At 49.9% G+C, this 60,948-nt stretch overlaps 1 protein-coding gene and 1 non-coding gene across 2 annotated transcripts; both read left to right on the forward strand.

Moving 5' to 3' along the window:
- The first annotated feature begins 3,204 nt into the window (after positions 1-3,204).
- On the forward strand, positions 3,205-3,276 carry TRNAW-CCA (transfer RNA tryptophan (anticodon CCA)). Its single transcript has one exon. It is a non-coding gene; the product is annotated as a tRNA-Trp (tRNA).
- Positions 3,277-23,807: 20,531 nt separating this feature from the next.
- LOC124519641 (multidrug and toxin extrusion protein 1-like) lies at positions 23,808-60,725 on the forward strand. Its single transcript, XM_047090029.1, has 17 exons — positions 23,808-23,936; positions 31,093-31,194; positions 32,960-33,028; positions 35,182-35,330; positions 36,185-36,227; positions 37,973-38,017; positions 41,193-41,290; positions 41,541-41,638; positions 41,744-41,857; positions 41,941-42,008; positions 43,300-43,408; positions 43,528-43,603; positions 46,848-46,917; positions 47,429-47,561; positions 57,774-57,868; positions 58,568-58,652; positions 60,523-60,725. The coding sequence occupies exons 1-17, from the start codon at positions 23,808-23,810 to the stop codon at positions 60,723-60,725; spliced, it is 1,686 nt and encodes a 561-aa protein (XP_046945985.1).
- Positions 60,726-60,948: the final 223 nt, after the last annotated feature.

Below are 60,948 nucleotides of genomic sequence, written 5' to 3' on the forward strand. Positions count from 1 at the left end.
AGAGCAATTGCCTGGGTCTGAGATGATGCCACACGAAGCAGAGACAGAGAAGCCAAAGTTAACATGTTTTTCTCAGGGGTGAGGCAGCCCTTGCTATAATTTCTGCAGCCTGCCTTCTCCATAGCAGTTATTTCTGGAGTTCTCGCTGCCACATCCTTTTAGTCAAGTGTCCCTGTGTATTCACTCACTCCAGGGCCAGCTTCCCTGCCTCCCTTGTAAATCCAGGCTGAACTTGAACAAGAGAACAGTCAAGATGGCTCCTGGTGCTTCATTATTACAAACACAGTTCTGATGAGAACAATCTTGAAGGTCCATCATTGCATTCACCCTTAACTTTATTTTTTTAATGTTCATTTATTTTTTGAGAGAGAGCAGGAGAGGGGCAGAGAAAGAGGGACAGAGAATCCTAAGCAGGCTCTGCACTGTCAGCACAGAGCCGGATGTGAGGCTCAATGTCAGGAACCAAGAGATCATGACCTGAGCCAAAATCAAAAGTCAGACACTTTACTGACTACTGTTTCTTTTAGTGCATATTCTCTAGAAGAGGAAATGCCTGGACAGAAGCATTTGCTACATTACAACCCAAATAGCTAGTATCAGTTTACATTCTGTTCCAGTATTTCGTGAATTCTCCTAAATATTCACTGTTTTCCCCACACCTTGCTAATGTTGGCGATTACCTTCTTTTTGTGTTTAACTGGACAATGACTGTTGCGTAATTTTGAAATTTTCTGTATTTTTATTTTTTTTAACGTTTATTTTTATTTTTTTTGGGACAGAGAGAGACAGAGCATGAACGAGGGAGGGTCAGAGAGAGGGAGACACAGAATCCGAAACAGGCTCCAGGCTCTGAGCTGTCAGCACAGAGCCCGACGCGGGGCTCGAACTCACGGACCGCGAGATCATGACCTGAGCTGAAGTCGGTCGCCCAACCGACTGAGCCACCCAGGCGCCCCTTCTGTATTTTTAAACAGAAGTTGTGTGTGTGTGTGTGTGTGTGTGTGTGTGTGTGTGTGTGTGTGTTTTAATAGGGTTTGGTTCTAAGGTAAAAAAAAAAAAGCAAAAAAACAGTTCTGCGTGATTTCTGGGCAGTCACAGAATTTCAGTGAGCTGCAGGCTGGGATGATGGTGAGGCAAGTGAGGCATTCCCCACCCCACCCTACCCCCCCCCCCACCCGTGCAAAATACAAGTGTGGGTGGCTCCAAAAAAACTCAGCAGTCAAGATAAATTTAAGAATAATGCAATATATTAAATATATATATATATATATATATCAATGCAAAAAACGCAAGATACACAAAGTATCAAAATTGTACACAAGAGGCTTCAGCCCTGCACATCAGCGTAACTGCCTCACTCCCGTCACTTTAGTTGGCCCTGGCAAGCAGGCGTCTAACTTTTAAAAGGACCCTTTAATTATATCTGCCCAAATCTCTTTAGTCCCTTCGTCTGATTGCATTACCACACTGTAGTTTAGAAAAACTGGCCGTTGGTTCCACATCCTGGTCCCCAGGAGGGCGGGGACACAACAGGTGTATCCAAAAATCTGAGCAGGGGGATTCCAGAGTGTCTCTGGTCTTGCCTTGGGTGTGAAGCATTTCTTCCAGTAGATTCTGGACTCTTGGCCTCGGTGGAAAAGGCACTGGCTTCTCCTCTCAGTGACTTTGCCTTGTGGCCAAGGCCAAGCTGTTTCCACCACTCCCTAGCTGACATTCCTTCCCAGTTACAATTCACCCCCGGGGCCATCAAAAGCAATAAGGAAGTGACTCCCGTCTGGATATCTGTAGATGTAATCAGTAACCTGGGGCTAGCTGACTCGTGCCTGGCCCTGGGGACACTGATAGAACCTTCTGGTCTCTGCTTCTCTGACACCCTTGGCAGGCTGCCTCAGAACTCACCGTTAAAATGCCCGCTATGCTCACACCTGGCCACAAGCACATGCCAAGACTCCTATCCCATTTGACATGGAGAACCTCTGGACTGGCGGGGGGGGGGGGGGTCTTAGCTGCCAGAATAACCAGGATGGTGAGATGCCCTTCACCCCCACTGGCTTCACTGAGAGCCCCAGACACCGTTCCTTTTTCCCTCCTGTAGTGAGGCCCATTCCAGGTCGTTCCTTCTCTGAAAAACACCAGGCCCTGTGGGTGTTGTATTTAGAATTGATTGATGTTTCATGTTCCTAGACAAGGATAGTGGTGTATATTACTAATGGCTTTTTTTTTTTTAACTTCAAGAGCTTACTCACTTAATAGTCTTATTTTTCTTAATAAAGGGGGGAAAAAGTACTGTCCAAAAGCAGGGACTTAAGACTCCCAAGAGGTGGACCATAAGCCCCTTAAAATCATGCTAGGAGAAAACATTAACTAAAATACGCGGACAAGATGACGACAAGCGAGGAAACTGACAAACTGTTATGTGCCATAAAATCCCATCTCAAAAATGAATCTGAAGTGACCGGAAGGGGGACGCTGATGTTCCCTGTCTCGCTCCGGGCGCCAGACAAGCAAGGATTTACACTGCGTGCAAACGTGCGGCTACTTTTCGCTCCGCGTTCCATTCATCGAGTCAAAGGTCAAAAACATACTGGGGATCACACACAGCCGGTAAAACTCTGCAAAAAGAAATGCACACGAGCGTCAGCAGTGGCGGTCTCTGGATGGCGGCGTTTTCGGCGGCTCTGATGCTCTCTTCCAGATACCGTGCTGACCCTCCTCAAAGAAGATGTTTCCTTTTACAGTTCACAGGACAGTCCCGGCTTGGGGCGGGGGGGGGCGCCCCGTCTTCCTTCCCCCGCCCCGGCCCCGCCGGGTCGCGGCCACCGGGAGCAGCGTCCTCGAACCCGCGCCGCGGCGGCCGCCGCCATTTTCCGCGCGGCGGCCGGAGGGCCTGGCGAGTCCGCCCCGCGGAATTCGGGAGCCGCTCCCGCCCCCACCCCGGCCGCCTCCGATCTCCCCCTCCACACCCCCCACCGCCCCGCCGCCACCCGCCCGGCCCCCGCGGCCGCGTCTCCGCCGCCGCGGCGCCCGGCCCGGGGTCGGAAGCCGCCGAGCGCCGGTTTCCCGGAAGCCGAGGAGCGGGCCGCTCGAGCTCCTCCCCTCGGACGCGCGCCGGGGGGACCGCGTCTCGGAGCCTAGGTGTTCCCAGCCGCGGGACCGTGCCGGCGCGGCGAGGTCTTTAGCGACGCAGAGTCGTCTGCTCGCTGTGACCTCGTGGCGCAATGGTAGCGCGTCTGACTCCAGATCAGAAGGTTGCGTGTTCAAGTCACGTCGGGGTCACGGTCGCCTTTTTTCCCTCGCCAACCACGGAGGGCCGCGGGAAGCGCCGCAAAGGCCGTGAGGGGAGAAATCCGGCCTCCGGCGAGCGCTGTCACACTGCCAACGGGCGGAAAACCCCGCTCTTTTTCCTCGCATCGCGAATACGGGGTTTATAAACGCGACTGCGAGAGGCAGAGGTTCCTTGCGGCGGCCGACAGGAGGCGCGGCGACAAGCTCAGAGTGACCCCCCCTGCGCCCTGGCGGCCGCCCTGCCACCCCCGCCTCCGTTCATCGCGGGCCCCCGGGGTTACCAACCCCCATCCTCCACCCACCCCACCCTCGCCTCTGCAAAGCCGCGTCTCCTCCCCCTCCCCCTCCCCAACGCACTTGGGCCCCCTGGGAACGCCACCTGCCGGAAGATTGAATTCACACCTGCAGGGGCCTCTCGTCCAGAAAGGAGGCCCTTGTCCCAAGGTCTGGTGCCTTCTGCAGGTGTCTCCTTGCGTGTCCTGACCGGCTCTTTCCGCCGCAAATGTTCCCCACGCTCAGAAGCTCGGTGGATCTGGCTATAGCCGTAAGGCCTGGGTATTCACCTCGATACGGTTTGTTAATAGTTACAAACAAAACAAAAACAAAAGAGTGCTACCTGTCCACCAGTAAAGGGATGCATAGAGAAAAAAAAAAAAAGCAGTTGCCTAAATATTTCAACACATACTGTATATGTTAATGATACTATGGATCCTTATTAGAATGTGGATGGGAATCATTCACACCGACTGGAGGAGAGTGGTTACTTCTGGGGAATGAGGAGGTAGAAGGGATGGAGGACAGAGTCTTACTTTTCTTTTTTCTTTTTTCTTTTTTAACAAGCATACCCAAACGTTAACATTAATTAAATCTGGTTAGAGAGTACATGGAGTCTAATAGCAAACCTGGGTTTCGGTCGGAATTCACTCTGCCTGCAGAGAGACCCAAACGTGCAAGTCAAAACATTAGTTTATAATTTCCCGGGTTATTAGGACCCACAGCAAGCTGGCAGGGGTATATTCTCTCTGAAAGAAATACATTCTCTAACCAGGCCTTCTACTTTTCGCACACGTAAAGTGCCAGTCCAAATACACTCGCATTTTATTTTAAATAAATCAAAAGAGAAGTCCTTCTGCGTAAGAACCAGCAAAATCAGATCCATAGACTTCGGATATGGGGATTCTCAGATACAGAATGCACGATGGGTGGGTTTAATCTTTTGAAAACGAAAGGACTAGGGCGCCTGGGTGGCTCGGTTGGTTGAGTGTCCAACTCTTGATTTCAGTTCAGGTTATGATCCCAGGGTCGAGGGATCGAGACCCGTGTTGGGCTCTGTGCTGAGTGTGGAGCGTGCTTGAGGTTCAGTCTCTCTTGCTCTGCCCTTCTCCCGCACTAACATGCTCTCTCTCTAACATATAAATAAATAAACAAATAAGTAAAGTAAAAAAGTGGCCTAAAAAATTAACAAGAGACAATAAAAACGATTTGGTATGTTTCAAATACCAAAAAAGAAAATTCCAGAAATGAAAGAGTGAATATTCGATTTTAGAAATACATGGGTGTGTTATCTAGCAGATTAGACAGAGCTAAAAAATAAGAATGAAATAAAATATTTTGGCGGTTCAAAATACGTTTGTAAATCTTGACATTCCCTTCAAAAGGTGATGCCTAATTCTCTTCCCCTTGAGTATGGGCTGAACTTAATGCCCTTCATCTAACAAGTAGGAAAAAAGTAGACGTTACGGTGTGTGAGTTTGGGCACTTGGTCATAAAAGAACTGTGGTTTCTTGCCTCTCTCTGGATCCCTTGCTCTGGGAAAGCCAGTTGGCCAGTTGCCAGGTTCCAAGAACCCTCATGATGTGCTACAGAGAGGTTCACTTGATGAAGAGTTGAAGTCTCCAGCCAATAGCCTCATGAGTAATCCCCAGTCAAGTTCTCGATGAGTGCGCCCCAGCCAGCATTTCAAGTCTACTTTTACGCGAGACCCTGAATCAGAACCAAGCAGCTAAGCCACACTCGAATTTCTGACCCTCAAAAACTATGTGAGATAGGGGCGCCTGGGTGGCTCAGTCGATTGAGGGCCCGACTTCAGCTCAGGTCATGATCTCACAGCTTGTGGGTTCAGCCCCGCGTCAGGCTCTGTGCTGATGGCTCAGAGCCTGGAGCCTGCTTCGGATTCTGTGTCTCCCTCTCTCTCTGCCCCTCCCCTGCTCATGCTCTGTCTCTCTCTGTCTCAGAAATAAATTAAAACATTTAAAAAAATTAAAAAAAAAAACTCTGTGAGATAATAAATGTTAAGATGCCAAGTCTTGGGGTTAATTTCCCGTATAGCAATGGATAACGACTACAAAGGCAGAATTAAAGAAATTACACCGAAGGCAAACAGAAAAAGATACAAAATACGGGGGGGGGGGAATAAAGCGATATTGAGGATAGAATGAAAATGTCTAATCTCAGCCTAAATGGAGTTCCCTGAGGGACATAAAGAGACGGTAGGGGAGCGGTAGTATTTGGAGAAATGGCAGCTACTAACTTTTCAGAATTGATACGAGACATGAGTCCTCACTCTCAAGAAGCACTATGCCTCCTAAGCATGATAAGGAAAAAAATCCATGCCTGCAGACAAAGTAAGGAAACTGCCCAATATCGAGAGGAAAGATTCTTTTAAAAAACAACCAGGGGATTGGGGCACCTGGGTGGCGCAGTCGGTTAAGCGTCCGACTTCAGCCAGGTCACGATCTCGCGGTCCGTGGGTTCGAGCCCCGCGTCGGGCTCTGGGCTGATGGCTCAGAGCCTGGAGCCTGTTTCCGATTCTGTGTCTCCCTCTCTCTCTGCCCCTCCCCCGTTCATGCTCTGTCTCTCTCTGTCTCAAAAATAAATGTTTAAAAAAAATTAAAAATTAAATCTTACAAAAAAAAAGAATAGAGACATTTTCAAGCAAATGAAAGCACCAGCATCCCTCCCCAAAGGACTCTCTGAAGGGGGTACTTCAGGGAGAAGGAAAGCAATCCCAGACACAAGGTCTGAGATGCAACAAGGACCCAGTGAGCAAAGGAAATGGCAAACACGTGGGTATAGCCAGCAAACCTTGACCGTGTGGAAACAATAAAAATAGCACAAGGAATAGAGTGCCTGGGTGGCTCAGTTGGTCAAGCAGCTGGTTTCAGTTCAGGTCATGATCTCGCTGGTTGTGAGTTCGTGCCCCACCTCGGGCTCACTGCTGTCAGCACTATCAGTGCACAGCCCGCTTCAGATCCTCTGTCCCTCTCTCTGCCCCTCCATTGCTTGCACTCTCCTAAAAATAAATATTTTTTTAGAAATAAAAAATGTGGGGCACCTGGGTGGCTCAGTCGGTTAAGCATCCGACTTCGGCTCAGGTCACGATCTCACGGTCCAGGAGTTCGAGCCTGCATCAGTCTCTGGGCTGATGGCTCAGAGCCTGGAGCCTGCTTCCGATTCTGTGCCTCCCTCTCTCTCTGCCCCTCCCCCGTTCATGCTCTGTCTCTCTCTGTCTCAAAAATAAATAAATGTTAAAAAAAATTTTTAAAAAAATAAAAATAAAAAACGTGTGGACTTGCAAAATAGAAGTACAATACTGGGCAAGAATAACATGCAGGCCAGAGTAAATTTAGTCTGGGAGTAAAGCCGTTAAAGGTTCTATTTTTTGAAAGGAAGGATACTTATTAACCGGAAACCACGTTATATTAAAGTGTAGGGTAATCACTAAGAGAGTAGAGGTAATTGATTGATTATGCAGTCCAAAAAAATCAGCTAAAGATATCGAGATCTGAATAATAAGCAAGTTTGGTCAAAGGGATAGAGAGAGAACTCTGCATACAACAAATGGAGAACAATGTTCTTGAGTTCACATGAAACATTTCATATAAACGTGATTGCTTTCTCGACCATGAAGTCAATCTCAACAAACTCCAAAGCATAGGTATCATTCAAGTCACTTTTTCTGACCGAATTACAATGAATTTAGAAATCAACAAGGAAAAGCACACTAAAATGAGGATATTTAAAAACACTTGTGGGGTGTCTGGGTGGATCAGTCAGTTAACACCTGACTCTTGATTTTGGCTCAGGTCACGATCTCGCGGTCCGTGAGTTCGAGCCCCGCGTCAGGCTCTGTGCTGACAGCTTGGAGCCTGGAGCCTGCTTCTGATTCTGTGTCTCCCTCTCTCTCTTCCCCTTCTCTGCTTGAGCTCTGTCTCTCTCTCAACATAAATAAACTTAAAAGAAAACCACTTGTAAATTACGTCATAGAGCAAAGACAAAAACCAGACACTTAGGCAATCGGAAAAAAATTGGAGTTATGGACACTGCAAAGAAGGAGATAAAATGACCACTGTTTGCAGATGATATGATTGCGTGAGAGAAAACCTAAAGGCCTCAGCTGGGAAATTACGAAAGACAAAAAGAGAAGTCAGTAAGATAGTGAGGTGCAAAATTAATGTACGGAAACCAACAAAATCAACCAACGACCAGTTAGAAGGAATAAGGTGGAAAGGGTAGACATAGGAACCAAAACATTTCACATTCACTTTTATGTTGTTTAGATTTTTTTGGCCACAATATGACTATATTATCTAGCCAAAGAAAAGTTCTTAGTATCGATGAATGGTGTACTCCTTGAGGATACAGAAAGCGTGTGGACAGAAAGTTGATAAGGGCCTGGTGTTGGGCAGGCAGTACTCAATAAATAGCCTCACAGACTGAAGGACCCGGGTCAAGCAAAGAGCAGGTTTCTAGAACAAAATCTCTGACATCAATATCCAAGAGCTCTGGGATGGGATGCCCCTGGCGGTGGCTTGTATGGGGATGGTTGGAGCACACAGGGGTCCCCTGGAGGCCCCCCATGTGATTCCATGCGTGACTTCTGTATGTCGTGTGTATGACCCACTGTCCCTGATCTTGTCCTAACATGACTTCTCCCATGGGTGTCCCATTTATTATGTGCCCATTTATAGCTCACCTGTGAGTCTGACCCGGCATAGGACCCTCCAGGTGACTCCTCTGTGGACCCCATCAATGTGACCCTCGCCCTCTGGCTTCCAGCTGAGTTTGGCTGATGTGGAGGACCGACTGGAGGAAGACAGGAAGGAGTATGGACATAAGCAAAGACCAGCCAAACGAGAAAAGCCAAGGCCATTTATTCTGAACTTGCCATAGAAGGGAGTCAGCCACCAGCACCGTGCGTTGGCAGAGACCCAGAGGCGGGCGGGTGGTGGCCCGGAGAGCTTTGGCTGGGGAAGCTACCTAGAACTGGGGCATCCCGTGTGATTGGTCAGGGGTGAACATTTGCTTTTCCCTGGCTGGTCCTAAGTTGGAGGCAAGGACACAAATCAGGGAGGCTGTCTGTTGTTAATCAAGTCCTGGGCAGTTGGGGCTATTTGCCATAGAGGTTATTGTTTGACTTACTGGATCGTTACCGGAGACAGCAGCCTGACTTTCTACAAGTCCCACTTACAGCAGGCTGCCTTCCCGGGCTGGTTACCGTCACGAGGGGTTGGTTTCCCGGGCGGGCTGCTGCAGATTGGGAGTTACAGTTCTACTGGGGTTTTTTGTTTTTTGTTTTTTTGTTTTCACTTTTGTTTTTGTTTTCTTAAGTAATCCCTGTGCCCGACATGGGGCTCGAACTCAGGACCCGGAGGTCAAGAGTTGCATGCTCTACCAACTGAGCCAGCCAGGTGCCCCTAGAGTTCTACTTTTATATACGGCCTGGCCTTGGTCCATTTGTATATTCAGTCTCTCAAAGGCCGTTTATCCCCCAGCTGCCTCCCTGCAGGGCCACTCCCACCTGTGGCCTCAGTGGAAGTTCACAGCCCCCACCAGGTGACCCTCTCTGTCCCAAATGCTGGTAAGCATTGCCCCCCCCCCCCAGGTCTGCAGGCCCCAGGCTCAGACACCCTGGCAGGACTCTCCAGAGGACTCACGACTGCATCCCATCGTCCTTGGCTCCAGAGAGATGGAATATTCCTGGGGCAACAGAGTCTGCTCCTTCGGGAAACAGAGCACGAGTGGCCAAAGTTTTGAGAATTCAGCAGGGAGCCTGCATTCTGTTTCCTCCCCAAGCATCTGAACTTGATGCTTCCTCAAGAGGTGACCTTAGCCCAGGGACACGCTGCAAGGTGTGAAGAGGTCCCTACACCCTCATTCCCCTGAGCTGCCCTTAGTGGGGAGAACTCTAGAAGCTGAATGTCGGAAAGCAACAGAGCGACGTGTGCTTACTTCATCTGCACGGGGATACACAAAACTGACAGTGGCGAAGAACAGGGACAAAAGTGACGGCGACAAACCCGGCTATATTTTTGAGTGTCCTAAGCACATCACAGAACTAGAAGGTCTCACCTGTACCAAACAGAGTGGCAGACCCACGCACACTCACGCACAGGACCGGAAAGGAGCGTGCTGAAACATTCACAGTGATCGTCCCTGGGCGGCAAGATGACAGGTTTCTGTTTTGTCTTTGTGCCTGTGTTTCTCATTTTCCCACAATGCACCGTGGCAAGTGTACCAAATGGGGCTGGGGGGCGGAGGGGGGGGGAAGCTTGGGTCTAAGTCCTGGCTCGGTCTCTGATCAGTTGTATGACTTGAACAGTCTATTTCCCCGCTCACAGCCCAACACCCTCATCTGGAAAATGGGACCCATAACGGTTCCTACCTCGTAGGGGAAATGAGAAGGTTCAGTGAGTGAATTTATGGAGAGTGCTTCAAACGGCGACTGTCACATAGTAAACACTACAGACAGTGGTCTTGGGTATTTATTTATATGAATATTATTATCACAACGTTATTACTATACCCAAGGCCAGAAATTCCTCATTAGATCGATTAGTAAAAAGGAAAGGTCCCATAAGTTCAGCACTTGGACGCGAGAGCGTTCTGCTGCCAATCGGACCCTGTGATTTCGTGTTCTGTGTGCTGTGAACAGATCGTGCAAATCCTCACCCCTTGGGCCGCGGTGGCAGCCGCAGGCAGCCTGGCTCTTGTCAGGGCCCCCAGGGCGGGAGATTTTCACCATCGCTGGGAACGCAGAGACCACAGAGACCGGCCGCCTTCTTAGGACATAGCTCACCAGCAGAGGGCACAAGTGGCAAGCCCAAGGAAAAACTGGGCGGTGAACTTGGAACTTCTTTTTTCCCTCTAACGTGGGGAGTACTAAGCTTTGTTTGTTTGAGCACCCTTACATTTTTTTTCTGGAAAGCGAGGTACCCCTTGCACATTTTCAGCTGGGCATCTAACGCTTTTATTATCATGTAAAGTCGTTGCAAAAGCGGGCATGTTATAAATAGTACCGTGTTAAATTAAGCAGGTACATCATTTTTAAATATAGCCCGTGAAGTGTAAACACCGCTATGATTCGGTACTATGGTGCATTTTAAAAATGCAAGAACAGGGGCGCCTGGGTGGCTCAGTCGGTTGAGCGGCCGACTTCGGCTCAGGTCATGATCTCGCGGTCCGTGAGTTCGAGCCCCGCGTCAGGCTCTGTGCTGACAGCTCAGAGCCTGGAGCCTGTTTCAGATTCTGTGTCTCCCTCTCTCTCTGACCCTCCCCCGTTCATGCTCTGTCTCTCTCTGTCTCAAAAATAAATAAATAAACGTTAAAAAATTTTTTTTAAAAATGCAAGAACAGATTCTTGCTCACCAGTTAGAAATTTTGCACGTTTCCCTTTTTCTCTTTGCATTTCCATTCTTCTCCCTGCAGATGTAGGATAATGTGATATACTCTCGTGCTGAAAGTCTTTTATTTACGACCCTGTCATACTTCTCTCCACGAAAACGCAAATGTACGTTGAAAATGAAACGGCTTAATTCCTGAGACCTTAGGGGTCTGGTTAATTTTTCTTGGGGATTAATTTATCACTATGATTCATATTAATGCGCAGCGCCGATGCAAACAACACAGATGTATTACAAGTTGTGTGTGTGTTTTAATGTTTATTTATTTTGAGATAGAGGACACCCAGGCGTGCTTGTGCACATGCGAGGTGGGGGGGGGGGGGGGGGGAGAGGAGAGGGCGCCCGCGTGGCTCCGTGGGTTAAGCAGCGTACTTGGGCTCAGGTCATGATCTCACAGTTCACAAGTTTGAGCCCCACATCCGGCTCTGTGCTGACAGCTCAGAGCCTGGAGCCTGCTTCAGATTTGGATTCTGTGTCTCCCTCTCTCTCTGCCCCTCCTCCGCTTGCACTGTCTCACCTCTCTCAAAGAAGTAAACAAATGTTTAAAAAAAAATTTTTTTTTTTTATTTTTTTTATTTATTTTATTTTATTTTTTTTTAATTTTTTTTTTTAACGTTTATTTATTTTTGAGACAGAGAGAGACAGAGCATGAACAGGGGAAGGGCAGAGAGAGAGGGAGACACAGAATCTGAAACAGGCTCCAGGCTCTGAGCTGTCAGCACAGAGCCCGACGCGGGGCTCGAACTCACGGACCGCGAGATCATGACCTGAGCCGAAGTCGGCCGCCCAACCGACTGAGCCACCCAGGCGCCCCAAAAATTTTTTTTTAAAGAAAGAGAGAGGGAGAGAGGATCCCAAGCAGGTTCCACACTGTCGGCGCAGAGCCAGATGTGGGCCTCGATCCCACAAACTGTGAGCTGAAATCAGGAGTCCACAGGCACCCCTGCATTACAAGTTCTGATAACAGAGCTTGCAATGCTCAGATTGCTTCTTTATTCGGCACTTCAGAAGCTGTTACACCCAACTGGTTGGCTCAGTCCGTTAAGCTGCTGACTTCAGCTCAGGTCATGATCTCACGGTTTGTGGGTCCAAGTCCCACATCGGGCTCTGCGCTGATGGCTCAGAGCCTGGAGCCTGCTTCGGGTTCTGTGTCTCCCTCTCTCTCTCTCCCCTCCCTGGGAGAGCTGGGCCAGAAATCACTGATCCAAGCCAACCCAACGGAAGCCTCCAGACCAACTCACAGATGGCATCCAAGCAAAGGGATGAAAAGAAATTTTCCCAAATGACTTCATTACTACACAGCTAGGATAGCAGCACAGAGAGCAGGTAGTATTTCTGTTTTATATGCTTTGTATTATTTTTAGTTGTTTATATTACATATTATAAGCATCACGTGCCTCCATATTCTATTTAATTGTCTCCCTTTTCTCACTGAGATACTTTGTAACTCTTCAAATTCCATGTTTAGCAAGTCCTGTAAATAGAATTTGAAGGTGAGAAAAATGCAAATATTTGAAACACACCTAATTGTTTTTTTAATTTTGAAAAACAGGGATAGTGTTTGGTTGATTGAGGCTTGAGTCCTTTGCGTTTGGAAGGTCATGCATGATGTCTGGTCTCAGATGCTTTGAAATAGACAAAATGCGTGTGTCTTAGTGGAAGGAATAAGCTTTGAAGTTAGACGTATTATACTCAAATCCTAGTTTGGCCAATTGCTTTTACATTGGCCTCAGTTTTCTTACCTGTGAATGATAATAAGGAATAAGGTCTATATTGCGTTTTTGTGTGGTTGGGTTTTTTGGCGGGGGCTCTTTGTGGGTTTTTTTGTTTCTGTTTGTGTTTTTTTTGTTGTTTTGTTTTTGTTTTTTTGGTTTGGTCTGGTTTGGGTGATATTGGACAATGCTCTTTTTATATTCTGATTAGTCTAAGGATCCTGACTTTCCAGCTCTCGCTCTAAATTCCCTAGGATCTTGGGCTAGTTCGTCACCCTCTGAGACCTAGTTATCCAGGGTGTTGAACGCAAGGATTTCAGTGGCTACTCATTACAACCCACCCAGCATTAGCACTCTGGGCACTTAGGTCTCTCTGACCTTGTTACCCCCTCGTGGTCCTCTGCAGCCCAGTCTTTTCGACAAGTCCAAATGCGGCCTCAGACCCGCCCCGGTCTGCATTTCGGAAGATCTCCAGGTGACTGGCGGGCCCGTCGGCCCTAGCATCCTAGATTAAATAGATTTGAGGCATCTTAGAAAACAAAAGTACCGGAATCACTATAAATGTAGAAATTTCACAAACTCTTGGATCGAGGCTGCTCCTGACAACTTAGAGATGATAGACGCCCTTTCTGAGCCCCCACATCTGAAAGGTACGGAACTTGTGCATTTATCGTGTTTCGTTCCTGGGGTCAAACAATGCGTTTGCTGGGTACTCCTGTCTCTTAATGATCTGGTATTAAATTATGACCTTTTATTTTCCCCGTTGTCCCTGGAGTCAGGCAGAAATCACTTGCAGTCCCCATTCTGCCCCCTTAGTGGCCGCTTACCCTTGGACAAGTTACTTAGCCATCGAACCTAGATTACCCCATCTAAGGAAACTCATAACCCCTCTAGGATTGCTGTGAGGATGACGAGGCTATGGATGAAAGCACTTAGCCATGCTCCGGAATACGGCAGTGGCTAATGTTATTACAAAACAGAAAATGCCATCCTATCAACTTATGGGTAATGATGTGCCATTTTTACGGTGGTTGTATTAGTCAGCTCGGGCTGCCATAACAAAATACCATAGACTGGGAGTCTTAAAACCAGAAATTTATTTTCTCTCAGTTCTGGATGCTGGAAGCCCCAGATCTGGTGTCCGCTGACTCATCTCCTGGTGAGGACCCTCTTCGTGGCTTTTAGATGGTGGCCATCTTGCTGTGTCCTCACATGGCCTTTCCTCTGATGCATGTGACCTTCTTATAAGGGCCCCAGTCAGATTAGGACCCCACCTTTAGGGGCGCCTGGGTGGCTCAGTTGGTTAAGCGTCCGACTTCAGCTCAGGTCACGATCTCGCGGTCCGTGAGTTCGAGCCCCGCGTCGGGCTCTGGGCTGATGGCTCAGAGCCTGGAGCCTGTTTCCGATTCTGTGTCTCCCTCTCTCTCTGCCCCTCCCCCGTTCATGCTCTGTCTCTGTCTCAAAAAAAATAAATAAACGTTAAAAAAAAAAAATTAAAAAAAAAAAAGACCAGAGCGTTGGACGCCTCCTCCCGCCCTGGAGATTGGTCGTACCGGCCGTACCCGGGCAAAACACACAATCTTTTTTTTTTTTTTTAATTTTTTTTACACTTATTTATTTTTGAGAAACGGAGTGAGACGAAGTGTGAGCGGGGGGAGGGGCAGAGAGAGAAGGAGACACAGAATCTGAAGCAGGTTCCAGGCTCCCAGCAAGCGGTCAGCACAGAGCCTGAGGCGGGGCTCGAACCCACGAACTGTGAGATCGTGACCTGATCCGTCGATCAGGCTCCATCGACCGAGCCACCCAGGTGCCCCCAAAACGCACTTAATCTTAATGGAAGACATCGTCACGGAGCAGATCTTGGTGCTGGTGGCCCTCGGAGAGCTGGCTCAACCACAGTGCTTTTTAATGGATCGTTGCCCACACCTCTTTCTCCGCCACAGCCTGTACTCCATCCTGTTTCAAGGGGTGGCCCCCGGTTAGCCTGAATCAATCGCCAACCCTGGTTCTCCAACCTACCGTGAAGGCCTTTTTGAAGATAGTATCGGGAAGGATGCTGGCTTTCCCACTGTAGGTGAGATGAGGTTCTATCATTTGAATTTTACTTTTAAGATGATAGGGTGGGGGCGCCTGGATGGCTCAGCTGGTTGAGAGTCTGACTGTTGATTTAAGATCAAAATCCACTTTCCCTTCTTCTGTAAGTGCTGAGACACAGGACCACCACCATGGCGTAAAATACACTCAAAGCGTCTCGCAGCATCATAGATGCTTAAAACACAGTTTACCTACGTTCCAAAAACAGCACCCCAGTTAGCTAAAGAGCCTGTTCACCTTCACAAACCCCACAAGAAGACATTAAGGGGATATGGTGAAAAACACAAGGAACCTTGGAGTCAGGGGCATCAGAGTTTGTGAGAACTGGGGGCCAGTGACTCTGTGGGGGGTGGTTTCCTCATCAAGTGAAGCCAGTTTTGCTGAGCTGAGGACGCATGTGAATAAAGGGCCCAGCAGGGTCAGGAGAACTTGAAGGAAGATCTGCTCTCAGACAGATTCTCCTGAAACATCTAACTTCCAAGGACGAAGGCAAGATCGGCCATATAAGCAAGAAAAAGAAGAAGAAAGCTGTCTGTATCAGATCCGTTAGACTGTTCTCCTCAGTGTGAGAGGCAGGGTCATCCAAACTGGACCAGGGATGGCTAGGGAGGAGCCCGAGGGAGGGAGGGCTCAGGCATATCCATCAGGGCTCCCAGATTCACGTTCCTGAGGGAAGCAAGGCTGGTACTTTGCTAACATGGCAAGTGCATCCGGGACATCTTGTAGGCAGGAGCAAATCAGAAACCAAACACTTGGATTCCCCAGATCAGGGAGACCTGAGTCCTCTAAGTTGTATACTTCCTGACCTAAAGTCCTGCCCCTCGACTTTTGTAATGCCGACGTCTGAAGACGTGTCACCAACTTTATGGATATGATTTTCATGTGAAATTTATTTATTCATTGACTTAGCGTCACGGACAGACTTGGTAACCTTGGAGATCTTGACTTTATTTGTTTCCTCTTTAAATACCTGTAGTGTTTCCTTATTTGACAATCCATCTCTGAAGTCTGACGTGGGAACAGTTCTGCAGTTTAACCTCCTTCTCTTGTCTAAAATGCATCGGTTTCCGGGCCACCTGGGTGGCTCGGCCGGTTAAGCGTCAGACTTTCGCCTCGGGACACGGTATCTCAGTTTGTGAGTTTGAGCCCTGCATCGGGCTTGGGATTCTCTCTCCCTCTCTCTGCCCCTCCCCCGCTTGTGTTTTTTTCTCTCTCGGTAAATAAATAGATAAACTTGAAAATGCGTGTGTTTCTGGGTCTTCTGGTCACCACTGAAACCCTGGGAGTGCTTACCACCAGACCCAAGAAAACTGCCCTTTGGAGCATGGGGGGTCCCGATTGGGTGGGGGCCTGTGGTGCCCGCAGTGGAAGAATTCACCCAAGGCAGAACAAGAGAGATGGGAGTTTACTGAACACTGCAAGAGAGCAGCGGCAGGACAGCAAAGGAGAGACCACCTGCCACAACGCGGTAGTGAGGGGCTATAGTTACAGGGTGGGGTGAGGGAGCATGGGAACATGGAATTTTCCCTTTTCGGTTAATCTTACCCACTGCCCGGTTGTGACTGGTCAGTGAGGGCCTGTGGCTATTTCGAAGCGGGTCACTTAATGAGCCTGTTTGCGTTCAGCTCGGGGGGTCCCTACGGGCCCTTCTGCCTTGTTCAAGGTTCCGTTGCTCTAGCCTGTTGCTTCTACACGAAGAATGGCTGGTGCCAGCCCAGCCCAGCCCAGCAAGAATCTCACGAAGCAATAAAGCTTGGCTCTCACTGACCCTGTATCTTATTTATTTAAAAACATTTTTTAATGTTTATTTATTTTTGAGACAGAGGGCGAGTGGGGGAGGGGCAGAGAGAGAGGGAGACACAGAATCCGAAGCAGGCTCCGGGCTCTGAGCTGTCAGCACAGAGCCCGACGCGGGGCTTGAACTCACGAACCGCGAGATCATGACCTGAGCTGAAGTCAGAAGCTTAACCGACTGAGCTACCCAGGCACCCCTGACCCCGTGTCTTCTATGTGTCTTCTGGCTCTGTTTCTGTCCTGGGTTATGTCTGATTCTTGGCCAAGTCTGGTTTGGGTCTGGTTCTGACCTGTATACAGCTACTTATGCCTCCGTGGCAGGGAGTGGGGGAGATACACGGTCGGACCATTTGGAGAGCCTCGTCAGATGGGAGCCAACAGGAATTCGGATCTTTAGGTTATTTCTTCATTTATCTTGGGGATTCCGATACCTCCCGGGAAGCCCCGTTATGTTTTTGTGGGCACACACCAGCACGAGCTCAAATCACTTAAGAGGAAAAGTGGTTATTTTCCCTCCCTGGAACGGAGAGGAGCCCTCTAGCAGCTGCAGTTCAACCAGCCGGTTAGTGTTGAGGTTCTGTGTTTTACTTGTTGACCTGTGGGTGAAGTGACTAAAACAGGTGGTTTGTTCTCTTTTCTGTGTGTACGTTTATAAGAAGCATTCTGCACCCAATTCCAATGTGTGTGTGTGTGTGTGTGTGTGTGTGTGTGTTGGGGGTGGTTCCCCACCCACCAAACAATTCTCGGACACTGGCAGGGTGTCCCTAATCCTCCAGTTCAAGTCAATTCCAATTCCAATTCCAATTCCAATTCCAATTCCAATTCCATCCAATTCCCGTGACCCCTACCCTAAAAAATTAATTTGCTAGAGCAGCACACAGAACTCAGAGAAACAGTTTACTTACTTAGATTACTGGTTTATTAGGATGAAGGGATATAACTCAGGAACAGCCAGATGGAGGAGACACACAGGGCAAGGGGTGTGGGAAAGAGCGGGGAGCTTCCATGTTCTCCAAGGGCCACTGTCTCTGAATAGCCACCTGGTCACCGACCCAGCAGCTCTCTGAACCCCATCCCCTTTGGGGTCTTGATGGAGGCTTCATTAAATAGGCACGATTGATTAAATCATTAGCCATTGGCAGTCGAACTCGACCTCCAACCCCCTCTCCCCTCCTTGTAGGTTGGGGGTAAAACCAAAAGCCTCTAATCACATAGTTGGCTCAAGTGGCAAACAGCTCTCACCCTTAGGTGAGGTCCAAAAGTCACCAAAAAAAGACTTCTCGATTTCTCCTATCACTTAGGGAATTCCAATGGTGTTAGGGATTCTGGGCCAGAAACGGGATGAACACCAAACACAGTATATATTTCTTATTATAAAGCACAAACACCGCAATTAAAAATTTTTTTTAACGTTTATTTTTTTTTGAGACAGAGAGAGACAGAGCATGAGTGGGGGAGGGCAGAGAGAGAGGGAGACGCAGAATCGGAAGCAGGCTCCGAGCTGTCAGCACAGAGCCCGACGCGGGGCTCGAACTCACAGACCATGAGATCACGACCTGAGCCGAAGTCGGATGCTTAACTGACTGAGCCACCCAGACGCCCCACAAGATTGCAATTTTAAAAAAGCTTTTCCCTATCTTGTGAATGATGGTAACTTACCTTTCACAATGGTCTATTTATAATCTCTCTGTAGCTCATTCTCTCTCTCTCTTTCTCTCTCTCTCTCTCTCTCTCTCTCTCGGAGTCTTTCACATCTGCGACTCTTTTGGCTCTACTCTTTTCCAGTATTGGCTTCATCCCTGGGCCGGTGGCTGGACTTCTAGGCATCACGCGTAGATATAGCAACACTTGAAGGGGAAAACAAGGGCCTCTTCCTTCTAGGACTCTTTCTTAGAGACAAGGAGATCTTTCCCGGAAATTCCATCAGATTCTGTCATGTGTCAAGGGTAGAACTGGGGTATGTGTCTCCATTCCGACACAGAGCCCTGACAAGGGAAATGAGATTAGCAGGACTGGCTAAGATGAATCATTTGGAGTGAAAAGAATATTGGAAAATTAGCCACAACGACCACCGCAGTGTTCCCCATAATAAGAAGAATCAGAGTGGCTTTGGACTTTTCGTCTGTAACACACTATGCTAGAAGCAATGGGGTATCTCTAACGTGTGAACAGAAGACAAATAAGGTGGCATGCAAGGCTCCATAAAATATATATTGCATAGCTTTTCTAAAAAGCGGCTACTTGAGAAATCACCCACTCTATAATGAAGAGTTCTTCAGAATAAAGAATACCGGAATGCCAGGCACATGCTGAGAACCCAGCGAGTGTGGTATGCAGAATAATGGCCCCCCAACGACGTCTATACTCTAACCCCCAGAACCTCTGAGCGTTCCCTTTGGCGTGGCAAAGGGACTTTGCAGATGTGATTCATTTAAGGATCGTGCATGCAAATATTATCAAGTAGGCCCAGTATAACCTCCAAGGTCCCTACAAGAGGAGAGCAAGCGGGTCAAGGTCAGAACAAGGAGATACGATGAAGCAGAGGTTAGAGCCATGGACTTCGAAGATGGAGGAAGGAGCCACGAGCCAAGGCAGCCTTTAGATGCTGGAAAAGGCGAGAAAATGGATTCCCCCCCCCCCCAGAACCCCCAGCAGGATCGCAGCCCTGCTCACATCGTGATCTTATCCCCACAAAACCCATTGTAGACTTGTGACCTCGGTAAAATACTAAAGTTTTTGAAAGACTCCAACTACCTCCATTTTGAGCTCAAACTTTCTGACTGATTTAAGTTCTTCTCTTCCGGCTTATCTCTTAGCTCGGGCAAAAGACCCTTCGGGCAAAGCATCCGGTGATGAAAACCGAAACTACCCCCTCGAGCGAGTGCTAAGTGACAGCCCTGAGCCAGTGAGACCCTGGGGGGAGGGTGGGGGCTGGCTCCAAGACACTGATGGACCCGATCATTACTGACCACCTACCGGTACCCGCCAACCTTTGCCCCACACTTTCCTTGTGTAGCCCTGGAAGGTTTTTTTCTGCCACTTTGGCGACGTCTTTGAGAAGCTACTTTGCTGTCTTCCTGGTGTTGGCTTCACGGAAGTAAATCCCTTTCTCGTGTCACCTCCACTCGTCTCTGCCTTTGGATTTTGTCAGTGGTGCGTGGCCGAACGGGGTCTGGTTGTGACCCCCCTGGAGTCAGGTGCTCATCGCCCTTGGGCCCTGGCTACATTTTCTTGTTTCAAGCCAAGTAAATCTGTGGTCATGTGTTACAACCACAACCTATAAACGTTTATCATTGGCCAAAATCGATTCAAGAAGAGGTAGAAAATCTGAATAGACCAGCAGCCTCAGAAGAAACAGAAACTTTCTCCTTTTTTTCTTCTTATTTTCAAACTAAATATAGCTCCTAAAAAAAAAAAAAAAAAAAGGCATCAGCCAGTCTTCTAGATGAATGCCGTCAAACCTTCAAAGAACAGATAATTCTTTCTTCTTTTTTTAAGTTTATTTGCACGTGTGGCGGAGGAGAGGGGAAGAGAGAGAGGGAGGCAGAGAATCCCGAGCAGGCTCCATGCTGTCAGCGCAGAGCCCGATGCGGGGCTTGAACTCGCAAACCGTGAAATCATGACCTGAGCCCAAACCAAGAGTCGGATGCTTAACTGACTGAGCCACTCAGGCGCCCCCAAAGAACAGGTAATTCTGATGATATTCTAATAATCACAAAGCGTAAAAACAGAAAGCTTCACAATTGATTCTACGAGGTTATAAATGGTGTGATAACTAACTTGGACAAAGGGAAAACATATACAAAAGAGTGCACAGATATAAAAATCCTGAATGAAACACTAGTAATAAATTCACCACCATAGACCACTGATACTATACCATAATCAAGGGGAATTTATTCCAGGAATCAGTGATGGTTACACATCAGGGAAGCTATGATGAACTTCACATTGAAATCCTCAAAGAAAAGAAAATGTGATTACTTCAGTGAACACTGGGGGGAAAAAAGCAGACAAAAGTAACTTCAATATGTGCCTTCTAAAAATCTCTTAGCGGGAGCCACAGAGGAACATAGTAATGACAATTTTCCAAACATCATCAGCAAAGTCAATGCATTACTCATCTAGGGGAAACAGACATGAATTGAAGTAGGGATATGATTGACCGGGAAGTCCCAGTATCTTAACGAGACACAATCTTTCTGAATAAACCTGCGGATATCATGGCATGTCAGTCAAGATCCCAGCACTGTCCAAGTCAAGCATGCTTTCCCACAACCATTCTTGAAGTAATCCTTTGCTTATGTATTGACTCCAATGGCCAAATAGGACTTTCTAGTGTAAGAGAAGGCCTATGGATGAGGCCCGTGTCTTGGCTGACCACCGTTTCCTTGATCAAGTTACCTAGTCTTAACGTAACTGTGTGTTGTTTTAAACTAATTATCAATTGACAAGATCTACTTTTCTTCCCCATTGCTTTCCTTTTTCAGAAAGGTATTTGTTTCGGGGGGCAGCTGATTGGCTCAGTCGGTTAAGCATCTGACTCTTGATTTTGGCTCAGGTCACGATCTCACGGTTTGTGAGACAGAGCCCCATGTAGGGCTCTGGGCTGACAGTACTGAGCCTACTTGGGATTCTCTCTCTCTCCCTCTCTCTCCCTCTCTCTTCCCCTCCCCCCACCTCTCTCACACACAAAATAAATGAACATTAAAAAAGAAATAAAATAGGGGTGCCTGGGTGGCTCAGTTGGGTAGGCATCTGACTTCGGCTCTGGTCATGATCTCACGGTTCGTGGGTTCGAGCCCCGCGTCGGGCTCTGTGCTGACCGCTCAGAGCCTGGAGCCTGCTTCGGATTCTGTGTCTCCCTCTCTCTCTCTGCCCCTCCCCCACTCACGCTCTGTCTCTCTCAAAAATAAACAATAAAAAAAATAAAAATTAAACAGTTAAAAAAAAAAAGAATGAGTGGTGTCCTTATATAAACAGGGACACAGAGGTAGACGCCCAGGGAGAATGCCAAGTGGTGGTGGAGACAGAGATTGGGATTATGTGGCCACAAAAGAAGGAATATCACGGACTGCAGGCAGCCACCAGGAGCTAGGAGAGAAGCATGGGACAGATTCCCCCTCTGAGCCCCCAAGAGGGAACCAATCCTGCTAAGTCCTTGATTGGAGACATCCTGCCTCCAGAACTATGAAAGAATGACCTTCTGTGGTTTCAAGCCATCAAGGTTATGGTAACTTGTCAGAGCAGCCATAGGGAACTCAGACAGGTGCATGCTATCGGTATGATTTTGATAGTGACCTTGATCACCTGGTTGAGGGAGCGTTGCCAGTTTTCTCCACTTTAAAGTGACGAATCCCCCACCCCGCCCCCACTGTTGCAGACTGTGCCCTTTGGAAGGAAGTCACTGTGCACAGCCCCCATAGGGAGTGAGAAAGGATGCGTCCCGTCACAAGGAGTCTTTGTTGCTGTTGTGAAGGCGATTTCTGCCTCCAGTATATTCATATATGGTATTACCAATGTAAAGGACTGGAATTATCTGTTGAAGAACTTGTCCGTAGCAACTTTGTTAAATCCCCTTATGAAGTCTATTAGCTTTCTTTCCCATTTGCTTAATTTGGATCGTGTGTAATTGTAACTGCAATTGTAATGCTTTGGCCTCTCTCTCTCTCTCTATATATATATATATAAATCTATATACACACACATATATATCACACTTCCGTTCCACCTCTGGTTATATTGGCCAAGACTCTGGAATACTAGTAGAGAGCGGCCGTGATTGAGTCAGCGTACTAGGGTTTTTGTCTATTGGGACCCTCACCTCCTCCTCCACTTTCCTGCATGTAATTCTGGTGAGACTATTACCAATCACAGAGCCCAACCCTTTGGAGACAGGCCTGAGCGCATGGTCCAGGTCTAGGCAAACATTAGACCCTCTTTTCCTTCCCCGGGATGATTTTCCCAAAAGTGGGCAAGAAACCTCCATCTGACCACTCAAGTTTTCTCTCTGGTTTTTGTCTGTTTATTTGTTTGGAGCTAGAAGAGAGAGGGCCTTATTATCTGGTTTACAGGGTGGGAAAGAAAGGGGTGAGGGTTCCCAGAGGCAGCTCTGCCCAGCACAGGAAAAGAGAGGCTGCCTATGTAGAAAAAAATGAAACCAAGGAGAGACTCAAAACCGGTGGGAAGACGAGGGAAGGGGAGGAGAGATGGGGGACAGGGAGAACACTAAAGACCTTGATTTAAAATCCCTGCATCCAAACTTCCTGGCTTGGGGAGCCCCAAACTTTATGCTTTCCATTTTCTTTGCTTAAGTTGGATCGTTTCTGCAAGAGAAGGAATTTCCACTATTACAGAAATCACCCTATCCTGGTAACTAACGTCTGCGGGGCAAGGATCGTGTACCAGACTGAAGGCACGTCGTTCACCGACACAACCTCATTTCATCCTCACCAGAACCAGCGGTGGAGAAACTATTCCGAGTTTACAGAGGAGGCAACGGAGGGTCTAGGAGGCAAGCAAATTGCTCTGCTCTCCCGGGGACCACGCGGCAGGTGTCCCTCAAATCCTCCTTTGTGGACGAAAAGGTCCTGGTTCTCCCACTTCAGGCTGATTCAGGATAAATACCCAAGAAGCCCGGCCGAACGGGAATCGTTCTGTTTGGGAAATGTGGGCTTGTCGCTCTATTCTAAGAACAGATTCTAAGTTCTGTAACACAGTTGGTGGGGGGAAAGGGAGTACGTCAATTCCAAACCCAGCCTCAAAAGCGGGTGCTGGGCGCACTCCGCAGAGCGGGGGCCACCAAAGCCCAGGTGCCCGCCAGGGCGGGCGTGTGCCCAGCCCGCGCCCCTGGCTGGCCGCCAGCCCCGTCCCGGAGCGAGGACTCGAGGTCCTTCCTGGCCGCAAGTTTCAGAACCTGAAACCCCCGGGACAGGCGCAGGGCCGGGGCGAGCCCTGGCGTCCGCGGCTCCGAGGGCCCAGCCCCCCGAACGCTTTCTGGGTGTTTCCAGAGCTTTTGCAAACGCTGCCTTCCCGGTAGGAGTCGCGTCCGCAGCGGTGCAGGGGTGCAAGGGAGGCGCCCAAGGTCGCGTCCGGGCAGGGGGCGCGCACGGCGGGGCCCCGGGCTGCGGGCGGGCTCCCGGCGCGCGGCGGGAGGTCTGGGGCGGGGACTGGAGTGGGGGCGGCACTGCGCCCTCCAGGAGGCCGTCTCCACGCTCTCCGGCCGCAGCACTCCGGGCGCATGGAGGCTATAGAGGTGTCCGAGCCGAGCGGCCAGGGGGCCACCCCCGAGCGTCGTGGGCCTCGCTGCCAGCTTCTGCCCGGCTTCCGAGAGGAGCTGCGGGCGCTCCTGATTCTGGCGGGCCCCGCGGTGAGTAAGGTAGCCTCCGTCGGAGGCTGGGCCCGGCGGGTCGGGGGCCCGGCACGCGTGTCGCCCCGGCTGACCTAGGGGGAGGGAGGGGGTCAGAGCGAGCTGGCGGCAGACGCGCGAGCGCCCGGGGACTCGGTGCCCAGAGCCGCGCGGGCGCGCGTCCCGGTGCCTCCGCGTGCGTCCCGGGTCGCGCTCTGCACCGTCCCGGGGGCCGACCCGCCGGGCACAGGTGGCGCAGCTGGCCCCCGCCCGGGCATGGGGAGCCCCGAAGGAACCGGGACCTGCTGGCCTAAAGGCGCTCCACGGGTGCCTTCCCTGGGGGAGGATTCCAGCGAAGCAAGCCGGTTCCCGAACCGCAGAACATTCGGGAATCTGGTTGGCTTGAAAACTAGCTGTCGAGTGGGGATTTCAGGTCACTGCATGGTCTCGAGGCAGGGAGGAGGAAGGTGAATTGCCCGTCTCTCTTGGATTTAGATCTCCGGACCCTTCGGGATTATTCTGTCACCCTCTGCACGAGGAAACCAGAGGCATCGTGTCTCTCACTCTCCTCCCCCGTTATTGTGTGTGTTAAAGACGTAGAAAGTTTTTCATGTGGTTCTCTGTGGGGCTGAGGTTTTTTTCTTATCATTCTAAGGTTAGGGCTTTTTCTGCGTTGTCTATTTAAAAGTAATGTGGGTTTTGAAAGCCACAGGAACCACAGAAAAATATAATCCCAGCCCTGTTCTCCTGACAGTTTGGGTGGTTTTCAAGTGAACGGAGTAAGAGTCATTTCATTGGACAAGAAGAACCAGTTGGGGTTTCAAGGCGGGAATAAGCTTTTGGCCACTTGGTAGGAGTTCTGCACCTGCACCGGCTAAGGCGGTCACGTGGCACTTCCTGGTGTGGTGACATCACTGGTTGAGGGATCTCATGATACCTGCTGTGGTGTGCCTGGGGACAAGAGTAATGCCAGGGATAAAGCCGGGGAAATGAAATTCTACGTCTGCGGGGCAAGGATCGTGTACCAGACTGAAGGTGTTTGTGAACCTCTTCTTGCAGAATGGAGAGAGAGAATGCGTGGTTTGGAATCTCTGTATCTGGGGGGCTATTCCCTGCTTTGATCTCAGAAGGCAGGTTGGGAAACGACTATGTGAATTTGAGTAGTTCCCGAACCTCTTCTAGCTTTTGTTTATTCATCCCTAAAATAAGGATAGAAATCTGGGCTTTGGCTCAATGTGCTGTCAGACTTGCTGTGAGAAAAGGCTTCTATAAGGCTGTTATTGCTCTAATAATACACCACCACAAGGCGGCTTGCTGAGACCTAGCCTCTCCCAGGACAAGTCCTTCCTTTCTCTGGTCCCCATTGAAACCTGGTCTCCCTTGATGTAGGGGGACCTTCCGGGTCTCTAGGAATCAGCACTAGCCTGGGTTGTTGACCTGTTGGGCCCTTTGTGTTTGTTGGAACCCCTGCGTGTTTGTATGTATATGACTGTGTTAATTACCGAAACAATGTATATTCCTTACAGACAAAAATAGAAAACCAGGACAAAGAAGGTAACAAAAACACTCTGAAACTTCCCCACCCAGGCAATTTGGGAATTTCCTTCCAGCCCTTTGGGTGGGGGTTTGTACTGACTGCTTTACCCAATGTATATTACTTATAGACAAAAGTAGAAAACCAGGACAAAGAAGGTAACAAGAACACTCTGAAACTTCCCCACCCAGGCAATTTGGGAATTTCCTTCCAGTCCTTTGGGTGGGGGCTTGTATGTGACTGCTTTACCCAAAGAGGTCATACAGTGCTGTCACTCATTATTTAGTCTCTTTCCACACTCAGTGTCCCACACTAAGGCTCCACCATCAATTAGGTAGGATGCCTGGTCTGAATCTCCTCCTTGTGATTTTGTCTCTCCCATTGACTGCCTCCCTTCCAGCCTCTCATATTAACATGGATTAGGACTGACTTCTCTTCCACTCCGAATGAACTTCAGATGAGGCCTGTAAGGAGAGAATATGCCTAACGCAAGGGAACAAGGTGCATATCAGAAAACATATCGGTGTATGTTCCATTTATTCTGCAGAAAACGTATTTGTGAGGGAGGGAGGCGGTGGTTGAAACTACCTAGCCTTGGGCTTTTCTACTTTGTCTTTGTCATTAGCATTTTATCTTCACTGCCAGGCTGAGTCAGAGTCCTGAAAAATAATCCCAAGGAGGGATTGCCTGCTCTCTAGGAGCATGGGGCTGTGCGCAGCATTGCCGAGGGTGGAAAAGAAGGGGGAATCGCCTGGACCCAAACTGAGGGAGCTTGTTCCCATCTGTGTGGAGAAAGGAATACTTGAGAGGGAGCTGGAGAACCTTCTAGGGCTGCAGGGCAGAACGACAGAGCAAGCCCCGCACGGTGAGGGGCGTCTGGACAGACAGGCTGGATGGCAGTCGGGAGAGACACCAGACCTGCAGGCTGATGGTTTGATTTTTATCCTATAGGCAGTGGGGAAATAATCAGCGGGCAGTACTTAGTGACGTATGTAAGATAAGGCGGGAGCAAGCTTCCAGAAGGCAGAAGACAATCTAGGCTTGGCTGATGAAGGTCTAAAAGAGTGGGAGGCATCTCAAAGGGTGATGGGCATGAGGGGAAGGGAGTGGTCCAGGACCCTCCTCCATTGTCCCCTCCCTCACCCAGGCCTAGCTGTCTCTCCGCCAGATGCACCTGCTCACCTCCCCTCCTCCGCCCTCCAGGTCTGGGCCACTACCGCCTCCAGCTTGTGTCTCCCTCTTAGGTTGGCCCCACTGCTCCACTTGGAGCCACCAAACTCCTCTTCAGATGTGCTGTGTGAGCTTGTCCCCTTCCTTCGCTGGTCTCCGTGAGGCCCTCCAGTCTCTCGTTTCAGTCTCCCACTGGTCCTTCACCCAGCCTCTTTTCAGTGCCCCAGCCTTGCCTCAGACCCCACACCCTCCTGCCACTCAGGTGTTTCCTCTGCCTGGAACGTTCTCCCCAGACAGACTGCCCACCTTCACCATTCAGGTTTCAGCTGAACTTCATTTCTCCCAGAACCTTCTCGGCCTCCCAGGCTGTGCTCTCGGAGCTCCTGCCTCCTTTGTAGCACCCATCACGTGTGTCACTGGCAGTGTTATTCCACGATGAACATCTTTCTGTGCTACGCGGTGGGTTCCGTTGGTGTAGGAATGGAGCGGATGGTGTTCATGTTACTTCCGTCCGTCTCCCTAGTGCTTGGCGCGTACTTGGTGCTCCAAAGATGTTGACCCCAGTTGACCATCTGGGAGTCCGGTGACTTGCGTCCTACCTCTGTTACTAACCAGCTGTGTGACTTGGGGCTGGTGGCTCAGCCTGCCTGCCTGGATTTCCTCGGGTGTCAAAGAAGAGGCCGTAGCCAGTGCTGGCCTCCTTCCAGTGCTGGCCTCTCGCTACAGGAGTAAGCTTTCAGGCATCCATGGGGGGGGGGTGAGACCAGGGCCTTCTAGAACTGTCTCGTATGGCACACTGGACAGGCTCACACCCATTGCCTCCCCGGCATCTGGTCCTGGAGAGCACCCTTCCAAAGCGGCCACATAGCAAATGTTCTGTTTGTTGCTGTCTGGCCGAAAAATGAGCAGGGCCTCCGTGGCAGGAAGAAACAGATGCCACTTGTTTTGTTTTTTTTTTTTTAATTAATTAAATTAAATCAATTTTTATTTAAACCCAAGTTAACATATAGCGGGATAATGGCTTCAGGAATAAAATTTAGTGATTCATCGCTTCCACGTAACACCTGGCGTTCATCCCAACAAGTGCCCTCCTTAGTACCCATCACTGTTTAGCCACCCCCCACCCACTAGTTTGGGCATTTCCTTTTTTTTTTCTTTTTTTTAATATTTATTTAGTTTTGAGAGAGAGAGAGAGAGAATGTGAGCAGGGGAGGGCCAGAGAGAGAGGGAGACACAGAATCTGAAGCGGGCTCCAGGCTCTGAGCTGTCAGTGCAGAGCCCTACGTGGGGCTCGAACTCATGAACTGTGAGATCATGACCTGAGTTGAAGTCGGACGTGTAACTGACTGAGCCACCCAGGCGCCCCCAGTTTGTCCATTTCTGTTGTGCATTTGACTACATGTAGCCATTGCCAGTCATGCTGTCGTGGAGACAGCGGCCCCTGAGGCGCCCGGGGGAACAAACCTGTGTCGGGAATTGGTTAATTCCCCAGGCACAGCAACATGCTGTGTGATGGGACAATTTGGGAGGATCTTGTCCTTGACCAACACGTCTTGACTGGGTGTGCATGGGGTGGGCGTTGGGGTGTCGAAACGCAGATCTCACAGCCCCGCTGATGTCCAGAATCAGTCTCTTAAGCTAGGGGCCGGGTGTTAGCTTTCTGATCAATATCCCCAGGTGATCCTTTAATTTTTAAAAAATTTTTGTTGCATTTATTTATTTTGAGGGAGAGAGAGTGAGCACAGGGAAGGGGCCGAGAGAGAGAGAGACAGAGAGGGAGAGAGAGGGGGAGAGAGAGGATCCCAAGCAGGCTCTACTCTGTCAGCACAGAGCCCAATGCGGGGCTTGAACTAACAACCATGAGATCATGACCTGAGCCGAAATCAAGAGTTGGACCCTTAACCCACTGAGCCACCCAGGCACCCCCTTCAGGTGATCCTTTGTGTAGGGACCACAGCAATGGTCAAGAGCTCACCCGAAGGGCTTGAAACCAGGATATAAACATTACGCGGTTAACAAACATCAACCCTGGAGCCAGGATCCTCCTGGGACTGAAGGTCACCAAAGGCTGCTGTGTTGGGCGACCTGAATCCCATGTTACTGCCATGACCCCAGCGTGGGTTAGCTGAACTCAGCTACACTTCCTGGCCTTTTCATCTAAGAAGCATAACTATTCCCGCTGGTGGACGGGACACTTGCCCTACAAAAATGCCCATTCCCTGCCCAACTACAAAAGGCGTTCTGTGTAGCATGATCAGTTAGAGCAGAATTGGGAAAGTGGCCCAGAGGCCTGATGATAGATGAGACTGAGCACGTTTTTACGTGAAGCCACGGAAAACAGCTCACATGTGGCCTGTGGGGGGACTGGGCACTGTGTCGTAGAGATAACGTTCCGTGGAAAAGAGGAAAACAGATTCTGTGATACAGCCATTTGCCACTGTTTACATGCACGGAGGCTGAGAAGTTAGTGACCGTGATACTGAGTTTACTAAAAACAAAAAAAAAGGACCCCGTGATCTTTAAAGTTATATAAATTCACAGTCGAAGAGACAGCAAGGTCCCCTGGACGGAACCACAGAGAACATCTGTAAGGATGGTGACGAGGCCCAGATCCTGGCCCGTCCCACTGGCACAGGCCTACGGGGGGTACCTTGGCTCTAGGCTTAGGTTCTATAGGATTGGGTTTCCATGCCAACCTTTTTTATTTCCACCCCTGCCCCCAGCTTCTCATTGTCCCCTGCCTGCTCTTTGGTTTTTGGCTTACTTCTGCAATACGTTTTGAAAGCATCCCTTCTGCTCCATAGCAGAAGGTCCTGTCAGATGAGAAGCTGTGTCACTTGGGGGCCCAAGAAAGATGGAACCTTGTCTGAGGTCTGAGCAGGAGGAGTCCCTTTCCCTTTGCCGATGGGACCAGCACAAGCTCCTCTGTGTCCCATCAGCTTGGAAAGGGGCCCTTGGGGCAGACCCCAGCAGCAGCTGTCAATCCTTAGGCCTCGGTTCTGTCTCCCAGAGAGTGGGGGTGAGAGCACAGAAGCCGCCTGGGAAAGAAGGGTTTTCCCGAGAGGTACTCCACTGCTCTGGTAGGTGAGGGTGGGAGGTGTTTTTTAATTTTATTTTTACTTTATTTTTGAGAGAGAGAGAGAGAGAGAGAGTGGGGGAGCGGGAGAGACCGGGGGAGACACAGAATCCAAAGCAGGCTCTAGGCTCTGAGCTGTCAGCACAGAGCTCGACACAGGGCTCGAACTCGTGAACCGCGAGATCACGACCTGAGTGGAAATCAGAGGTTTAACCAACTGAGCCACCCAGGTGCCCTGGGAGGTGGCTTTAAATTAACCTAAGGAGGGGCGCCTGGGTGGCGCAGTCGGTTAAGCATCCGACATCAGCCAGGTCACGATCTCGCGGTCCGTGAGTTCGAGCCCCGCGTCAGGCTCTGGGCTGATGGCTCGGAGCCTGGAGCCTGTTTCCGATTCTGTGTCTCCCTCTCTCTCTGCCCCTCCCCCGTTCATGCTCTGTCTCTCTCTGTCCCAAAAATAAATAAACGTTAAAAAAAAAATTTTAAAAAAATAAATTAACCTAAGGAGAAAAAAGAAAAAAAAAATTAACCTAAGGAGATAAGGTAAGTGTCCAAACATCCAGCTGCAGCCTTGGGGAGCAAGTCATGGTAGTTCCTGGAATGATGGCTCATTGTTCCAGAAGCTGAATTTGCCCTCCTTTCTGAGCCTTCATAGGATTCAAGAATTAAACGTGCTTGGCAGATTGGGGATGTCTCTCCCCAAGATTCCAGAGCCCGCTGACCTTCCAGCAGGATAACCTCGTGTCTGCCTTAGGTGTTCCTGCCTGTGAAATTGATTGAAGGTGGCATTCTCTCCAGTCCTCACTAGGAATTTGGGAGAACAGGGGGGTTATCCCAGAAGGCAGCCTCTGACAACTTCAGAGAATGTACACATGTGACGTGCGGCCTGAGACTCTGCAGTGAAAAATCAACTTAAAAAGCTAGAAAGTTCTCAAAAATGTGATTCTGGGGGCGCCTGGCTGGCTCCAAGGGTTGGACTTCCACGCAGGTCACGATCTCATGGTTCGTGAGTTCGAGCCCGCATGGGACTCTGTGCTGATAGCTCAGAACCTGGAGCCTGCTTCGGATTCTGTGTCTCTCTCTCTCTCTCTCTTCTCTCTCTCTCTCTCTGCCCTTCCCCTGCGCTCACTCTGTCTCTCTCTCAAAAATAAACAATTAAAAAACGTTTTAAAAATGTGATTCTGGTAGCGGTCGCAGATGAACTTTTTACCATCCTTCTGGAAGCCTACCTGAAGTTGCGTGTTGGCCTGTGAAAGTTGGCAGAGGCCGATACCAGCCAGATTCCGTTACTGGCGTTGATTTGCAGAGGGTGGGGGCGCCCCGGCCCCTGGCCCTCACACCCTCCTTCGGCTGTGACAGTTGGGACACTCACCCGCAACTTCTTTTCTGTCTCTTCCCAGTTCTTGGCCCAGTTGATGGTGTTTCTGATCAGTTTCGTGAGCTCCGTGTTCTGTGGCCACCTGGGGAAGCTGGAACTGGACGCCGTCACCCTCGCGATTGCGGTATGTAGGGGACTTGCCAACACACGTTTCTGAAAGCCGTCTGTCTGAGTTCCCTCTTGCTGCTGTTACGAGGTGTCGCTATTTAATGGCCTAAAACAACACAGCGTATCATCTTATGCTGCTGGAGGTCAGAAGTCGCCAAGGGGTTTCACTGGGCTGAAAACACGGTGTTGGCGAGGGCGGTAACCATTTTTCCGTCTGCAGCTATAATTCTCCTTTGCCACGTAACCTCATGTTTTCCCGGGGTTCCGGGGGTTGGGATGGGACATCTTTGGAGGGCCCTTACTCCGCCTCCCACATCAGTGAATTTGTAATCCGTGGCGCTCTGGCCTTCTGTTCTTGGTCCCACATCTGGGAGAAGGGAATCCTAAAGGGGGGGGGGGTGAAGTCTGACTTCATCAGGAGAAACTGTGACACCCCCCACCTCCGCCTTGACTTTCATCTCCCTGACACAGAAGTGGAAGATGGAATCCTGGATTCTAGTGTCCAAACCTAAAATTGGGAGGAACCCCAAATCCTCTCTGTATCCTGGATGAGTCCCCGAAACCAAAGAGAGATGTCATTGACCTCTGCCAGGGGCTAAGTGGCTATGTCTGGCCAAACGACCCTGCCAACTTGTTTGATTTGGCCAGCGAGGTGTCTCTAGGAAGGTGGATTCGGTGGCTTGTGTGCCCCTGTTCAGCCTCCCCAATTCCCCCTTGGTGCTCTCTGCTAAGGCACACGTCCACCTTACTTAGCCGTTGGTGTTTGCTACCTCGGAACTGGGCGAGACTGCTCTGAACCGGGTCTTGGGTATATACGGGTTGTCTTGCTTTCGGGGAACAATGTGAGAAACCCCCAGGCTTAATTATCCCTTTGTGGTTTTGATGTTTGGAAATCCGGGAGGAACAAACGCACCTGGCAAGCCTCTGGCAAAATCTCTTTAGCCAAGCAAGCACAAGAAAGCTGTCCTTCGGGGCGCCTGAGGGGCTTGGTTGATTGTCTGACCTAGGCTCAGGTCATGATCTCACGGTTTGTGAGTTCGAGCCCTGCCTCAGGCTTGCTTCCATCAGTACAGCTTTGGATCCTATGTTTCTCTGCCTCTCTGTCCCTCCCCTGCTCATGCTTGCGCTCACTCTCTCTCTGTCTCTCAAAAATAAACACTTCAGAAAGAGAAAGCAAGCAAGCTGGTGCTTCTAGGCTGAGTCCAGTTTGGGGCTGTTGTCTCTGTAACCTCCCCGCAGACTCAGGTAGAGGTAACAGGTTCCAGACATCCTGTGACGCCACTCCCTGGTGTTGGGGGTGCTGCCCTGGGCTCCCCAAAGCTCCAGGGACCCTGGGGTTTAGTTGCTGACCCTGGTCAAGACAAGTACACCTGGAAGCCCTCTGGTCTTGGCTTCGGGGCCTTGATTCTGAGCCCTCAGAACCCTTTGGGATATTGTAACAGGCCGTACTTGGCCTTGAGCAGGGGGACTCACCGAGAACTGCCACCCCACCACATTACGTTGCCGTTGAGAAGGATTCACGTTCCTCTGAAGTCAGGAAGCCAAACGCCTGGGACTTAAGACAGCAAAAGGCTTTGTCGTGACCTCTGGCCGAGACGTTTCCTCTCTCTCAACTCGTGCGCGTCCTTTAATTAAAGTGGGGCCAGTGGACTTGTGCAGGGGCTCCGGGCGGAGAATGGGGCTGAGTAGGCCGACTGGTGAGGGTTGTCGGAGGCTCGAGGCTGCCTCTGATCAGAGCAGACAGAGAATATGCCTTCCCGTCTCCTTGCGTTTCTCGGCAGATGATCAACGTCACTGGAATCTCGGTGGGCTTTGGCTTATCTTCTGCTTGTGACACCCTCATCTCCCAGGTAAACGGAAGCCCCAGGTGACTCTCACCGTGACCCTGAACATCTTCTCCGGAGCATAGCCGGAAGGTCCCCAGCGGCAGGAAGGGAGGGCCGTGCGCGCGGCGGGGAGGGACTTGCTGACGGCCAGCCCTGTGACGTCTGGCCAGCCGTCAGTTCCACTTTCCGGTGCCTGCTTTCTTTGAAGCGGGGCTGGGCGTCTCGCAGGCTTGTGCACGGCCACCTTACGTTGCCTTTTGACCACACGGGACATTCTGTACGAGTCCCTTTTATGACTTCCCGCATCATTGAGTCTGGCACGGTCCCCGCGGGTCTCAGACTTGAGCGTCCCTCTGAGCTACCAGCGGGGCTTGCCAGAGCAGGCTAGTGGCATCCTGGTGACTGCTGAACGAGCGGGTCTGGGGTGGGGGAGGGGCAGAGGGCCACGTCTGACCTGCTCTCTGCCAAGTCCCATGGTGGTAACTATTCTCTCTATAGCTAGCTTCAGGCTCCCGTACAGATGTCACTGAGCACGTCCCAGGGAGAGATGGCACAGGGTTTTTGGCTTCTGTAGGCCCCTAGGAGCTGGCTTCTGCGCGCACTGACCCTGTTTCTGCAGGTGGGGGGCAGGGCCCGAGATACTGCACGTCTAGTAGGTTGGTTTCCAGCTGATGCAACCCTGACTGGCCTTCAGAATCACACGGAGAGGGGCGCCCGGGTGGCTCAGTCGGTTAAGCGTGTTTGGCTCAAGCCATGATCTTGCGGTCCCTGAGTTCAAGTCTCCCCGCGTCGGGCTCTGTGCTGACAGCTCAGGGCCTGGAGCTTCCTTCAGATTCTGTGTCTCCCTCTCTCTCTGTCCCTCCCCCGGTCATGCTCTCTTCTCTCAAAAATAAATAAACATTAAAAAAAGGAAAAAAAAAAGAATTACGTGGGGAGCTTTTAAAAGTGATTGATGTGGGGCACTTGGGTGGCTCAGTCAGTTGAGCATCCGACGTCAGCTCAGGTCATGATCTCGCGGTTCGTGAGTTCAAACCCCACATTCAGCCCGCCACTGTCCGTGCATAGCCCACTTCAGATCCTCTGTCCCCTCTCCCTGCCCCTCTCCACTGTGCTCTCTCAAAAATAAACAAACGGCAATGACTGATATCTGGCTCCCACCCCGGACCTGTTAAATCCAGACTCTTTTTTTCTTTAAAGTTGATTTCTTTATTTGAGATAGAGCAGGAGAGGCAGAGAGAGAGAGAGAGAGAATGCCAAACAGTCCCTGCACAATCAGCACAGAGCCCCAGCTGGGGCTCAAACTCACGAACCATGAGCCCACAACCTGAGTGGAAACTAAGAGTCAGACATTCAACCGACTGAGCCACCCAGACGCCCCTAAATGTAGACTATCTTTAGTGGGACCCTGGTGTCAGTGTTTTAAAAATGTTCTCCCGGTGGGGTGCCTGGCTGGCCTCATGGAGTGTGCTACTTTCTTTTTAATAATGTTTATTTATTTTTGAGAGAGACAGAGTGTGAACGAGGGAGGGGCAGAGAGAGAGGGAGACACAGAATCTGAAGCAGGCTCCAGGCTCTGAGTTGTCAGCAGAGAGCCTGACACAGGGCTCGAACCCATAAACCGCGAGATCATGATCTGGGCCAAAGTAGGACACTTAACTGAGCCACCCAGGGGCTCCTTTCTTTTTTTTTTTTTTTTTTTAATTAAGTAAATACTATACCCAGTGTGGGGCTTGAACTCACCACCCTGGGATTAAAAGTCGCATACTCTGGGCACCTAGATAGATGGCTGAGTCGGTTAAGGGTCCGACTTCGGCTCAGGTCATGATCTCATGGTTTGTGGGTTCGAGCTCCGCGTCAGGCTCTGTGCTGACAGCTCAGAGCCTGGAGCCTGCTTCAGATTCTGTGTCTCCCTCTCTTTCTGCCCCTCCCTTGCTCGTGCTCTGTCTCTCTCTGTCCCTCTCTCTCTCTCTCTCTCTCTCTCTCAAAAAATAAGCATTAAAAATTTTTTTTTTAAGGAAATTGAAAAAAAAAAAGTTCTCCAGGTGATGCTAACGGGTAGTCAAGTCTGAGAACCACTAACGTAAAGAGCGTGGCAAAGTCATGATTGAAGGCCTTTGGGGGGGTATAAGGGGTGTCATTTCTGTACTCACGCGTTTGTTTGGACCGTGTGTACCTAGACGTATGGGAGCCAGAACTTGAAGCACGTGGGGGTCATCCTGCAAAGGAGCACCCTGGTGCTGCTTCTCTCCTGCTTCCCCTGCTGGGCACTCTTTGTCAACACCCAGAACATCCTGCATCTCTTCCGGCAGGACCCAGCCGTGTCCAGGTAAGATGGGCCCATGCCATGGGGTGGGGGTGGGGATTGGGTCCATCTTGGCAGAAAAACGGCCCTATCCAGGTTCAGCCTCTGGGAGTTACAGAGGCCGGCATTATGTAGTGCTTTTCATACCTGGCAAGCAAGGTCTAGACCCTTCCTTATTTGGGTGACTTCAGGGTACGTCGTTTGTACTGAAATAAGGTTTGCAAACATTCTCCGCTCGAGATAGGAGTTTAGGGCATTTGTTCACGGTTTTGTGATTCTTGGCCCTGGTTGATACTAAAATCACCTGGGTGCCTTTAAAACCCGCCCATGCCCGGTCCCCCTCCCCCGTCGGCGTTCCGTTTGAATTGGCGTGCGGTGTGCGGTGTGGCAAGGGCATCAGTGTCTTGCAGAGTTCCCCTCGAGGATTCTCATGGGCTGATGTGTTTGCCACCTGCTGGTCGAGTTAATCAAGACCTTTAAAACAAGTCCTTGTGCTAGACCCGCGGCGGTGAACCTAGGGGGCGTTTAGCCATGTTGGGAGGCGTTTCCGGGGATCAGAACTGGTTACTGGGGCTCTGCAGAGACATCGCAAAACATCTTCCGATGCACAGGTTCCTTCCACGGCGGGGAATTATCTATCTGGCCGTAGTGCCGAGGTTGAAAAACGCTTTCCTAGACCTAAAGATTTGGAAGGACCAAGAGAGGCGGTTTTAAGAGGACAAGGTCTAGGTGTCTCTCATTTTCGCATTTGCTCCAGCAGTCGAAACCCATTAATTTAGAAAGAGCCAAGAATGGGAAAGATGGTTTTTGTTAGCTTCTCCTACCCACCCTTCCTTCACAGAGAACTCTGTGGCCTTTTTTTGCTTTTCATTGTACAGGCTTACCCAGGACTACGTCATGATCTTCATTCCTGCCCTGCCTGTAAGTTTTCAAGGGTTACAAGGTCCCCTTCTTTTTTTTTTTTTAAGTTTATTTTATTTTGAGAGCGAGCGAGCGAGCCACAACGAGTGGGGAAGGGGCAGAGAGGAGAGACAGGATCCCAAGCAGGTTCCGTGCTGTCAGCGCGGAGCCCGACTCAGGGCTCAGTCCCACGAACCGTGAGATCACGACCTGAGCCGAAATGAAGAGTCGGATGCTTAACGGACTGAGCCACCCAAGCACCCCATGAGGTCCCCTTCTTGGGGTTTACTGGTGGAAGGCACCTGAGCTACCTGTGGGCCCAATGCATTGGGTCAGTCTTCTGTGATTCACACGTGTGACGCTGGCTCCTTTAAGAAGTGGGGTTTTAATTATGCCTGTAAAAGACACAAACGTGTGTCCCTTGAGAGACCCCGGGACCGAGGCGAGTTCAGTGAACCACTGTCTTGAACTTCTGCCGCTGGAGGGGTCTCCAGGATATCCTCTGCGGAAAGGAGTTCAGCCTTTTTTTTTTTTCTTTTTTCTTCTTTTAGATAAGGGTAAATTCTCTCCCATGTCAGAACTCCTTAGGGCCTCACTCTAAACCTTTAGATTTTTTTTTTCTTTTCCTTGCTGAGTGTGATCACACACAACCCTAAGTGTATGTTCACGTCTGACACAGAAGCTCGCGGTCAGTGAACAATTAAAATTATTTTACTCCGTTGGGACGGCGGGGCTGCGTGGGTTTGCTTGCACTGCCCTGACAACACGCCGCAGACTGGATGGCTTAAACGTTTTCTCACACTACTGGAAGCTGCAAAGTCCGAGATCAAGGTGTCGCGGGGTTGATACCCTTGGAGGCCTCTCCTTGGCTTGCAGACCACCTCCTGCTTGGCTGCCTCCTCTCGCGGCCATCCCCCTGTGTGGGTGCAGCAGCGGTGTCTCTTGTCTTCTTATAAGGACCTCAGTCCTGTTGGGTTAGAGCTCACGCTAATGGCCTCACGTTCACGTAATCACCTCTTTAAAGACTCCCCAAATACAGCCACGTTGGGGGTTACGTCTTCAACATACGAATTTGGATGGCTGTAATTCAGCCCTTGAAAGTAGCCGTCTGCCGTCACAGTTGGCATTGTGGCTTTTAATTTACCCCGAAGCCTTTAAAGTTTAATGTTCTCGGGGTGTCTGGGTGGCCCGGTTGGTTAAGCACCCAACCCTTGGTTTCTGCTCGGCTCACGAGCTCATGGTTTGTGGGATTGAGCCCCGAGTCAGGTTCTGTGCTGACAGTGCAGGGCCTGCTGGGGGGGGGGGGTCTCTCTTTCCCGATCTTTCTCTGCCCCTCCCCCATGTGCATGTGTGCACGCTCTCTCAAAATAAATTTCTGAAAACGTTAAAAAAAGATAAAGTTCCGTATTATTTAGTTATGCCACCAAATAGGACTGTTACTTGGTCTATAAAAGGGGTGCCCCCCCTAGAGTTTGCCCAGGGGCCTCCTTTACAGCCCCACTGTCCTCCAGAAGGCTCCTTGTCATACTCCCAAGGAAACTGCTCTCCCAGGCCCTGGGGTCCCTTGGATGCTGTTCATCCATAAGAGATGTTTGGAACGCCCTGGCCCTAGACACCTCGGCTCCCGCCCCCTGTCCCTGTCCCCTTCTGAGACGGCATGCCTCTGCGGGTCCACGGGGGAGCAGAGGGCAGCCAAGCCACGGCTCCCAGCTCCTTGCTACATGGCAAGGCCAAGATGTTAACATTCGTTTCTTCTTCTCTTGTAGGCAATCTTTATTTACACGTTACAAGTTAAATTTTTGCTCAATCAGGTAATGTAGACTCTCCTTTTTTCTTTGGGGGGGGGCGGTTCATGGGAGTTTATGGCTTTCGGGGATCGGGGCCCCGAAAACACTCATGGATAACGGGGTGGGGAACCTCACCTGCTGGGGGCCACCGAAATACGTTTCCCCGTGTGGTGCGCTCAGGACTTCGGTGTGGAGAAGTTTACGAAGTGAAATCAAGGGAAGGGTATGTACTTGTTGGCTCTGGAACATTCTTATCTGATTCCCCCTTGGAAATATTGTCATTGGCAGGATCAGGGGTAGCACTAGCGTTCTTTGGCTCCATGCTGTTACCTGGCTCTCTGGAAGTGAAGGGTGTGTGCCTGTGTCCCCCAGAGGGCGCCGGGCAGGCTCCAGGGAGCCAACCTCTCAGCTCCTCTCAGCCTGTCTGAAAGGCCCGGCTCTCCTCAGTGGGGCGTGAAGGCCCACGTCGTAATACGTCAGGGAAAACTGTGACCGGCAGCAGGGGCCAAAGCTGTGTGACGGCTGCCCTGGTTCGGTAGGCGTGGATTTACGATGCCAGCGTATGTGGGACCCTTGACTTCCTTCCAGAGGAATCCAGGGAAATGAGGGTCCCGGGCAATGGGTCGTGGCCACACAGGCAGGCTCTCCAGGGCACGTGCGACCGAGGGCACAAGGGAGGGGAGAGAGAAGGGAGGAGGTTTTCCGTTTATTTAATGTTCTTAAATTTAAGGTATTACCCTGTGGACAAAAACACCTTCCGAGTCTCCCGTCAGCATAAGGATGATACACTTGAAGGGTCTGGAAAGGGGCAGAAGTCTGCACGACTGAGTGCTGGCCTGTCTGTCCACTGCCAGCCCGTGGCCTCGTCTGAAACCACGCGGAGGCGTTAGATGCTCGGGGCTTTCTCCCTGACTGCCAGGCTCCCAGCCAGCATGGGGGCTCCTAGCCACAGGGTCCAGTTTGGCCCAGCGAGGACACTGGGAGTGAAAACCCCTCTCTCAGATACTCTGAGGGACCCGCAGAGACCTACAAAGAGGAGCCTGCAGCTGAGAGGGGCCGAGAGGCTTGAACTGGGTTTGGAGACTACCCGGGGTTCCCAAGGGGTTCTGGTCACCGGGACGTGGGAGCACGGTGGCCACGGCATGGATGGAGGGGCACAGTGGATGACAGAATCAGAGAGGTGGGCTGGCCCAGGCTCAGCCTTGGTTCTCTGCTGTGGATTTCAGCTGGTGGGGAACCGATTGCTAGGGGGAGAGAGGAGAGTTATGGACGTGGTCCCAACAAAAGATGCTGCAGGTCTGTGATGAGAAAGGATGCCCTTCGGGAGCAACGGGAATCGTAACACTGGGGCAGATCCTGTAGAACGAAATGACTCCTTGTCTGCAGGGATCTCTGGAGAGGGAGGGAGTTGCATTTAACCCAGTTTCCGTCTTCGGACCCAGCCTTTCTGTGAGCGTAGGATATGTGAGTGTGCAGCTGGTCTGGGGGCAAAGTTAATACAGTTGGGGAGGGTGGAAGGAGCCCCAGAGAAAACCGGGGGGTTGCTTAGACTTCTAGGTGGGAGAGAGGTAGACAAGGCGACCCCACTGGCTTTTGCTGACCTTCCTCTGAGGGAAGCTGTCTCTTGCGTGTTTTTTCTTTCCATCTGTGTGCCCAGGGCTCCCCCATTTATAGCTCTAGTCGCCAGTCTGGAATGCTGCCTCTAGGAGGCGCATGCATGTTGCGCACTTGACCTTCTTATCCCCCAGGCCTGCCTCTCCACTTGCCTGCCTTCCTTCCCAGTTAGGGGCCTCGAACACCTTATCTCTGGGGAACCTGCCCTCATCTGGCTCTCCATCTTTTCCTTCACTCTTACGTCCGGTCACTGATGGTCCTGTGGTCCTGCTTCTCTCCAACCTCCAGCCTCAGTTCCTCTCTTCTTCTTCCCTTATCCTTCGGCGGATACTTCCGTAGCATCTTAGCAAATTTCCCTGCTGCCAGTCCTTCCCAGGGCCAACCTCACCCCACGCTACTTCTGCTCTCTCTACCCGAAAGGCTTGTGTGGTCCCCTGCCTCCTTTGCTAAAAACTAATAAACAGGGTTGCCTGATAAATAAGTGACCCACATAAGTGGTTGGCCACGATCCTTGTCCTGGTCCCTGACCAGGAGACCACTTGAGACAAATACTCAGCATGGTGGACCATAGTGTGGCTGGATCAGAGGAGTGTGGTTCTCCCCCAGCAAGGGCGGGGGAGAGTTATCCTATGATTCTGATGGATGGAGTTTAGGTGCAGTGCAGGGGAAGCCACGTTTTGGTAGGCTCAGAGCAAAGCAGAAGAGGGATCAATGCCAGGTCCGCCCTGCAAAGTGGACCCACGTCCTCTCTCCTTGGGGACCAGAGAGAGCTCAGATAGATGCGGATTGCTGTGTCCAGAAATCCGTGAGAAGCTCTGCCCCTGAGCTGGAAAATCGAGGCTGCTGCTTTGGGGTGTGAGAGTGACTTCAATCCCCCAGGCAGGAGAGGGATCTTTTATTTTCACCGGTAACGACTTCACACGGCGAAATGTCACAGGGTCCGTGATTTCAGAGAAGCAGGTTTGTCCGAGGGTGAGGAAGCAGTAGGTGTTCAGACGAGGGGCCGGGGTGACACCTTGCAGGTGGGAGAAGCAGCCGGCCTCATCGCGTCTGCGATTCTGATCCCCTGATGCCTTGTACGTCTCCAGCCCGTGTCGTTTTCCTCTCCCTCCTGAAGTCTTAGATTAAGATGCCAAACAGCCCGGACTTCTCTGCCCTGTACTTGTAAGCAGAGCCGGGTGGGATGGAGTCCTTCCCATGCCCCAGCTTTGTGAGGTCATCTTAGATCAGTGTTCCGAACTTCCATTTGGTTGAAAAAGTGCTGAGTTGGTCACCCCCTGTCCAGTGTGGGAGGTGATTTGTTTATACTCCGTCTCGGCCAGTCCTTGTGCTCTGGTAGGCGAACCACTTGGCGGTCCTGCCTGTCTGTTGCCGGGCCCTCTCCTGCCCACGTCCCTGTGTTTCACGCCTCCAGGCAGGGGAGGAGGGGAGGAGGAGGGAGGGGGGAGGCAGGAGGCCAGGAGCAGCAAGGACAGGCATCCGGTCGGGTCCTCGTGCTATGCCTGTGGCGCGTGTGCATTTGGGGAGGAAGTGACCACCCTGCTCCCTGGTCTCCAGCACGCGGTGCGGTCTCTCCTCGTTTCAGGGAATCATACTGCCCCAGATCCTCACCGGAGTTGTCGCCAATCTTGTCAACGCCCTCATCAACTATCTGTTTCTCTATCAACTGGATCTCGGGGTGATGTGAGTCCAGCTGATTCTGGGGATGGGAGGCAGGGGGGGACCTGCCTGAGGCTTTTCCAGGGCGGGATGGCAGGGGGGGACCTCTGCTTGGTCGTGTGTCCCGGTGGGGGTCCCCTCCCTGGGCCGCTCTGGAAAGCACGGTCAGGGACGGACCGCGGGGCTGCTCCGGAAAGAAGATGCGTTTAGGGCTGCCACGGGAGTCCCCGCACGACGGACAGGCACCTGCCCTCACTGGGACCGTTCCTTCCAGGGGGTCGGCACTGGCAAATACCATTTCCCAGTTCACCCTCGTGCTGCTCCTCTTCCTGTACATCCTCTGGAGGAAACTGCACCAAGATATCTGGGAAGGTAAAGTCTGCTGTTCGTTTTCCAGCTCGGACGTGGGTCTTGTCTCGGGTTGAGCTCCAGCCCAGTGGCCCGTGTGTTGGTGATGTGTCTCTGTCCCTGCTGCAGGGTGGTCCCTTGAGTGTCTGCATGACTGGGCCGGCTTCTTCGACCTGGCCTTCCCCGGCATGCTCATGCTGTGCATTGAGTGGTGGGCCTACGAGATCGGGAGCCTACTGAGCGGTCAGTGCAGGGACAGGTGGCGATGGCTGGCGTGGGCACGGGCCCCGTCCGGAAGCACGGTGTCAGCTGCCTCTCTCCACCAGGTATCCTCGGCATGGTGGAGCTGGGAGCCCAGTCCGTGGTGTATGAAGTGACCGTCATTTTGTACATGGTGAGTGTCCGGGAGCCGGTCGTGTGGGGGTGCTAGATGGTTCTCTTGAAAAGAGCCCAAAGGGGCGCCTGGGTGGCTCAGTCGGTTAAGCGGCCGACTTCAGCTCAGGTCACGGTCCGTGAGTTCGAGCCCCGCGTTGGGCTCTGGGCTGATGGCTCGGAGCCTGGAGCCTGCTTCCGAGTCTGTGTCTCCCTCTCTCTCTGCCTCTCCCCCGTTCATGCTCTGTCTCTCTCTCTCTCTCTCTCTCTCTCTCTCTCTCAAAAATAAATAAACAAAAAAAAATTTTTTTTTAAATAAAAAGAAAAGAATCCAAAGAATGAGCGTAGGCATTCATCCCGTTAGTAACCTGTGAAACGATACACGAGAGTAAAATTTCATCGTAGAGCCAGGCAGGGCCCATCTGGAATGGTGGGGTCTTTCCGGTGAGCTCTGGGCAGTTTGCACGTCCTAGCATTGTTCGGATCTGAAAGATTTTTGCTTAAGCTTCTTTATTTGTGTAGAGAGGGAATGCAAATAAGGGAGGGACAGAGAAAAAGAGGGAGAGAGAGAATTCCAAGTGGAATTCTTGCTGTCAGTGCAGAGCCTGACGTGGGGCTCGGTCCCATGAACCGTGAGAACGTGACCCGAGCCGAAATCAAGAGTCAGACACCAGCCAGGCACCCCCCGGATCTGAAAGACTTGATTTGATTTGCACACTTGCCAGACATGAAGAATCTTTTTCGGTTGTCACAACACAGATAGATGCCTGGGGACAGGTCGGGGGCGCAAAGGGTGATGGCGCTAGGTTCATGGCGTGAGGAGCCGCATTGACTGGGATGAGCTTGGGTGTGGATCTTTGTGTTTCCTTAAAGTGCCTTTTTACCCGATGCTCCGGGGAAGGGGAAAGGTCGCCGTTTTGGGATTCTGTTTTCTAAACTTGATCCCTTGATGGTCTTTCAGAACAGACTTCCCCTGGGCTCCTGGCAGTCCGTCCTCTGCACGCAGAGGAGGAACACGATTGTGCGGGACCCTCCCTTGCACACCTTAGAAGCCTTGCCCAAAAGCCCAGTATGCGATGGAGATTCCCATCAGCCTGGGGGCACTCGGCTAGGCAAATGGGAGGTTGCAAATTTGTTTTCTCAGAACTTTTAGGACCAGGTTTTACCACTGAGGTGTATGCCATGATCTTTCGGGTCCCTGTTCCCTGGGGAAGGTGCACGGTTGGGCTGAGAACCGAGCCAAGAGGCAGGGACTTCTCTGCTCCCTGCTTACTCTTCCCTTTTCGTTACGGTATGTCTGCTTTTCATTTTAGATACCTTCAGGCTTCAGTGTGGCCACCAGTATCCGGGTAGGGAATGCGCTGGGCGCTGGAGACATCGAGCAGGCCAAGAAGTCCTCAACTGTCGCCTTGCTGGTCACAGGTGCTTAGAGTCTTCAGTCATTGACTCACCCAAGTGGTCTGTGCCCGGGAAGCCCAGCCTCCTGGTGCCCTGCAGATCTCCTTTCTCACTGGTTGTTTCTCTGCTGTTTTTACCTCCAGGAGTCTTTGCTATAACCTTCTGCGTCCTGTTGTTAATTTTTAAGGATCTGGTGGGGTACATTTTCACTAGCGACCGGTGAGTGTGGACATTTTCTTGAAATGTAAAATTTGCGGTAAAGAAATTGTTGGGTAGATGGATGCCTTCACACTGGGAGGCATCCTGGGGGTGTTGCATCTTGGAGGGTCCCTGAGCCATTTGTAAGATCAGAAACTCACTGGGGGCACCTGGGTGGCTCGGTCGGTTAAGTGGCCAAAAAGTTCATGATCTCACGGTCCATGGGTTCGAGCTCCACATTGGGCTCTGTGCTGACAGCTCAGAGCCTAAAGGACACTTCAGATTCTGTGTCTCCCGTTCTCTCTGCCTCTCTCCCACTCGTGCTCTGTCTGTCTCACTCTCAGAAATAAACAAACATAAAAAAAGGAAAAAAAAAACCTCACTGATGTTTCCTGGGAAGAACTGATCAGATGTAGGAACTAATTTATCATCCAGAATGCCAATTTATTGGGCAATTTATTGGTGATACGTGCTGCAGGTGGTCAGGATAGGTGTGTATTTTAGAGAAGGAGACCCCTTTTTGGTACCATTGATTACATTTTCAGTTATTTTGCTCCCAGTGATAAGAATCCTCTTGGTAGCTCAGAATCTGGCCCCCAAGTTCCTGGTAGATACAAGTCGTGGAATATATTGGTCAGTTCGAACCGAAGCTAAAATCTCCCTGAAGAGCTGTCTCAAAAAATCACATGATCAGATCGATCACTGAGACGAATTCGTGTAAGGGATGGATCTCCTGTGTGGTTTGCGGGTCCTGTTTGGGTTGGTTGCTTTCATCAGTGAGGCTGGCTGGTGTGGGCATGTCGCAAGGATACTTCTGACTTGGGTTTCTTCTATCAGCAGTTTACAAAAGGCAACGTTGACTTTTCCTTCACGGGTTTAACGAGCAGCTGGTGGACAGGACTGCCCTCCGCCGTTCATTCCTTGGGTATCTTTTTGGGGTTGCCTTTTGACTTCTGATGTCGGGTTGTCCCCTTGAAGCCTCTGCCATGTTGCTGTGGGGAAATAGGATGTTTAAGTGTCCCTCGCTTCCAAGGAAGCAGAAGGGCAGCTGGAAATCATGCTCGTTTTCCTGCAGGGGAATCAGAACGGTCGTTACCGGATGTGTATCCTACGCTGATGGTTTCAGGAGGCACGTGGCAGACATTTGCTTCTGAGTCTGTCCACTTCCGGAAACCATGCGGGGCAGGAAGAAAACACGAAGAACAAAAGGGCCCAGGAACCATATCTTTGGTGGTATTGGGAGACCCGAGAAAACTCACGACGTCAAATTATTTATGAGCTGACCAGGATCAGCTGAAACTGGCAGGATTGGTGACACAGATTCTAACAAGGACACGGAACCTAACGTTAGCAGAGAGGGAGAAGAGAGAGAGCCCCTCGACGCAAAGTAATAAAGGAGGAAGTTACTAAAAAACAGTAATTTTTTTTAAACCGTGAGAGACGAGTTTGCATGACTTTTGAAAGTAAATTTTAAAAACCTGGAAGGAACATAGGGGCGTCTGAGTGGCTCAGTCAGTTCAGTATCTGACGTCAGCTCAGGTCATGATCTCACGGTTCGTGAGTTCGAGCCCCGCGTCAGGCTCTGTGCTGACAGCTCGGAGCCTGGAGCCTGCCTCCGATTCTGTGTCTCCCTCTCTCCCTGCCCCTCCTTCACCTGCACTTTGTCTCTTTCTCTCAGAAAATGAATAAACATTAAAAAAAAATTTTTTTTTTAATCTGGAAGGAATAAATAACTTTCTAGGAAAATAATTTACCAAAACTTATCTTGGAAAACATAAAAGGTCTAACTGGACCGATTTCCTTTGAAGAAATAAGAAAAGTTTATTTTAAAATTTGAAAAAGCACTAATCCCTGAGGATTCCCGTGGAGAATTTTATAAAACCTCGAAAATGTCATTCCAGTGCTGTCGAACTGTACCAGAGACCACAAAAAGGGAAATGTCCGCATTCTGTTTTGGAAGCAAAAATAACATTGGTACCGAAATCTGACAAAGTTTGTACAGTAAAAAAGAAAGTTGCAGGCCAATCTCACTTAGTAATATCAGTTCTAAAATCAAAACTAAAATATTAGTGGACAGAATTCAGCAGCACATAAAAGACAATATATTTTGATGGGATATAAAAGTGAGTATGTTGGAAAAGCCAAGTTGTAGAAGGTCACGTAGAGAATGCTAGAACATGAACTAACAGTTTCTAGAAGGGGAACAGAAGACTGTATTTGTACTGGAAAAGTACAGACAGTATTCAGGATTGTTGCCCAGTCAGCAGGGAGGTGGCAATGGGTGGGCTGGGAACAGAGTGGAAGTAAGATTTTTCTCGATATTCTTTTTTGCATGGCTTGATTTCTTTTAACCATTGGCAGATGTTACCTATTCAAGAAATGAAATCCAATTTGAATAGTGAACTGTATTTCTGTCCTGTTTCTAGAGGGGGAGGAGAGTGACCACCTTGTTCAGTGCTGGGTTTCCTGATTTCTTAATTTATTCAACAAATACTTATTGCCAGACAGTGATCTAGGCCTGTTTGTTCATCACTCAAGAGTATGATGGATTTTTTTGCCTTCCTGGGTCAGTGGCAGCATTTTCTAGAAGTGTAGGTGTTAAAATCAAAGTCTCTAGCTGTACAGGTTAGGGACTACCTCTAGGAACCAAGGATAATTCTGTAAACTGTCTCTATGGCCTTTGTAACATGCCAACCTGGGTTCCACAGAGAGAACTGTAACCACTCTGTTCTACTCCATCCAGACACACTGAGATATGTGTGGAATCATGTTCAAAGAAGGATGGCATCGGGGCGCCTGGGTGGCTCAGTCGGTTAAGCATCTGAATTCGGCTCATGATCTCACGGTTCGTGGGTTCGAGCCCCACATCAAGCTCTCGAGACGCTGTCAGTGCAGGGCCCGCTTTGGATCCTCTCTCCCTGCCCCTCAACTGCTCACATGTGCTTGCACACTCTCTCTCAAAAATAAACATGAAAAGAGGGTGGCATTATAATCCAAATTTTATTTTTTTGTGGGCAGTGGAGCACCACATCATCTCATGCAATTGTTTCCATCAACCAGTTGGACTATATATTCCTTCCGGAAGTGATTCGATGCAATGTGGGGTTGGTTTCCTCTACGGGCCAAGAAACCGTAGGAATGTCCACGAATCGGGTGTTGCCTGGAACGCATGAGCCCCTCCAGTTTTACACAAGAGGCCAAGTGCCATCACCTGAGCCACACATCTGTCTCCTCCTGATCACGACGTGCTTTCTTTTCCTAACAGAGAAATCGTGGCTCTGGTCGCTGAGGTGATTCCGATCTGTGCCGTTTCCCATGTGTTCGAAGGTCTTGCTGTAAGTGTTACGCAGTATTCCTTTCAAGCCCCTTTATGATCTACACGTTTCTTCTGATGGTGGTACATTTAAACCGAAAAGAGCAGTTGGGGGTGCTTGGGCGGCTCAGTGGGTCAAGCATCTGACTTCGGCTCAGGTCATGATCTCACTGCTCGTGGGTTCGAGCCCCAAGTCGGGCTCTGTGCTGACAGTTCAGAGCCTGGAGTCTGCTTCGCGTTCTGTGTCTCCCTCTCTCTCTGCCCCTCCCCTGCCCTCTCCCTGTCTCTCAAAAACAAATAAACATTAAAAACAAAAAATTAAAAAGGCAAAAAGAGAAGGAAAGAGCAACTGGGATGGGGCAGGTAGGTAATACCGAACGTTTTTATCATACTCGCTTGATAAGAACACTGGTACATGATCACGGATTTTAAGTCTGAGCCCCGCCCCCGCCCCGGGATGGGAGGTGGTTGGGGACAGGAGTCTTTCAGAAGCCTCAGCAGTGTTCTCACTGATGGATGTTTTCTGCCTACAGTGCACAAGTGGTGGCATCCTGCGGGGAAGTGGCAACCAGAAGGCTGGGGCCATGGTCAATGCCGTCGGGTATTATGTGGTTGGTCTCCCTGTCGGGATCTCGCTCATGTTCCTGGCCAGACTGAAAGTGCTTGGTAAGCATTAACCACGGGCAGGCAGATCTGTTACTCATGGGGCCTGGAAATGACTGTTGGAGCATGGAAGCTTTTTTCTTTTCTTTCTTTCTTTCTTTTTTTTTTTTTTTTTTGAGACTTGGCCCTGGAACTTTGAAACTTTTGCATGCTTGTTCTGTGCCCTGTCAGAGAGAAGCACAGAGTGGACAGCAGGTAGCCAGGGGCCCGGGACTACAAGTTCATGCCCCTCTTGCCCAGCCGGGCCTGCTTTTCAGACTGACACGCTTGACTAGAGCAGGGTGACCTTTCTACTCCTCTCCCTGCCCTGTGCCATCAAGTTCTCACGTCCTCAGAGTTGGTGAGAGCAGGAGTGCCGAGGAAGCTTTGAGAAACGTGCCTTTTGTGGCCCCAGTTCTGTCCTTTGGTAGAAGCGCTTGTATGGTGAGACCCGGAGAGTGAGTCTGCAGGTCTGGTTGTGGCCATCATAAACTGGCCCCACTGGAGTGTTTGGGCTGAGGCAGGGGAAGCCATGGGTCAGCCTTGGCGTGATTCTTACAGAACTTCGGCAGCAGCCATGGTAGCCGTATACATCCTAGAGCATGGCTCCTGTGTCAGCCCATGCAGCCCTTAGAGCTGTGTTCTCAACGTCCCCTTCATTGCCATTCTGTTGCCTCCACCTCCCTCCTGGTACGACCTTGTAAGCCTTGTGCCTTGCAGGTCTCCCCAGAAGGCCATGGGTGTGATGTGTGTGAACAGCACAGAAGGCAGGCACAGGGGTGTGAGGGGACTCTTTATCCCCTTGCCACACTTGGAGGAAAGGACTTAATCCATGCTAACCTTTAAAAACATAGAGAGGGGCGCCTGGGTGGCTCAGTGGGCTAAGCATCCAACTTCCGCTCAGGTCATGATCTCGCGGTTCATGAGTTCGAGCCCCACGTCGGGCTCTGTGCTGACAGCTTAGAGCCTGGAGCCTGCTTCGGATTCTGTGTCTCCCTCTCTCTCTGCCTCTCCCTTGCTTGTGCTCTGTCTGTCTCTCTCTCAAAACATTTAAAAAATTTTTTGAAGTATAGAAACAAACGACTGCCCAGCTTTGATTTCTAAAATAATAATTTGGAATACACTGGTGGTTTAATGCATGATGATGTTAAAACCTGAACACTTTATCTTTGGGTGAAGTGGTGACAGATTTAAGCGTGGCTCATTTTTACCCATCAGTACTTGGCTGGCGGGGGACCAGTGAGAAGTCATCTGATACCTGGCGTGAACTTCCCATCCCGTTATGCTGCGTATTGTTCTCCAGTTGAATAATATTTTAATGAAAAATACGGGAGATGTTCAAAGAATGGAGTTGCCAATGCAAAGTTCACTGGGCTTTCATCATGGTGCAGAAAATTATTTAGCTGAGTTTCTGACATTATTCATATTTTGGATTTGCCAGTGGCATAGCTAAGGGAAACATGAGAGGGATCCACTTAAAAATACAGATCTGTGTTCCCAGTGCTGTTCATTTGACAAAAGCATCCCTAGGATGTGCAAAGCAGAGGGAGTTAAGAATCACCTAAAAGAGAGGCACCTGGGTGGCTCAGTCGGTTGAGCGTCCGACTTCGGCTCAGGTCATGATCTCACAGTTTGTGGGTTCAAGCCCCGCATCAGGCTCTATGCTGACAGCTTGCCCAGAGCCTGCAGCCTGCTTCGGATTCTGTGTCTCTCTCTCTCTCTCTCTCTCTCTCTCTCTCTCTCTCTCTCTCTGCCCCTCCCCCGCTCATGCCCTGTCTCTCTCTGTCTCTCAAAAATAAATAAAATGTTAAAAAAAAAAAAAAAGAATCACTTAAAAGAAATGCCATGGTGGGGCACCTAGGTCGCTCAGTTGGTTAAGTGTCCAACTTCGGCTCAGGTCTTGATCTCACAGTTCGTGAGTTTGAGCTCCGCGTCGGGCTCTGTGCTGACATCTTGGAGCCCGGAGCCTGCTTTGGATTCTGGGTCTCCCTCTCTCTCTGCCCCTCCCCTGCTCATGCTCTGTCTCTTTGTCTGTCTCTCTCTCTCTCTCAAAAATAAATTAAAACATTAAACATTAAAAAAAAATGCTGTGGTGCAAACTTCCAGTTATAAAGTAAGTCCTGGGGATTGGGAATGCGCAATATAGTAGCTACAGTATTACTTGCTTGAAGGTTGGCAAGGGAGTAGATCTTAAAAGTTCTCACTGTAAGAAAAAGAATTTTGCAGCTGTGTGTGGCGACATATAATTAGATTTATCGCGGTGATCATTTCACAACATATACACACACGTTGAATCATTGTGTTGCACGCTTGAAACTAACAGGTCAGTTATGTCTCAATTTAAAACATGCTGGGAACTCTGGGGAGCTGAGGGTTCCGCGAGAAGACTGTAGCCAATCTCTGCCACCCACCTCTTCGAGAAAAAAAAGTGTAACACTAACCGGCTTGAATGTTGTGTCCCGCTTTGTAGGGTGTGCAGTATACCTACACAGGGTGCCCAGAGGCGCATCAGAATGTGACAAGTTCTCCTGGGCAGCTCCAGCAAAACATAAAGTCCATCATAACTCCCTGTGAGGCTTTTCGAATACACATATTCCTGGGTCTTGCCTAGGGGATTCTGATCATCATCGTGTTTCGGGGTTCCGGGGTTGAGTCAAACAGAAGTCTTTTAAATGGTGTGGGGTGAAATTCCTGGAACTCTAACTCGTAACTTTCCAATTACAGCTGGAGATAGCTGGTTATTTCCTGTTTAGGATGGTTAGGGTAAGCTTGTAGTTTTTGTGGCTTGGGCACAACTGGATTTGGAAGAGAAAGCCATCCTGTATGTATTTGGTTTTATTAGTCCATTATAGGAATGGCAGGTGGTCATCAACTTTACTCTTCTAGATATTGGGCTGGGAGCGCCTGGGTAGCTCAGTCAGTTGAGTGTCCAACTTTGGCTCGGGTCATGATCTCATGGTTTGTGAGTTCGAGCCCTGCATCGGGCTCGCTGCTATCAGCGTGGAGCCTGCTTCAGATCCTCTGTCTCCCCCTCTCTCTGCCCTTCCCGTGAGTGCTCTCTCTCTTTGTCTCTCTCAAAAATAAACATGAAAATAAATAAGTAAATAAATAAAAGTAAACATCGGGCTGATCGCACCTGAAACGTGATACGAGGGTGACTGGTGTCGACGGGAGCAGAACTGTAAACTCTGCGCCAAGTCTGGCTACCTGCAACTGTCAATCACGAGCCCAGTCTGGCCACCTTGCCCTTATCCAGATCTAGATGGCTGTGGACCAACCAAATAGGAAAAGCAAAGGCCGTTAATTCTGAGCTTGCTGTAGCAAGGCCGGGGCCAGCATCACTGGAGTTCTGGCAGAGATCCAAAGGCAGTCAGAGGAGTTGGGAAGGTTTTGTGGCGGGGGTGGGGGGGAGAGGGGCACGCTTCGGGTGTCCCCTGATGGACGCCGGTGGCCTGGGGAAGCTGGAAGCAGGCCAAGTAGACGTGGGGCATCCTGTGCAATTGGTCAGGGGTGCGTGTTTGCTTTTCTCTGCTTGGTGCTGAGTGGGAAGCAGGGACAAAAATTAGGGAAGCTGTCAGTTCTTAAGTCAAATCCTGGCCATTTTGGGTCCGCTGTTGCAGAAGTTACTGTTCAGCATCCTGAAGTGTCCCTAGGGATAGCTATCTGGCCTTCTGCAAGTCTGATGTGGAACAGGCTGGCTTTTCGGTTGTTTATTGTGGATAAGGGGTTTTCCTGGCTCTGTTGCTGCAGGTTGTGGGTCAGAGTTCTACTTTGATATATGATGTGGCCATCGTATATTCAGTGTCTCAGTCTCCTCTTTTTCAGGGAAAATTAGAGACAAGGGGAATTCAGGGAAAGCTAGGGAGCCAGGTCTTACCACTTGGGGATTGTACAGTCATCTTCATAGTCAACTGTATTGCAAGATCTTCTTGAGCTCCTTGATGTTGTACCGTCACGATGACCATCATGGTGAGCGATTGTGCAGAACCATTCAAGACTTGGGAAAAAAATGCAACCAACCAGCGTCACAACCATTGAAAAGGTCCCTTCCAACAAGGTTCAGGAGCAGTTTTTCCTGCTCTCTCTTCCGGTAGATGAAGTCTTCTGGCTAAAGATGGTGGAGAAGCTGTTTAGGAAGATGTTGTGGGAAGGCAGCCTTAAGCTGTTGGCGGTAGGACCCTGGTGATATTTTGCACGTAGCCCATCAGTGTGGTCAGGCTGGTATTGGCGGCGAAATCCCTAGACACAGGCCTGCCGGTGTCCTAATTCTTTCAGAATTTAAGGGTGAGTTTAAGGATGACATTGGTCCTTTCTACTTTTCCAGAAGATTGTGGGTGATGAGGACAGCATAATTTTTTGAGTAAGGAGTAATATTTTACAGAGTTCTTTTATATGGCTCCCATAAAGCACGTGCCTCAGTCACTTGGTATAAAACTTGCCATCTGAGACCTATAAAACCTGAGACATCAGGTTGGAAATACAAAGTCAGGCAGCTTTTTAGTGATGGCAAGGGCTGTAGCTTTTCAGCAAGGAAATGCGTCATCTATCCTGAAAATAGACAACCGGTAACTAAAACGTATTTAAATCCTACGGAGGATACAAGCTGGACAAAATCCATCTGTTGGTGTTCAAAGGTCCCTTGAGGCCTGGTTCCCGGCCACGTCGACCTTCACGGTTTCTCCAGGATTATGTTGGTGACGAGCGACACATGGCCTGAAAAAAACCTCAGCTATTTTTTTTAAAGTTTCCCCACCAATGTTGGTTTCAGATGCTAAGCAACCCGTCTACTCTGTGATGACGATGAATAGTTTCGTGGAGAAACTTCGCTAACATCCATTTGAAATCATCTTGTGCTATTGAGTGGCCATCTTGATGGTGCCAGAGATTCCCTGAGTGATGGGGTGTGCAACCAGATGTGTTTTCCATTCGTCTTTTCAAAACCGGAGGCTAAACACTGGTCTTTTACAAGGGCCTCTTTGAACCCTCCAGAGATCTATCTTTTGAGGGCTCGGACAGGATCAGAACCTGGTTAAAGTGGCTTGCTTGGCTCAATGATCTGCGAGGGTCTCCTTTTGGCTTCTGCATTCTCTTGTTCTCTGTGGGTCTCCATCTTTACAATGGCTGCCTCTCTGGAAGACGGAAGTGAGTTTAAAGGTTTCTTCACTTGCTTTCTATCTGTGATAGGGGCTCCGGCAGAGGTGAGAAACCCTCTCTGTTTCCAGAACAGCCCCACATCAGGCAGGGGCTTCTCCCACAGCATCAGTCTGCCGTCCGCATATATGTCTAGTCTCTGGTCTTTGCTGGTGACATACTTTGGGAATCACAGTAGGGTCTGCCATCTGGGCTGATGTTTTACCTCGGGTAGAGGACTGCAGTCTAATATTTTATTGTTTTATTATTTTTCTTTAAAGTTTATTTATTTTTGAGAGAGAGACACAGCATGAGCAGGGGAGGGGCAGAGAGAGAGAGAGAGAGACACAGAATCCGGAGCAGGCTCCAGGCTCCGAGCTGTCGGCACAGACCCCAACACAGGGCTCGAACTCATGAACTTTGAGATTATGGGCACAGAGAGACAAAGTAGTTTTTTGTAGTTGGGGATGCCTGGGTGGGAAGGAGGCCTGCTGAGGAGCCTTCTAGGTTTCAGAAGCCTGTCCTGAGCCACAGGGTCTGTCTCTATGGACAAGTCGATTCATAGAGAGGTGTTGCAAGCTCAGAAAAATTTGGCTCCCGTGGTCTGCAATATCCAGTTAAACCCAGAAATCCTGCATAGGTCGTACCCTAAATGAACTGTGTTGTGGCAGAATTGTGATTGTGCTTTTGAAACGATGTCTCTTTTCTGCCAAGGCTGAGAACAAGAAAACAGAATGTTTTACGTGCACTTCCTCATTCTCCGCACAAAGTAGGAGTGCTGATGCATCATGTATCAGAAATGAATCACAAGAGGGCGCCTGGGTGGCTCAGTTGGTTAAGCATCTGACTTCGGCTCAGGTCACGATCTCACGGTTTGTGAGTTCGAGTCCCTCAGAGGGCGAGCTTGAACCCCACTTGGGGTGAGTTTGAGCCCTGCTTCAGGCGAGTCCCACTTCTCTCTCTTCTCGCCCTCTCTGCCTGTCATGGGATCTCTCTCTCTCTCCCTATCTCTCTGCCTCTTGCTTACTTGTGCCCTCTCTCTCAAGAGGGGGAAAAAAAAAAAAGATGATCTTCCTCTCCCTCTGCCCCTCTCCCTCGCTCACGTGCTTTCTTCCTCTGTCTCATGAATGAATGAATGAATGAATGAATCCTGCTGTGATTTAAAAAAAGGAAAAAAAAAAAGAATCACAAGGGAAATGTACATTTTTAAAATTCTTTTTTAAATTAGAAAAAAAAATTTTTTTAATTTTAGAGCGAGGGAGTGCAAGTGGGGAGAGGGGCAGAGGGAGAGCGAGAGAATCCCCAGCAAGGACGGAGCCTGATGCAGGGCTCCAGACCACGACCCTGGGATCCTAACGTGAGCCAAAATCGAGTCAGGTAGTCAAGGGACTGAGCCACCCAGGTGCCCCGATTTTTAAAATTCTCGATTAAGGAACTGAGAAAAATTGAGGGGGGGTGGGGGGGATTCAGTGGCCCTCCTAGCCCGTGACTGTGCAGACACCCTGTTTTCCTCGGCTGGTGAAGGAAAGGGGTATCGGCTGTCCCCATGTAGAGGCTCGCTGAACAGAGCAGAACAAAGACTCATCACTACAGTAAAGTGAGTGACTTCAGGAGGGGTTGATGTCAAGATGGTTACTGGGTCAGGTATTCGTGGTGAGCGAGGGATAACAATTTTGTTGATGGCCCTGAAGTCTTGAGTAAAGATATCCTCATGCATTTGACTTTTTTTTTTTTTTTTTTGTGACAGTTCTAAGGGCCAGTCCAGGGTATGGAAAGACCTCTGGGTGTGACTTTCCAGCGCTAGGTTTGAATCCCTTCATTTGCCTTCAAGGGATGCTGGGGAAGTTTAGGTAACACTTGGTAGGAGCAGTCTGAACTTTTAGGGGTCCTGCTCCAATCCTTTGGCTGTGTCAGTACAGTAACCAAGGCCATGGAGTGTCAGGCATAGTGTCAAGGTCCTTGTCTGGGGTCTGTGTCAAATATAGGAAGCTAGGTGTGCACCCCGAGCAGACCGAATTTGACCGTAAATAGAGGAGTCCGCTCAGATCTCTGGTATGCATTTGATATCACGGTTCCGCCTGCAGAGGAAGGCTCCCCCTGTGAAATTTGCAGGGGTGGTAGCACCGAGCAGGAAGCTGCGCTTCTCAGTCAAGGGCTCCAGGGTTACGGTTAAAGACTGGGATAATTGGCAGGGGTGCCTGGGTGGCTCAGTCGGATTAGTGCCTCTTTTTTTTTTAAAGTTTTTAAATGCTTCTTTATTTTTGATCGACACAGCGAGAGTGAGGGTGGGGTGGGCAGAGAGAGAGAGAGAGAGAGGGAGACACAGAATCCGAAGCAGGCTCCAGGCTGAGCTCTCAGCACGGAACCCGAAGCGTCTGACTCTTGCTTTCGGCTGAGGTCATGATCTTGTGGTTCGTGAGTTTTGAGCCCCGCGTCGGGCTCTGCGCTGATAGTGCAGAGCCTGCTTGGGATTTTTTTCTCTCTCCCTCTCCCCGGCTTGTGCTCTCTGTCTCTCTCAAAATAAATAAATAAACTTGGGGCGGGGGGAAGACTGGGAGATTGGGAAAACCTGCGGGTCACTTGAAATACCAACCACCTGTGCAGTATGTGTACCGTGAGACAGAGGTTGGGTAAGATGCCGGGGCTGCTTGTAGAAAGCGGGGCATCCGACAGGCATTGATGAGGATGGCCGTCTCTATTTACGGTGAATTCACCTGGAGTGTTGAAGGGCCTGGCGGGATAGTGGGTGATTTTGCCTTCCGCAAGCACTCACTGACCTGAAACGAGAGAGTTTTCTTGGTCTTGGGTTTTCCCTTCCCGGCATCCCTTCTGTTTACAGTATCTGCAAGTGTCCTTGTAGTTGGAGGTTGGCCGGGGTGGGGGCGGGGGGCGGCCATCCAGCTGTCTCTCTCGCAGGTCCCAAAGAGACTTGGGGTCTTGGCTCATTTTTGTCCCAAAGTCCTTTTTCAAAATGGTCCTCCCATGTGTTGTAGGTCAGCGAAAGGGTTATGTTTCCTACCAAGTTCTGTGTTCATCTTCGCTTTCCAATTTCAGTGTTAGTTTTCTCATTGACAAAAGGAGACGAAAGGGTTGTGACATTGAGCACCTTCTCTGACGCCCACACGGCGGTTAGAAGGGGCTTAGAACGGGCGGGCGGAAACCCAAAAAGAAAGCTCCCTGGATCAAACCCAAGGCCTCAGGACACAAAAATGTGACAGGAGAGCCTCATCTGGTCTTAGTGGTGACCTGCAGAAAAGTCTGCCCCAGTGGATGCCAGTTGGGTTGAGAACCACAAACTCCTCGTGGGTCCGTGAGATCAGCACACGCGGCAGGCTTCTAGGGCCTGTGCCTGGGTTCTGGCCTCTAACTGTTCCTCTGTGACAGACAACACTTTACACAGCACCACAAAACACAGCAAAAGGGATGAAAAGGAATGGCCTGATTCCACCCAAGATGCCAAACGAATGGGAACCAGGGACAAAACCTGGGTACTGAGCCGAGGAGCTCATTGTAAAGAGATTGGGGTGCAGGCCTGGCCCGAACTCACATCGTCAAGGACTGCACACGCCACAGGCCGACAGGCACATGGGGCCTCTGTGGGTACCACATCGGGTTGGAGGCTGGGGTCCGTGGTGTAGGCAGTGTAGGCCAGGTCTTGTGGCGCCTCCATGATGAGCTGTGGACGTGGAGACCAACCAAATGCGAAAAACAAAGGCCATTATTCTGAGTTTGCTCTAGCAAGGGAGTCAGCCACCACCACCGGAGTTTGGGCAGAGACCCAGAGGCGGGCAGAGGGGTGGGAGAACTCTACAGGGAAACTAAGAGAGGTCTCAGGTGTGCCCTCATGTCCCGGGGAAGCCGGAGGCGGGGTAACAAGAGAATCGGGGCATCCTGTGGGATTGGTGGGGGCAGGGGGGAGGGCGTGTTTGCTTTTCTCTGGTTGGCCCTAAGTTGGAAGCAGGGACAGAACTTAGGGAACGTGTCAATTATCGATCAAGTCCTGGCCATTTTGGGTCAGTTGTTGCAGAAGTTCTTATGTAGCACCCTGGATTATTCCCAGAGTTTGACATGTAACCAACTGGCTTTTCGGGTTTATTGTAGGTAAGGGCTTGGTTTCTGGACAGATTGCTGTAGGCTGTGGATCAGAGCTCTATTTTTTTTTTTTTTTAATATTTATTTATTTTTGAGAGAGAGAGAGAGAGAGACAGTGTGTGAATCGGGGAGGGGCAGAGAGGGAGGGAGACAGAGAATTGGAAGCAGGTAGCTCCATGCTGTCAATGCAAAGCCTGACGTGGGGCTTGAACCCATGAACCATGAGATCATGACCTGAGCCGGAGTCAGCCTCTCAACCGACTGAGCCGCCCAGGTGCCCCTAGAGTTTTGTTTTTACATATGGTCTGCCCGTTGGCTGTTTGCATATTCAGTTCCTCACAGTGCTCGTTGGCTTTTCTGATTCTGCCATTACTTCACTGTTGACCAAAGAAACCCTTCTCACTTGGGGTCTCCCTCTGTGTCCCGTGTGGGTTTACTAGGTAGAGTGCGATGGTACCTTGAGATCCACGAGGCTTTTCCTGTGTTCTGTTCTCCCTCAGCCTCTCTGTGATCATCTCTCTGCGGACAACCTTGTCCCAGGAGCTCTGGAAGTCTGTGCCCAAAGCCAGTAAGCCTGTAGGAAGTGCCAAGGGAGGGAACTTAACATGGCTGGTGACTTGTGCATTTTGAAAACGTTAGTCCTTTTTGAGGAAAATAGGCCATAGCTGTTCAGAAGCATAGCACTCTTAGAGACAGGAAGTAGTCTGTCTTGGGAATTTCATTTCCTTATAATCTGCATGTCTCTTACTAGCAAAGTATTAGGATCACAAAGGCCAAAAAGAGCGTCTAAACATCAGTTCTGAGACCCAGAGCACTGGGCAGTGACCACAGGGAGCCCTGGGCCTCTCAGAACCTTCTGGAAACCAAAGGAGAGCAGGAAGGGGATGTCTGGATCACTGTGGGCTCCACTGCAGCCGTGAAAGCAGATTCTCAAAGTGAGACAGGAGGCACATACTCCCCAGGGGTGCCCTGTTTTCCATGGAATTAACCTCTATTAAATATTTCCACTTCTAGGTCTGTGGTCAGGGATCATTATCTGTGTGATCACGCAGTGTCTGTGTTTTTTCATCTTTATTTCTCAGCTAAACTGGAAGAAAGCCTGTGAAGAGGTAACTATGTTCATTGCTGGCCCATAAAAGTTCCTCTCCTAGAAAACAATCTGTTCAGGCTCTCTCCCTCTCATTTGTAAGGTTCTTTCCCCTTTTATCACCAATGCTTTGTTGTTGTTTCAACTGCCTTTATTTCACATGCTAAGGGCCAGATACCCCTGCAGTTACCCATTTCCCTTTTATTTATCAAACAGAAAAATAGGGGTTCCTTTCCTCCTCGTATCCCAAGCCAGGCTACCACCTATGTGCCTGAAAAATCAGTGTGAGGACAAGATTTGAAACTGGAAAGAAAGGAGGGATGCTAGCCAATTTATCCTGATACTGTTTTTTATGATCCCAAAATATTTCATTAAGATACCTGCACACATGAGTGTCTCCAGCTTGCTAGGGTCAATGTGGGGTCTGAAAACAGATGGTAGATAAGACAAAAATGAAGGAAAAAGGGGAGAATCCTCTGAACTTGGGCCCAGCCTTCCCCCTAGTGCTTTTCCATCGATCCCTTCCCCCCCCCACCATTGACCTTATGTCAATCATCCTGAAAGACGATTCCATACTTGGGAACCAGAGAAGGTCCCCTTACATGTCAGTTACAGAGAATGGCTTGGTTTTTCCTAAACTGGGTAGTAGTCAAGTCAAATGTTTTATTTATAACGGTGGTAAATAATGCTTTGTGGATTGACTTTGAGTTTCATTTTCTAGGCTCGGGTACATGCCAATGTGAGACTAAATGTGGCCCGGACTAGGACCCAGTCTGTGGCCCAGCCTGCAGTCTATCAGAACATAGGTATGGAATAAACTCTCACCTCTTGGAAACAGGCCTGTCCAGGTGGTCCAGGAGGGGGCCATTTGTGGGACACCACTAGATTTGCTGCCATGAGCGCCCCCCGAACCCGGGAAATAAAGTTTCAGGGACAAATGATAAAGTCACGCAACACTCAATTTTAGGTACACTGCAGGTTGCCAGTTCCTTGGCTGACTTAACGGTACTCACGTAAGCATTCCAAAGGGATCTCTAATAATCGGTGATCCTGTGCGTTGACCTTATCTTGGAAGCTGACATTAGTATGTCTGTGTCTATAGGGTTCCCCCATTCACCAGGCAAAGATGGGCCTTAAACAGATCGTTGTTTTAACTGTTGCTTCCGGTGACCATCACGCAAGTGTGTATATCACTTTTCTCTCTGTCAAATCTGTAATCTCCCCAGACTTCCAGATCCTTCGGCAGTTAGTCATGTACTCACACTAGTTCTTCGCTTCTTTATAACCGAGTTCACAGACTGGCTGAATTACAGCCAGCTGCCAATTCCGTTGTTCCTGCCAGTTTTCGTTCATGTTGTCTGGTCCCCTGTGTGCCTGGTTATCTTTGATTGTGTTCCAGATCTTGTATTTGAAAATTGCCGGTGGAAGTAATTTGAGGCCTGTGATGTCTGTCTGTCTTCAGGGAGGATTTTCCTTTGCTTTTGTCGAACACTTAGGGTTACCAGCAGTCTAGGGCAATTTCAGAAACAGCTTCCTGGAGCCCCCAGCTGACTTGAAGGCAACCAGGGTGAGGCTTGGTTTACTTCTGGTTCCTCCTGAATTCTTGGATACAGCCCCTGAGATCCGGCCTAGAGTCCAGAGGGGTTTACCTTGGTGAGGACTAAACTCCCCCCCAAAAGCATTGCTCAGGTCCAGATGGAGAACTCTCAGGTCAAAAGTGGCCCCCAAAGCTGGCTGGGTTTGCTGGGTTTCCAGCTTCCCGTAGATCTTGCCCTGGTGACTTTTTGTTACTTCGGTAGTACTCTGATACCTTCAAGATGATATTTTTCATTCGTTTTATCCAGCTTTCATAATTGTCTTCAGCGGATGGTTGGTCCAAGTTTCCTATCCTCTCCCATTTGTAAAAGGGTAATAATACTAGTTACATCATACCACTGTCGTGAGAGTTACGTGAGTTTCATACGTGTAAAGCGCTGAGAACAGTGCCTGGCATGGAGGAAGCATTTTGTGAGAGTGAGCTGGAATTACTCTATTCGAAATGCTTTTCTCTCACAACTCCCAAGGGCCATCAGCACATCCCAGTATCCACTATGCTGGTTAAGAAGTCGGATGCCCATCTTATTCTTGGTTCTTCCTGTCAACTGCCTTTGCGTTTGTCTCGGGAAGCTTTTAGGATATTTTCCTGAATTCTGACTACTCTGAAGCATTGGAAGACTGAATCTACATCTGAGTCACACCCTTGCTGGATGCTTAGTAGGCCCCCTGATGTGAAGATTCACAGCTCTCTTCAGTTCTGTGAATGGCCTTGAATGATCTCTTAGGTGATTTTTCTCCTCCGTTGGCCTTGTTCTCCTTCTGAACTGTTAATTAGAGGAGTGTTGGCCCCTTGAAAACTTGCCCTATGAATCTTAACTAGAGGGTCACTGTATTTATTCCTCTAGTTCTTGTGGTGAGGCAGAGCTCCCTGGTAGACCTAAGCTCACAATAGCAGGCTCCGGAGTTTGTGATCGGTGAATGGAGAGGCACTCTGAGATAGTATTCTTTTGCGTATCCAAGGCAGCAACTGCTTCCTCAATAAACTTTCCCCCGGCTAGTAACATACACATAGGACATCTTTTATACTAATAAAAAAAATATCCTTTTACTCTGCTCACTAAGTTCCTTTTTTCCCTTCAGCGGTGGTCCCAAGGAACCAGCGAAGAGTGTTAAGGAGAGCTGTTGTACAAAGAGACGAGACTCCATTGGATCTGCAAATGAGCCAAGACGCTAGGATGACCGGGAGACAGTTGGTGCTGTGGCGTGGGCTCCTGCTCCTGGGGGTCATTTCAATCTTGCTCCTAGGGATTTTACTGAGAGTGTATATCAGAGTTGAGGGATAGGCAAGAGAGAGTCAGGTCGAGCGATACTTTTTGAGTTTACAAGTAACGCACCGGCCAAGCGGTGGAAATTTGTTTTCAGTTAAGCAGTTCTACTTTGTGAGTTTACAAGTAACGCACAGGCCAAGCGGTGGAAATTTGTTTTCAGTTAAGTAGTTCTACTTTTTGAGTTTACAGGTAACGCACCGGCCAAGCGGTGGAAATTTGTTTTCAGTTAAGTAGTTCT

The sequence above is a fragment of the Lynx rufus genome, unplaced genomic scaffold (genome assembly GCF_022079265.1).
Source record: "Lynx rufus isolate CCGP_SWC_20201006 ecotype Redwood Valley unplaced genomic scaffold, mLynRuf1.p SCAF_28, whole genome shotgun sequence".
NCBI lineage: Eukaryota > Metazoa > Chordata > Mammalia > Carnivora > Felidae > Lynx > Lynx rufus.

Excerpts from the sequence above, each read along its gene's own strand:
- LOC124519641 (XM_047090029.1), top strand. The coding sequence starts at position 23,808 with ATGGAGGCTATAGAGGTGTCCGAGCCGAGCGGCCAGGGGGCCACCCCC. Across the intron at positions 43,604-46,847 it reads TACATTTTCACTAGCGACCG|AGAAATCGTGGCTCTGGTCG; the intron begins GTGAGTGTGGAC and ends TTTTCCTAACAG. Across the intron at positions 46,918-47,428 it reads ATGTGTTCGAAGGTCTTGCT|TGCACAAGTGGTGGCATCCT; the intron begins GTAAGTGTTACG and ends TTCTGCCTACAG.